Source organism: Mus musculus, chromosome 15 (assembly GCF_000001635.26).
Source record: "Mus musculus strain C57BL/6J chromosome 15, GRCm38.p6 C57BL/6J".
In the NCBI taxonomy this organism is placed as follows: Eukaryota; Metazoa; Chordata; class Mammalia; order Rodentia; family Muridae; genus Mus; species Mus musculus.
The window spans coordinates 16,580,305-16,641,252 of NC_000081.6; the positions used below are offsets into that span (position 1 = coordinate 16,580,305).

Consider the following 60,948-nt stretch of genomic DNA (forward strand, 5'->3'; position numbering starts at 1 on the left):
AAATTTCATCCCATAATATTGCTGGTGTACTTATTCCAATGACCAACTGCTGGAAATGTAACTATTTTAACTTTCTAGTTGAGCATAAGGTTTGACCAAATTGGGATTTGTTTCTGCAGCACACCTACTGTTACATAACATTTCATTAGAATTGTTAATTCTTAATTTTCACTGGATTTTATTCATTACTAAAATACGTTTATAAGACAGCATATGGTATTTGCCACCTAACTAAAATTAATATTTGTACCAAGCATAAATTTGAAGGAATACAAAAAAAAATTTATAAGGGATTCTATCTTTTATTGCTGAAATACTTTGCCTTAAATGCTTTTATTTTGAAAACTTAATATCCTTTTACCAACTTTTTTTTTTTCTGATACAGGGTTTTTCTGTATAGCCTTGGCTGTCATGGAACTCACTCTGTAGACCAGGGTGGCCTCCAGCTCAGAGATCTGTCTGCCTCTGCCTCCCAAGTGCTGGGATTAAAGGACTGCACCACCACTGCCCAGCTGTTTATCAATGTTTAAAAACCTTGCTCCTCTATATTTTCTCAGCCTTTAGTGCAGTGAGGAAGAGGGCCTTTGCACATAGATAAACACTGGAGAAGCAAGGAAAGTTAAACTTGAGGCTTATCTCTTTAAATGAAGGAGATGTTTATCTGTCTTCCTCCAGAAGTGCTAAAAAAGGATATAGTTTACAACAGGATATTTTGCTATTTGGAAGATCAGGCCATATGCTTTTCATAAGGAGTTTCAATGTAAATGCGTCTTAAGCTTCATTGTACATACTAGACAGAGTTTGTCGTTATGGAAACTTTCTTTACAATTGGGCTGTGCTTGAATATGACTTAAATGAACTACCTGGTAGTTCAGAAGACTGATGCACCACTAACTAAGTTGAACTGAACCGATTTTCATTCTTTTCACCTGGAACTTTCTCTGCATTTCATGGCAGTTTTAGGAACCCTTCTGACACACAGTTTAGCACACACCATTACATTATTAATTTATAAGAAATCAATTTCTTATGTTTCCCAAATAAAGATTTTTACTGTCTTTTTATGCATGCCATATATATTGATCTCCAGTAAGATATTTTATTTCTTCTATAGATGAATACAATTATATTGTGAATAGAAGAGTGTATGGCATATATGTGTCTGTATCATACACATTTTTACTATTACATTGTCATTTCTTATAATTCCTTGTTAATAATGCTGCAAAGAATATTTAAATATAGTTGTTTTTAAATATGTGGCAAGAAATTAGATTATTAGATCATTCAATCATTATTTAATTTTCATCTTTGAATTTGCGCATTGCACTTTTGTAATTACTGCAAATCATGTCTTGTATTTAATATTGACCTGAATCAGCATGTAAATAATTCTATCAGAGACCCAATTAATGCTATGATTACAAACCTGATTATTGAGTGGGAATCTTAAAAATGATATTTAGTTACTTTTTGAAGAGTGTACAACTTGGTCACCTCATATTTTTATAAAAAAGTTGTGGTATTTTATTTATGAAAATTTGAAAAGTTGTCAGTTGCAGCACTAGGTTAGAGGTAATTATTAACAAAACAATATTAAGTATAAACGGAATACAGGTATAAAAGTAAGATTTCTCTGTCAGCATTAAATGTTGTATGGCAGCACAGGTAATCCAGTCACAGCAAGTCACATGTAGTAAGTTATAATTAGTTGAAAATCACAAAATTGAGGGACTGGCCAGGCATATGATGAAAGAATTTTGCTCGAATTGTTTGAATGAGTGGTTGTGTGAAGGAGGGATTTTCCAATAAACCTAAACACTCTGTATGAGTAAGAACAGCTTTGAGAAACAAGAAGGGCTAGGTGCATGATTTAGACTTAGTGTTCAAAGAAATGAAAGCCCATTGAAATCCTTACAGCATTAAAATATTCTCTACTCACAGACTTGGTATTCCTTTTCTCTTTCTTTTTCTCAGTGTCTAAAAAATGAATTCACTCTGGTTTCCTTCCATCCTCATGCTCTACAGTGTACTGGGTACATCACCTTCTAATTCTTCTCTGAGTCTGCCTCCAATTGTTCCTTTCCTCTGCTGTTCTTCGCACAACGTGTTAAAAACACGATGAAATGTGGTGCTGTTTACAAATGTGTAACTTCTGAATATAATTTTCAAATGTTGTATTTTAGTTATTGTTCATTTGAACCATTCTTTATTCTGTTGGTATCAAGTGAATGTATTTAATTTGAAAATAAGTCTAATGCTGTGAAAATCTTAGCTATGTATTCTAAATTCAACCATAATTCTTCAACTTAATACATGCTGGCAACTCTTTTATAAGGGCTGATAATCATGATATATTTCCAGTCGGCTAGTTGGTCATCAGTTATTCAAACAAATGCTAATTTGTTATTGCAATGGTGATATTTCTCTAGATTTGATGGACTTCTGTAACATTTAGAACTTAAATAGTGAGAGTACTACCAATATTAGATGATCTTAGCCCATTTCATAGTTTCTAACTCTAAAAAAGAGAAAACAGTGTGAAAGACAGACTGTGCTCTGCATAATTTGGCATTTTCCTGAGGCCTTGCAGAATTTCTAGTAAACAGAGCTCGTAATTCTTGTTTCCTTTTGTGGTTATACACACCATGTTGGGTTTTATCCCATATTTATTCCTATCTGTCTTTCTGATGATTATTGCTTTATTCTTTCATTTCCCTAAGTGGCTGTATTAATGATGGTTTTTGTCATGGTTTATGCCATTCCTGCCCAGCTAAGGCCTTCTATATTGCCCACATTTCATAATGCATAGACATTGCATCTGGTAAGCCCACTTAAAAAAGGAAAGACCAAAAGTATGTGAGGCAAACATGCAGAGTCAAGAATGTGCTCAAGTATTTTTGAAGAGGTTACATTATTAACATTTCCTTAACCAACATTCCTTCGCCCATAAATATTATTGCCATGCTGCAAAAAATGTTGTTATTTAGCAAGGACTAATGCGTTACTAGGATATAGTGAATGTAAAGCAAATTCCCATTCAAACTAATTTTACCAATAAAGTTAAGTGAATGATCAACAAATAGGGAAAGCCAACAGCTAGATAAAGCCTTGGTCTCTGAGCTCAACAAGAACAATTAACTGAATACTCATCCTTTACTTAGTCACTCTTGTATTATCTACCACTTCTTTCTTATTGTAAAGGTCACCTTACATATGACTTCATCTATAAACACACATAGCTCTTTAAACTCAAAACAATCACAAGATATGTTTCTTTTTTCTCATCCAAATGAAGAAAGAAGACCCCCATCCCTGAATTGCATTGTCTTGATTTCACTATCCCCAGTAGACACAATTAGCACTAATTGTTATGGTTTACACTTCAAGACTAATTCCTATTCAGATCACTCTTGGAAACAATAGCTGCCTAGCCTATATTCTATTCATGCTCTGTGTCTGAAGCTCAGCTTTCTCATAGCAAACATATCCTCAAATGTCAGGAATAGGAAATGAGCAAGGGCAGGAATAGTTTCACACTAAAAATCTTAACAACATAATGAAATGAAAGAAAAGTTACCCAAGAAACATTAACACCTGTTTATTTCAGAATCATAAATAGATGAAATATTTTTTTTTAAAAATAAGAGGTTCAAATTCATGTAGAATTTATGACTTTCCCATGACTTTCATTTCTTCTCTTTCCTTAGCCATGAGCTGCGTTTTCCATGTGACATAATATTCAGCTCCTCAAAACTTGATTGAAACTTTCTTCCATTATCAAACAGAAGGGTTCATTAATCAATTTTATGGCTATAGGTATTCTAATTTCAATCAAGTGTGATGATAGAAATTGGGATACATGAGCAGAAACACATCCAAGAATAAGATAATAATTATTTTTAAAATGCCATGCATAAAATAGAAACTATGTGCTTTCTAATCTGATTTTTACTGTGACTTAACTATAGGCTGAAGACTAAACATCATTATGATTTTATTATATTGTATCTTTGACAGTCAACGTTTCTACTCTCATATAAACCCCAAATACACTGGAGTTTGCCTGCTAGTGATGAACACATAACAATATATTATTAAAAAGTAAGGCCCTTGCATTATTCTTTGTAGATTTGTTATCTGTTCTAAATATAGAGTCAAAGCATTCTAGGGAATAAGGTTCTTGTGTGTGTGTGTGTGTCTTTCTGTCAGTTCTCTCTATGCTTCTAAACTTCAGAGCATATAATCAGTCTTTGAAATCTTAATGATTGTAAATGTCTTCTTTAAGGTTCCTTGAGACTGATTAACACAAACTTTTGTTGTGCCACTGCTCTTTTTTGATGGTTACACAACCATGCTTGCATTTATAACTGAGCTATACACTCTTGACATTTATGAAGAGCAGAAGGGGAGAACAGAATATGGTGTGTAACAATCAAAGTCAGCAGGTCTTTTCTTCTTTTAATTTTACAGTTGGTTCTCTGTCTTTCTAGATTTTTTTTTGGTTGATCCTCTCTGAGCTGTAATTCTGCTCCAGTCACTCTTGATTCTCCTTTAAAGCTTCCCTTTTCTCAAGTGTGGCTGGTTTACCTTTGTCCTACTTTGCTTTGACCTCTCTCCCTTTCGTCCTCATTCACTACTACCTACCCCTTAAGACTAAATTTTATTATACAGTCCAGTCCAGCGTGGAACGAACGATGGGCTTGGAACGAATGATGTAGTCCAAACTGTGTGCAAACAGGCATTTCTTCCTGCCTGGCCCGCATAAGGAATGGGGTCACAGACCTGTTTTATTCACACCAAAGAACTTCATGTATTTCTTTGAACAAAAATGTCAAGTGTGATGATTTTCAAATGAATTGCAAATAACGCTAGGCATTTGAAGTACAGACAAGTCACCAAATGAGTGAAGAAAATCCTTGAGCCATCCTTTGAATCATAGAAAGAAATGATAAGGTCTGTAAGTCTCCCACCAAACTGGCATATTTGTGAGTGAAGGCAAGCAGTCTTTGAGGGGTAAGTAATCAATTTAATTTACTTCATATCTGCAAAATGAGCCTTTTCCGGAAATGGTCCATTTGTAAAGTTAGACCAGCTAGGCAGACATATAAATCAATGACTCTTAACAAATAGTAGTTATGATTTTGCAAGATAGTCTATGAAGTAGCAAATATTTACAATGAATTAAAACTCTAATGACACTCAGAAGAGACTACAACCTTTATGAGAACATCAGTGTTAATTATACCATACCTGATGAAAAGGTGAAAACAGGAAATATCCATGAGCTTACCATGTTATAGTTGGTTCCATTTGCCAAAATTCTTATGCTGAAATAAAAATAACAACCTCCTAGTTCTTAATTAATTCATAATGTTTTTTAAATTTCTATGTTTCTTTTCTTTAGTTTATTTTTTTAATTAGGTATATATTTCATTTAAATTTCCAATGCTATCCCAAAAGTCCCCCACCCACTCCCGCACCCACTCCCACTTCTTGGCCCTGACATTCCCCTGTACTAAGGCAGATGAAGTTTGCATGACCAATGGGCCTGTCTTTCCACTGATGGTTGACTAGGCCATCTTCTGATACATATGCAGCTAGAGACACGAGCTCCGGGGGGTACTGGCTAGTTCATATTGTTCTTCCACCTATAGGTTTGCAGATCCCTTTAGCTCCTTGGGTACATTCTCTAGCTCCTCCATTGGGGGCCCTGTGATCCATCCAATAGCTGACTGTGAGCATCCACTTCTGTGTTTGCTAGGCCCCAGCATAGTCTCATAAGAGACAGCTATATCTGGGTCCTTTCAGCAAAATCTTGCTAGTGTATGCTATGATGTCAGCATTTGGAGGCTGGTTATGGGATGGATCCCCGGATATGGCAGTCTCTAGATGGTCCATCCTTTCGTCTCAGCTCCAAACTTTGTCTCTGTAAATCCTTCCATGGGTGTTTTGTTCCCAGTTCTTAGAAGAGACAAAGTGTCCACACTTTGGTCTTCATTCTTCTTGAGTTTCATGTATTTAGCAAATTGTATCTTATATCTTGGGTATCCTAAGTTTCTGGGCTAATAGCTACTTATCAGTGAGTACATATTGTGTGAGTTCTTTTGTGATTGGGTTACCTCACTCAGAATGATGCCCTCCAGGTCCATCCATTTGCCTAGGAATTTCATAAATTCATTCTTTTTAATAGCTGAGTAGTACTCCATTGTGTAAATGTACCATATTTTCTGTATCCATTCCTCTGTTGAGGGGCATCTGGGTTCTTTCCAGCTTCTGGCTATTATAAATAAGGCTGCTATGAACATAGAGGAGCATGTGTCCTTCTTACTGGTTGGAACATCTTCTGGATATATGCCCAGGAGAGGATACTCTGGATACTCTGGTAGTACTATGTCCAATTTTCTGAGGAACCACCAGACTGATTTCGAGAGTGGTTTTACAAGCTTGCAATCCCACCAACAATGGAGGAGTGTTCATCTTTCTCCACATCCTTACCAGCATCTGCTGTCACCTGAATTATTGATCTTCGCCATTCTGACTGGTGTGAGGTGGAATCTCAGGGTTGTTTTGATTTGCATTTCCCTGATGATTAAGGATGCTGAACATTTTTTCAGGTGGTTCTCAGCCATTTGGTATTCCTCAGATGAGAATTATTTGTTTAGCTCTGAGCCCCATTTTTAATGGGGTTATTTGATTTTCTGGAGTCCACCTTCTTGAGTTCTTTATATATATTGGATATTAGTCCCCTGTCTGATTTAGGATAGGTAAAGATCCTTTCCTAACCTGTTGGTGGCCTTTTTGTCTTATTGATGGTGTCTTTTGCCTTACAGAAGCTTTCCAATTTTATGAGGTATCATTTGTCAATTCTCGATCTTACAGCACAAGTCATTGCTGTTCTATTCAGGAATTTTTCTCCTGTAACCATATCTTCGAGGCTTTTCCCTACTTTCTCCTCTATAAGTTTCAGTGTCTCTGGTTCTTTGTGGAGTTCCTTATTCCACTTAGATTTGACCTTAGTACGAGGAAATAGGAATGGATCAATTCGCATTCTTCTATATGATAACCACCAGTTGTGCCAGCACCATTTTTCGAAGATGCTGTCTTTTTTCCACTGGATGGTTTTTGCTTCCTTGTCAAAGATCAAGTGATCATAGGTGTGTGGGTTCATTTCTGGGTCTTCAATTCTATTCCATTGGTCTACTTGTCTGTCATTATACCAGTACCATGCAGTTTTGATCACAATTGCTCTGTAGTACAGCTTTAATTTAGGCATGGTGATTCCACCAGAGGTTCTTTTATCCTTGAGAAGAGTTTTTGCTATCCTAGGTTTTTTGTTATTCCAGATGAATTTGCAGATTGCTCTTTCTGATTAGTTGAAGAATTGAGTTGCCATTTTCATGGGGAGTGCATAGCCAAATGGATGGACCTGGAGGGCATCATCCTGAGTGAGGTAACATAATCACAAAGGAACTCACAAAATATGTACTCACTGATAAGTGGATATTAACCCAAAACTTAGGATACACAAGATATAAGATACAATTTGCTAAACTCATGAAACTCAAGAAGAATGAAGACCAAAGTATGGACACTGTGCCTTTTCTTAAAATTGGGAACAAAACACCCATGGAATGAGTTACAGAGACAAAGTTAGGAGCTGTGAGGAAAGGATGGAACATCTAGAGACTGCCATATCCAGGGATCCACCCCATAATCAGCTTGCAAACGCTGACACCATTGCATTGAATCTGTAGATTGCTTTTGGCAAGATAGCCATTTTTACTATATTGATCCTGCCAGTCCATGAGCATGGGAGATATTTCCATCTTCTGAGATCTTCTTTAATTTCCTTCTTCAGAGACTTGAAGTTCTTATCATACAGATCTTTCACTTCCTTAGTTAGAGTCACACCAAGGTATTTTATATTATTTGTGACTATTGAGAAGGGTGTTGTCTCCCTAATTTCTTTCTCAGCCTGTTTATTCTTTGTGTAGAGTAAGGTCATTGACTTGAGTTAATTATATATGCAGCTACTTCATTGAAGCTGTTTATCAGGCTTAGGAGTTCTCTGGTGGAAATTTTAGGCTCACTTATATATACTATCATATCATCTGCAAAAAGTGATATTTTGACTTCTTCCTTTCCAATTTGTATCCCCTTGATCTCCTTTTGTTGTCGAATTGATCTGACTAGGACTTCAATGTTTCTTTTTAAAACATAGAATTTAAATGTTGCCTGACTTGTATGGCTTGCACTTTGCAATACTTTTCTAATTAATATTTAAAATTGTTACCTATTGCCCTAATATTAAGGGATTACCAAGGAAACATGACTTAGTCATGAGGGTTGGTTCTACTCTCATGAATGGTAACAGTACCTTTTTTAAATTAGATCTTTTCTTTATTTACATTTCAAATGCTATCCTGAAAATACCCTATAACCTTCCCCTGCCCTGATCCCAAACCATCCACTCCTGCTTCTTGGCCCTGGCATTCCCCTGTACTGGCTATGAAGAAATTTAAGATAAAAGCTCCCTATTCATATGTCTTTCCAGTGCTACATTAGGAGATGCCAAATATCCCTTAGGGAGGACGGAAGAGCAAGCTGCTGTCTCTGACACATCTTAGCCTTTACCTGACACTAAGGCTGTACTTCATTCATCTTTCACTTCCCAACCTACTAAGTTGAAAGAGTATATTTATTTTGTTTATGAATAAAGATGATGTCAAAGTTAATGATAGTAGCAGAAAAGGGGTTTACCACTGAGGATTTTGAAAATGTCGTCCAAGATGGGAGTGACTAATTAAAATGATGGCTTGCCTTGTGACATCTGTTACACAGGTGGAAATGCATTTGTACACAAATGTGGAAAACCAAATATTTTACAATGAGTAAAATGTTAGAAAGGGTTGTAGTAACACTATTATTTTTTGATCTCATCTATGATACAAATATATAATATATCTAGCCAAAGTGGTCCTTTGTTTTAAAATTAACATGTGAGATATATCATTGAATTTACTCATATGTGATAGGTGGTAGCAGGGTTTGAAATAACTAGGAGAAATTCAGTCACTCTAATACATAGATTATACAGCAAAACATTTAAAATAGTCATTAATACATGGTTTAGGCTTTTAAATATGCTTAGACATGGCCATTGTATGTGGAAGAAATTACCTTTTCATTTTGGATTTGCAAATCATACAAAACTTCAAGTTAACTTATTCTCTCAACTAAAGTTGATATTATTTGTATTTATTGGTTTTCCTCAAACTCTAAAAATATTATTGCAATTTAAGTTTATTCTTGTTCATTTGGCCATTATGAATGTATATGTTAGTATAGAAGCAATTGCTATGAAAAATATGAAATATTAAATCAAGGTTATCATTTTTCTACTTATGTGTATGTTTATGTATGTATGTATGTGTTTGAGGAAATGTGTGTGCGGTGCATGTGCACCTGTGTACATGAATGTGGAGACCACTCCGTGAATATCTGGAATCTACTGTTATCACTTCCTTTCACATTATTCTCTGGGTCAGAGTCCTTCAGTAAAAGCCAGAGCTCTAAGGTACAGCTAGTCTCACAAGTCAGCTTACTTTGGGTAGCCTCTGTCTCTGCTTCTTAGGAAAAAGCAATCAATTGACCATGCCTATCTGGAATTTTCATAGTTTCTGGCATGCAAACTCGGGTTCCTCTACTTAGTCAATGGCTGAGCCACCTGAAAAGTCAATTTATCACTCTTTTTTTTTTCTTAGCAACATTGTCGGTTTTTCATCTTTATTACTAAACATCACAATATCGAGTACTGATCAAATTAATCAGCAATATTTGAAAATAGTGTGTACTGTCTGAGAGATAGTTTTGCACTGTCCTTGAAACATTTGTTTAACTGATGCATTTATGTGGGAAAGCTCCAGGTCACTGACCATATCAGCTTATTAGATCATTACCCAAATGATGTATCTCAGTATTTGAAAACCAAATTTTCATATATATCTCTCACTGTCATAAGCATAACTCTATAGAAACACATTTTATATTTCTATTGAAATTTCAATGCAGACTGTTATAAATACATTTAACATAGTGCTCTTCATTTAACTATCCTATCATCATGATCTCAACCTCCTCCCCCCTCCTCCTCCTCCTCCCCTTTCTCCTTCTCATCCTGTAAAACAGTGATTTTCAACTTTGAGTGTTCCTCAGAGTTCATGTGAAAGCTTGTAGTAGTATTGATGACTATGCTTATTTTCTGAGTTTTAGATGTTATTGTGTCCCATCCCCAAACATATTTCTTTTTATTCTCCTGTTTTGTTTATTCCATTTGTTCATTAGACAATTTAATCATGTTGTATGTATTGCTTGTTCTTACCCCCACTCTTTTATTTCCCTTCTTCCCCTGTCTATCTTCAGCCTTCTGACATGTCTGCTTCTCATATTCATGTCTTTTGCTTTGGGACTCACTTACTTAGTAGAAATAACTGGGACTCTCTAAGTGATGAGGAACAACTAATGGAAAATAATGTCATTCCCTCAAACAAGAATCTTTCAGAAACTAATACTTTGGTGGCAGAGGTAGGATAGTCTGAGCCCTTGTGCCACTGACTTTTTATATGTTCAATCTTATATAGGCCCAGAGCTGGCCAACTGTGGCTGTACTGAGTTCATAATTACAATGGCTGTGTTGTTCCTGGGAGATAACATTTTGCTATGCTGCTCTGTGTCCTGTAGTGCTTTCTGTCTCCTTTTCAGTGACACACACCGAGCATTAGAGGTGGTCTCAATGGGTTGTTGGCTGAAAGATCCACCTTGAGCAGCCAAAAGGGTTTACATTTACTGCTTTCCATGATAGTAGTAAATACAATTTTTTCCAATCAAAATGAGGGTAGGTTTTCTTTAACAATACAAGCACAAATATATGGAAGGCAGTGTGATGCCTATCACTGTAAGTAAATAATGGAAGTAAGTCTTCCCCCAAAGTCTATGAACTACACCCCAAGGTCTGTGACAAGGTTTACAGTATGAGGCATGGATTCCCTCGAGAAGAGCACAGCTGGCCTCCATTCACAGCCCACTCAGTAACTTCTCCAACAGTGCTGTCACTACGGCACCAGAGGGGACATCTTGCCTGGCAGGGTACTGAAGTTCATTCATAACATTCACAACTGCATAAGATAGCTCATCCTTTCTTTCTCTGCTTCTAACAGGATGATAGCCAGCCAGCTGGGAAGATTTTCCAGCTGGTTTCCAGCTTGGCTTCTCATTGTATTTGCAACAAGCTCCCATAGGATGCTACTGTTAATTTTACAGCTACAAATATAGAAGCCTTGTTTTTAAAGGTAATTTTTTATTCTTTCTATGTCATTTACTTCTGAATTTAAACAATACTGCTTGTATACTTAATCAAAAATAAGTATTTAAGTATTATCTGGAGTTCAACCAAAAGCAATAAAAGAATTTTAATACTTTAATCTACTTTTGTCGAATTTGTTTCTGATATGCATAATTTTAATTGCACTACTTTGTATTATATAATTTCATTGCTGTGAGAAACAAACCTGAGAGAAACTATGTAAAGAAAGATAGTTACTGTAGCTCACATTTCCAGAGTGCTCAAGCCAAACTGGTAGTTAAGAAAGGAAGAGAAAAGAGAATTTCATGCCTTGTTGGTCAAAAAGCAGAAAGAAGAGTTTAAAAAATCTATTGCCACATTGCTTCTATTCCATAGCTCATGGGATGATATTAGATAGTAACTAACTCTTCAGTTAAGTCTCTCTCTGAAAATATTTGCCAAGGATACAACCTCGAGTAATTCTTTCCTCCCCATTCACTCTAAATCCTGCCCAGTTCCCAATGAAGCTGAATAAGCAAAGATAGTTTATCAACACACTATTTGGTTGAACATTGTATCTGCTACTTCTTCTAAATGTAGAATTATTCATACTTCAACCATGACAAATTTTTACAATTTATCCAGCAATATTTTGATTAATGTAACTCTGATGTGCAGTGATTTTTAACACACATTTTTGTCATGTTCAGTTTCATTAAAAATGTGCAAAAAAAAGTACTAAAATTTTGCTGAGGTAGAATTCTCCAACTTTATAATTATACAACTAAAATAATAAAAATATAAATATATCCCACACACTATGGGTTACTGTTGTAGTCTTGGCATATGGAGTTGGAGACAGGGGGATTGTGAATAGGAGGACAGCCTAGCATACATGGTAAGTCTCAATACGGCTAAGTCCTTGTAGCAAGAACCTTATTCCAACTACAAGCAAAGAAAAAGAAAAGTACCAATTTCAGTAATGGCTCTTGTTTATTTCCTCCTGTTTTCTATTTTGAATATCACAACAATTCCTAATAGATTTAATTTACAGATACCTTATGGTCAACTCCATTAGCTGTAATTTTTCTTGAATTATTGTCAATTCTTTATATTTTCTCTTAAGATTAAATTCACCACTAGCTTCAGTTTTACCAAGCCTTACATCATTGAACTTTCTGTGTACTAGAAAAAGTGTACATTCTACAGATACATATGCCTTCTAGGAGAATTCTTGTTTCATCACATTATAACTGTTAAGTATGGGTCACCCAAGCCAGAAGGACAAATATATTGTGCGGTGGAATGCAAGGGAAAATTACATTTTGAGTCAAAGTACATTTGCCGTGGAGTTATTCATGAAAAGAAATGTTTATTATCTTTTAAAAAAAGAATATATTAAAAGTTGCTGAGTTTCCACAACCTGTTTCTGACAGCTCTCTCGGTGTAAGTAATACATCATGAGTGTGATGGCAATCTGATGATGTATTGGGACCATACATCACTGTGGTGACGGTGCCTTAATGACAGATGAGTAATATGTCTTCAGGTAAGGCTCGAAAATTTAGGCTTGCCTGGAAAATAGAGTTTCTGGAAGAAGAAAATACCACACAACTTTATGAAATAAAGCATGTAACAAATATCGTTCACTAAATGAGAAGGGTGTGAGATTGGGGGAGGGAGAAATGAGATGCTTTAATAATACCTTGGCACTATTTTTATTGTGGAGGACATTTATTGAATGATGTCTCTATTTTTCATTTTAATGCTTGCTTACCTTTCCTACCATTTCCTTCTATATCATTGTGTTCTCGTTCATTATACAGATTTCTTGGAACACGAGCAAGCTTCCTGTTAGCTAAATGCTTTAGAGCCAATGACACGAATCTTCCTAGTAAGAAGACTCTAATTCTCTATAGGCCAGGTTGTTTAGTCAGTTTTTCCCCTGCTTCTCTATCTTTAATATAGCTTTCAAAATAAAATTTTACATTTTTGAAAGCTTTAATAAGCTTTCAAAATCTTTGGCTTTTGGCCCATTTCAGGACATTTTAATGCATACTTGGATGCTCAGAACAGTGATCATTTGCCTTCTCATATAATCAAAGAGAGGAAAAAAGATCAAATGGAGAAAGCGATGCAGATGTGCATGTAGCATGTGCATATGTTCCTCATATGAAGGCATGTGTTGTTTTTCTTCATGTTTGAAATCCTATGTTACGTAATGTTCATCCAATATGCTAGCTGGGGCTCTTATCAAGCCAATTCCTATAGTAGAATTTATCAGTGTAATACTTGTTTAAGAATGATGACTGCATTCATTTGGCATTAAATATCTAGCAAACATTTACATTAGAAAATTAATGTTTTCAAGCTGTTGGGAAGAATGGAAATATGCAATTCAATTTAAACCAAAAATAGAAATAATTTTATTTATCTAACAGTCAGATATAATAGCAGAATTTTTAATAATACTCATTGGAAAAGAGAAGTTGATAAACTTTCTTTATCAAAATTAGTTGAGATTTATGTTTGACGTTAAAAATAGTTTTATTTTGATATTTATGTTTACTGTAAATTACAACTACATGATTTTTCTTATTCCTAATTTTATTTTGTTCAAGATAGGGTCTCATTATGTAGCTCTAGCTGTCCTGAAACTCACTATGTAGATCAGGCTGGCCTTGAACTCCTGACTCTGACTCAAAATTTGGGGGATTAATTCTGTATGTTACTACACCTTATGCATTTTTCTTATTCTTAATTAGTGGATTCTGAAAAAAAGAAAATCTGCCAAAAGACAACTAGGTATGTTAATATAAATAACACACACACACACACACACACACACACACACACACTCACACACACACACAAAGAGGTTGATAACCACTGAGTAGAGAATGAAGAGATAAGAAAATTGGTCAAAGTCTTTGTGAAATTAGACCTGCTTTTATTTCAATTCTAAGTCTAACACAGAATAGCCTGGGGATTATAGCATGCTCCTTAGCTCTCAAGCTTATCTTACATTTTACATGAAGACAGAGAATCTCTCTGTGATATAACAAGGTGTTACCAAAAAGTGAATGTGAGAGTGCCTGGCACATATTAAATACTGAATAAATAGTAACTACAAATGATCATTCACAGAGGCTACATGTATAAACAAGGCTCCTTAATTCCATGAAAGACAATACACTGTTTTAAAAATATATGAAGTTTTATTTATTTTTGTATTTTATGGTATGAGTTCTCTGTCTTCTTGTATACCAGAAGGGGGAACCAATGACCAATACCATAGTTGTGAGTTACAATGAGATTACTGGGAATTTAACTTAGGATTTCTGAAGTGCTCCAGCTCCCATTTTTGAATATCAAGAACAAATATCTTTTAAAGTAGAACTTAGCCAGAAATACATACCAACAATCACTACTTTGACATCTCTTATAATCACTAAAAAAGAAAAAAATCTAAGGGGGAAAAGTAAATTAAAAGAATGTATATGTGTATTTTGCATGGTTATATGTTACTTATATGAAGGGATAATTTGTTTTTCTTTAATGTTTGAAACAGTATGTATTTACAAAACATTCTTCTAATATGTGAACTTCTACTCTGTCAAATCATACATCTTTTATCCAAAGCTAATAAGCTTTGGACTTTAACATTCATTGTCTTTCAAATATCTTATTAGAATTGGCTTTAGTCTATTAAACTATATATGGCAATTCTAATGTACTATAAATTAAAAACTGAGGGACAGAAGTGCTCTTGTCCTTTCTTCAGAGTCTACTCATAGTAACTTGAAGCACACAAGCAGCCTAAGTGACACAATGGTCCTCCATGAATGTCTGATGAGGAATGAGTGACAATTACCACTCCCATTAATGTATGGCAGATTGCCTACACATTTCTTCACTTTTAATCTTATGCAGGATATATTTCAACATACCTGGTAGAATATGAAAAATTGCAAATACTTAATTTTAAAAGGAATGTTAAGAGAGAGAGAGCTCTATATTTCTAAGCTTTTGAATTAAACAGCCCATATAAGAATTTAGTTGACCCTGCTTGAGACCAGTATCAATGTGTTACCTATGATGACGACCTTTTTGTGGAACCTAGCATGGGCAAACAAAGGCTAGTAGCAATTCTCTGATTGGAAATGTCATTTGATAATAACTTCAACATTCCTGGTTAATTTACCAATTATTACTACTATAACTAGCACTTCACTCTTTCCTTAAAAATAGAATTCTTCTTTCTAGTGATAAAAATCTATCAAACTGATTTGCTAATAAGAGAGGAAACACTTGAAAATATAATACTTGGAAAATACTAGTTATGATAAATCTACTTGCCAAATCCATTGGGGAATCAATGGATTTGAGGTTAAAAACACCAGTTCCTTATAATAAAAATCCAATATTACATATAACCTACTTAAAATCATGATATCTAGATGAGTATAGAAATAAAATATATACACATTATAAAAACAGAAAATTTTTGTAGAAATAAATACTTCTCAGGCTAAATGAAAGTTAACAAGAAATGTTAGTGCTTATCTTTCAAAAACAACTAACAACCAACATTTCATTTTGCTAAATGCAGAATGCAAAACTCCATAAAAACTTCTGATGAAGGAGACTAAAAAATTCCAGAGCAGTCGTCTTGCATACGTTAATTTAAATAATTTAATAATATAACACTAAGGGGAATATAAATTTGTGACACTTGCTAAAAGAGAAAATTGTGTGCATATATCCATACTCTCCATTTCTCTGGTTCTTAATTTCACAATGTCCCAGAAGTCTTTGATCCTGGTTCTGAATTTTTAATTAGAGTTAAAAATGTATAATGAGTAAGTATTTGAATCTTAGCAATGTGATTCAAATTGTTAAAGAAATAAATTACTCATGACCCTTGTTCAAACACTGTTACTGACTTCCTCCATAGTTATCCTGATAGATGTAGGGATTACTGCATTAGAATTTTTTTAGAAGGTAATTGGTGCTCAGTAACACAAATTTAAGGAAAAAAAGGTAAGTGTTGGTAAATAAGAAATACCAAAGAAGATACCAAGGAAAACTCTAGACTATCAAAAGATGTTGGCTCTAATTATCTTAAAGAAACCTGACAAAACTGGGCAAAGTAGTCTTACATCATCATTTTGCTTCTTGGAGAAACTAGCTTGTCAGAATATGGGGAAAGCTGTGTTCTGCGAAATAAGCCCAATATTAGAGGCAAATGTTGTTTGAAGAAATTTCTATAGATGTTGTCTAGCAGAATACCATAGCTATAATCTGAATACTAGAATACATAAAACTAACAAAGGTATCTTTGAATATTTGTGAGTGCAGATTTAATTTGCCATCAAACATAAGTCCACGAGGATTTTTTTAAGTTACTATAAAATTTAGTAAACTACTTACCTAATAGTCAAATAGTTCCTCATAGTGACATAAATCATCATGACAACCTTTTCCTTAAATTACCTCATAGCATTTGAGTCTGAATAAAGACTTCTTGTCCCAATTCAGGTGAAAATCTCTGCCATGATGTATGCTACATGGAAATACTCTTTTAAGTATTGAATTATAAACCTTGATATGAGACTGTAATTAATTATTCCATACACCCAAAATAGAGCTTCATGGAAGGGAAACAGAAGATTTCATATGTGCCAGTAGACAATTGAAGATAGTGTGATCAAGGATACAAATAACGAGGACATTTTGAGGCCTTAAAACAAAGGATGGTGGAACCTCTATTGAGATGGAAGAGATGAGGGAGAAATCATTTCCTGGAAGACTGCAGACAAATACTGTCACCTCAGGTTCATTGATCTGGAATCCCATCCAAGATCATATTTAGACTTGTAGTTTTCTCAACATAAAAGATATCGTCTCATTGGCTCCTCTGCTGCCTTGATAACTTGCATCGGGTGTTCTATAGACCTTGCTCTAGATGGTCAGCTTACAGCTCATCTGCCTCCTTTCTCAACATCTGTCAAAGGCCGTGATGTATTTATTGAGTCTGTTCCTATCATTGGACAATTTCTCTCTCTCACACACACAAAAAATGTATACTACTTAAAACTTTACAAGCTCAAAAGCTAGAGTTTTTCTTAAAACTACCCTTCAAAATATCGCCTTACTAATGGTATGTTTCTTACTTCATCTAAACATGTTCCATTTTATCTTAGAAGCTACTGAAACACTTGAGACAATCAACAAGGAAAATGGTGCTCACATTTTTACATTAAGCAATTTTAGAAGATTCAATATTAAGTTAATATTTGAAGATTAAAGTACTTAAACAATTTGAAAACTTCCCATCAGTTCCTCCCATCATATTTAATAGATTAATATACTTTGAATATCATATTCAATTACTTCTGGAAGTACACATTTCACTTAATTAAATAGAAACACCAAGGTAAAACTCGAAGTCACATACATAGACGTTCCACTTTATAATATTAAAGAGCTCAGGACCTCTGTAATTCTGAGACAGAATAATAAAATTAACCATATTATGTACAAAGCAATTTCTTATCAGTGGAATGAGGCCTTCAGATATTTGTAAACTAAAGCAAAATCCAATATCAAAGAGTGTATATTTTTCTAAACATGACACAAATTTATGAGAATAGTGGCATATTTACCTTAATAGAATGATAAGCACTAACCTTCCAAAGATGTGTTATAATTGATATTTTTAGCCACATAATATTAGCACAATATATTTTTTAAGTTCATTGTGTATAAAATGAATTGTTTCTACCCACACATGCTGGAGTGCATGTGGGAGGAATTAGTGTCCTTGAAGAAAACTGATGTAAAAATATTGTTCTAGTCAGTTGAAATGTACATATTATTGTATCACATCAATTTATCCATCTTCTGGTTTCATTTTTGTAAACTGTCAATGAATTTATTGTTTCCCTGTATCCATTTAAATAGATACAAAACATTTAGTCAAGGATTTTAGATCAAATTTGTTTCCCTGGTATCTTTCCTTATTCAAAGCATGTTTCCAGTGCATTTATCATTTATAAAAAAGCGATATTGTGAATGACCTAAATTGTTTCTTAGAAATAAATCATCATAGAGCCTGTGGTAATATGAACAAAGCAACAACATTGTTCATATGATAAGTAGCTTTCTGACAAATAAATCTACAAATAGTATAGCATGCTCTTATTTAAGGATGAAGAAAAATTGTGTATTTTCTCCCGTAGTATAACATGTAGAACAAAAAGAAGGCTCTCTAGATAATCATTGTATAAATATTATGTTCATATTTTAATGTTTTAAAGAAATGCTTAAACAACTAATTAATAAGGCTTACTATATAAGCCTTCAAACTTTATACATGTGTTAGAAAAAGGCATCTTTACAAAAGAATCTATTTTTGCATTCTCTTCATTTATTTCTTGTTTTGTTTACAGACCATGAACCAGGAAATCATATGTTTCAAGTTATATTTCATCAAGAGATATTTATTTTTGTAAGTAGTTTTAAAAATTTTAGTACTTTAATATTCTTCAAATGAAAATGTACTCCAATCATCAGGCCACTGGTTTTTCAACCTGACAGTGGTTCCTTTATTCCACCCCCTTATTTGGTCTTTTCCAAGTTACTAAAAATTACAAAAATAACCCCTAAAATCCTCTGTATCTGGCATATAAAAACAGCCAGATGTATCACAGTAGTTACCTTAAAACAAAACAAAAATCACAGATTTAACTTCTGCAGTATTTTTCTTCATACAAAACACTAGTAAAATAGGCTTCTTAAAAACTAAATAGTAAAACATCAACTAAATTACATACACTATTACAGTTCAAGTGACTAAGGCAAAATATCCAGTACTATTTCTCACACAGGGGGAAGGGGGCTTTCTGTGCATAGTCTGTGCTGTGTGAACTCTAAAGACACTCTCTAAATGACAGTGCATAGTGGAGTCTTACAGGAAAAGCACATACAAAAGTGGGCACCCAGGGAGGATGCATGGCCCCTGAGGACAGTTAGGGTGATGCATTATTGCTTGCAGACCCTTGGTCCTCTGGCCCCATGCACCTGCTCTTCTCCACACACTGTGGGCATAAGGGAGCCAGCCAGGAGAAAGCAAGAGGCTGGCACAGAGGCTTTGCCATCCAGCCCCAGTTTTGCTGGTCTTTTGGATTAATCTGGAGGTCTGAAAACACAACGGAAGCCCCACTAGCATCTCTGCTAGATGGACACATTTACCCAGGGACCTGAAGACAGGCAGCTGGAGCATCCCTGTGGCCATCAGGGACTGGGGTGCGGCATCCCTTGGCAGCACTGGGGCTGGAGGGATTTCTGTTGGCAATCAGGACCTTGTCAGTGACCGGGTTGCACTTCTGCTTGTCTGCCCCTTCTTTGCACCCCAAGTCTGAGGAGTTCTTCTGTTTGTATTTGCTGGATTTTCCTAATGCTTTGCGAAATCTCCCTGATTATGAAAAAGCATCATCAGCCCCACTGTGGGTGCCCACATCCTCTTTCATCTCCTGCTTCATTTCTTCTTCAGTACTCACTTTTCCTTCTCAGACTTCCTGAATGATCTCATCTGGAGGATAAAGTTCCTCTCTGGATTTGGGAATGAAAGAATCTCAGACTCGTGCAGTGCCTGCATATCATAAGTAGTGCTTAGATGGTCCCAGATCACTGTGGATGGAACCTGGCACCCAATATTCTGGTTGAACTTGTCTTGGATACAAAACATGTGGAAGTGTTGATTCACCTCAATAGCTTTGTGGCCCCGCATGGCGTGAAAGAGGCACACCTCCACTTCAGGGCTCCACACCACCATCTCCTAAGCAGGACTCAGGGATGACTTGCCTTGGCTCTTGTCACCTGGGGTGCCGGTGCTGCCCATCTCAGCCTCGCACAAGGCCGCTTGTGAGCGAAGAGCACTCTGCACAAGAAGGGCTACTACATGCTCCAGGGAGGCACACTTGGTACCAGTTTTTAACTTTTATTTAACTAAATTTATTAATTCTTTGAAAATTTCATACATCTATGCAATGTATTTTGATTATATTTATCTCCCACTCTTCCTAAAATATTCTTCACATAATATTATAAAATGTTAATGAATCATTCTAATCCTATTAGATAGTATATCCTAATAATAGCAAATAATATCGTCCTTTAGTGTAAGTAGGACATTTCAATCAAATTACATGAGCTAATTATCTGAGGTTAGTATTGCTATATCGACACTAACACAGAAAGTTCTGACTGTATCTTCCTTTATTTCCTTTCTAATTTTAGAAAGTTTTATTCTGACTCACAATATCAGAGCATGGAGACAGGAAAGCCTGATACTGTCGCTCACATCACAGTGCCTAAGGAGCAAAGGGAATATCTGCACTTACTCCCTTCTTCCAAATCTTTTTTTTTATTCCATCTGGATTCCCAGCCCGTCCTATGGTGCTATGCAGATAAATGGCAGATTGTCCTTCTTAATTACTGCTCCCCACAATACACTTTACTAATCTAGATGCTACGCAATCTATTAGCATTAAATCAAGATTGGTAACCATGGAAAAGTGACTTAAGAAACACAGAAGTGAAGGTGCTGTGGGTTCTCAGTCCAACTATTGGTCGATTGAAATGAGCCTAGTAACAAAGATAAAGTTTAAATATAATATGTCCAGGAAATTTCAAGTATAATAAGGAAGAAAAGGTTTGCAGCCTCTCAAGGATATCTTTCATTGGCAAACATACTAAAACAAAGTTTAGGAAAAACTTGGATAAGTAAAAATTCAGATTAATTGTCATCCTGTTTTTGGTTGCCTATGTTGACTTCAAACATTATTGATGCATTCTTTACATTTCTATGTCACGGCACTGTTTTAGGTTATTTTGCAGTTTACAAAGTGAGTGCAGAGGAAGTTCTCTAATCATCCATAAATAAAGACTCTACAATTCAACAAGGTTAATTGACTTGGCTCACATTACTGAACTCAAAACTAAAGCAGCGTTCTGCTTCCAAGTTCTTTTTCTTTTATTTTTCTCAAATCTCTAGCAAGCTAATTTACTTAAAATTGCTTACTCAATACATGGCAAAATGGAAGGTCTGATAATTAAATTCATGTTTGATTTTTGTAGCTTTCCAGCTTTGATATATTTATCTATGAAAGATTTTGATTGCTATCTAAGTCTAAAAAGTAAATTTTAAAAAGTTAAATATTTTATTGGTTATTTTATTTATTTCCATTTGAAATTTTATCCCCCTTCCAGAATTCCCCCACAAACCCCCAATCCCATTTCCCCTCCCCCTGATTCTATGAGGGTGCTTCCCTACCCTCAAACCCACTCCTATTCTAGTATTCCCCTATGCTGGGACATTGAGTCTCCACAGGACCAAGGGGCTCAACTACCACTGATGCCAGATAAGGCCACCCTCTGCTACATAGCTGGAGCTATGGGTTCCTCCATGTGTACTCTTTGGTTGGTGGTATAGTTCCCGGGAGTTCTGGGAAATCTGGTTGGTTGGTTGATGTTGTTGTTCTTCCTATGGAGTTACAAACCATTTCAGCTCCTTCAGTCTTGCCCCTAACTCCTCCATTGGAGTCACTGTGTTCCTATGGTTGGTTGTGTGCATCTGCATCTGTATCAGTAAGGCTCTAGCAGAGCCTCTCTGAAGACAGCTATGTCAGGTCCTATCAGCAATCACTTCTTGGCATCAGCAACAGTGTGTGGGTTTGGTGTCTGTACATGGGATGGATCCCCAGGTAGGACATTCTCCGGATGTCCTTTCCTTCATTCTCTGCTCTACTCTTTGTGCCTGTATTTCCTTTAAACAGGAGCAACTCTGGGTAAACACTTTTGAGACGGGTAGATGGCCCCATTCCTCAACCAGCGGCAGGGCCTAACCTAATATGGTCTCTACATGTTCTCTCTCACCTTTGTTGGGTATTTCAGCTAATGTCTTCCCAGTAGAGTCCTGGGAGCCTCTTGCTTTTCTGGCATCTGGGACAGTCTAGAAGCTACCTCCAGTTCTCCACTGCTATACACCTCTGTTTAATTTCCTGAAATTCTGTTCTTCTCCCCCATCTCCTCTGACACCTGATCCAGTCCCCATTTTCCCCTTCCTCTCCTTTCTCCCTCCCAGGTCCTTCCCTCCCTCTACCTCCTTGGTTAATTTATTCCTCCTTCTGGGTAGGACTGAAACATCCATACATTGGTCTTCCTTATTCTTGAACTTCATATGCTCAGTGAGTTGTATCTTTGGTAGTCTGATCATTTAACCTAATATCTACTTATCAGTGAGTACATATCATGTAAGGTTTTTTGTTGTTGTTGTTGTTTGTTTTGTTGTTTGTTTTTGCTTTGGGATTTTTTTTTTTTTGTGACTTGGTTAGCTCACTCAGCATGATAATTTCTAGTTCCATCTGTTTGCCTAAGAATTTCATGAAATCTTTGTTTTGGGGTTTTTTTAGGCATTTTTTATTAGATATTTTCATTTACATTTCTTTTTTATTAGATATTTTCTTTATTTACATTTCAAATGCTATTCAGAAAGTTCCCTATACCCTCCCTCCATCCTAATCCCCTACCCACCCACTCCCACTTCCTAGCAGGGGTGTTACCCTGTACTGAGGCATATAAAGTTTGCAAGACCAAGGGGCCTCTCTTCCCAATGATGGCTGACTAGGCCATCTTCTGCTACATATACAGCTAGAGTCACGAGCTCTGTACTCGTGGGAAAATGGGGACTGGATCAGGTGTCAGAGGAGATGGGGGCGAAGTACAGAATTTCAGGAAATTAAACAGAGGTGTATAGCAGTGGTGAACTGGGGGTACTGGTTAGTTCATATTGTTGTTCCACCTATAGGGTTGCAGACACTTTCAGCTCGTTGGGTACTTTCTCTAGATCCTCCATTGGGGGCCCTGTGTTCCATCCTATAGATGACTGTGAGCATCCACTTCTGTATTTGCCAGGCACTGGCCTAGCCTCACTGGAGACAGCTATATCAAAAGTTATCCCCAAAACCCCCTATATCCTCCCCCGCGAAATCTTTGTTTTTAATAGCTGAGTCTTATTCCATTGTGTAAACGTACCCCATTTTCTGTATCCATTCCTCTGTTAATGGACATCTAGGTTGGTTCCAGCTCCTGGCTATTATAAATAAGGCTTCTGTGAACATAAGTGGAGCATGTGTCCTTATTACATGTTGGAGAATCTTCTAGGTATAGGCCCAGGATTCTTATAGCCTGGTACTCAGATAGTAATATGTCCAGTTATCTGAGCAACCACCAGACTGATTTCCAGAGTGGTTGTATAAGCTTGCAATCCCACCAACAGTAGAGTAGTGTTCCTCTTTGTCCACATCCTTGTCAGCACCTGCTGTCACCTGATTTTCTTTTTCTTTTCTTTTCTTTATTATTATTTTTTTTTAATCTTAGCTCTTCTGACTGATGTGAGGTAGAATCTCAGGGTTGTTTTGATTTGCATTTCCCTGATAACTAAGGATGCTGAACCTTTCATTAGGTGTTTCTCGGCCATTCAAGTTTCCTCAGTTGAGAATTCTCTGTTTAGCTCTGTACCCCATTACTTAATAGGGTTATTTGCTTCTCTGGAGACTACCTTTTTGAGTTCTTTATATATATTGGATATTAGCACTCTACAAGACTTAGGATTGGTAAAAAAAAAAAAAAAATTCTTAGTCTGCTGGTTGGTGTATTTTTCTATTGACAGTGTCCTTTACCTTACAGAAGCTTTGCAATTTTATGAGGTCCCATTTATTGATTCTTGATCTTAGAGAATAAGCCTTTGGTGTTCTGTTCAGGAAATTTGTGCTCAAGGCTCTTCCCCACTTTTTTTTTTTAATGAGTTTCAATGTAGAAACATTGAAGGGGTGGTTTTATGTGGAGGTCCTTGATCCACTTGGACTTGAGCTTTGTAAGGAGGAATAAGAATGGATCAATTTGCATTCTTCTACATGTTGACCACCAGTTGAACTAGCAACTTTTGTTGAAAATGCTTTTTTCCACTAAATTATTTCTTTTTAAGTTTGTTTAGTTTAATTTACTTTATATTTTAAATTTTTAAGGAAATATTAATGTTTATAATTTCAACACCAAGAATAGCTAGTATTTCCCTTCAAGAAAATATAATAAAACAATAATTCTATTTAAATTATCTATTAATAATATCTATTCTATAAAATTAGTCATAAATTTAATACAATTTATTAAAATTAAAATATACTTTGTTAAATAAAAACTATTCTTTTGGATTTGAAATAAATTCATAAAATATTTATCCTAATGTAAAATAAAATGTCATTTAATTATTAGATTATAAAAGAGATATAACTACTGTGAAAATAGTCTAAAAACTAAAAGTCTAAACTTGATGCTATCTTCCAAATTGTTATTTTCATACATTATATGCAATTATGATTACTGCATGTTTTTAATTTAGTATATCTAATTTTTATAAAATGTTTCTAGCAAGTGTTCATGCATGTGAAATTTGATTATATTTTGCTCAAATTACAAAGACATCCAAATTCAGCATTCCACTGATCAAATCTTATTAAATGATTTCCTATTTGTTATCATGGGTATGTAGAATGGTTAATGTATATTCATGATTTTTAGTATGCATTTTAATTTTTTTGTTTACTGTATTGATGGAGTAGATTATACCCTGGAGTAAGTGGTAAACACAGTTATGCCTTTGTGTGGAACAATACGAGCAATAAAGGTAAAGTTAAATTAATGTCTGTCTCTCTTTGTGATTCATCTTTGTGACCTTAGAACATGTCATTTCTCATTGAAATAGCATATTAAAAATTTTGGCTATGTTATGCTTATTGTCATGTCTCTTTCTGTGTTCTCTATGATTTTCTTGGAAAGTTGATAGCAATATTAACTTTGGATTATATTTTTATAATATATGAATATATCAAAAATTATATAAATATGGTATATATTTATAATAAAGTAATTATTTTAATGTAGTTACTTCATGCTAATATCAAATGAATGAGATGATTCAACAGTAAATTGTAGGAATCATTGTAGAAAACATTAAAAATTAAATTAATTGGGAAATGTTGACTCCTATGGATGGCAGAACCAAGGCTGTCATGTTCTCAATTTAATAGGACCTACACAACTCTGGGCAGATTCCTTGAAGTTATGACTTCACGATGGTACTATGGGAATTTACTACTCTTGATAGATATTCTAGCTATTCATGGGTCCTGGAGAAGGAGCAATATTCTACCCATTTAAGTAACTAATTTGTTGCTGACCATTCCCTGTGGCAAACTCTAATCCAAACACCACACAGAGGATCCAAGTTTAACTCAATGAGTCTTCAAAACATAATTACAGTGATAATGACATGAACATTTGAAATGGAATCATAAATTGGAAGAGGAATTAATAGAAATGGAAAGTATATTTAAGAAAGTGGGTTTACAAATAAAAGGTGAATAATCATGTGTATACAATTGTCAGAGAAGAAATTAGTTTAAAATTGGAGGAAGTATTTGGGAGGGGAGTTTGAGGAAGGGAAAGGTATAATAAAATTATATTTTATGATAAAAAGAAAAATAATTATATTTCCGTATATAATAAAGTTCTAAATATTTACCAAAATCAAAATAAAGATGCGTAAAAAATTCAATTGCCATGTATTTACATTAAATGATTAATTTTGGAGATAGAACTTGCATCTTTTATGTATTTTTAAAAGGTAGCATATATAGAATGGCAAAATTATGTCAGTTTATTCTTCTGCACTTTGTATATTGGGGTGTGTTAATAAAGTTAAACAGATACAGCACTCACCTGGAGGAGTGTATACTTCAGTATAAATTTCTTTCTTTCTGCTTTACACTTATTTAACAGGTATCTGTACATCAAAAATTTTAAAAGTATCTTGTCCCACTATTCTGAACTAAGTATGAGATTTTTACATGTGTGTGTGTGTGTGAAATTTTGAATAGATATTTTAAATGTATATGAGATATATATATATGTATATATGTAAATTTTACACTCAGTCCAGCCTTCAGCATAGTGGGAGTAGATACTTTCTAAAATTCTGTTATACAGATGTCTGTTAAAGAAGTATAAGGCAGGAAGTCAGAAGTTTATATTGAAGTATACACTCCTTCATGTGAGTGCTGTATTTGTTTAACTTCAAACACATACCTCAATATACAAAATGCAGAAAAATAAACTGAAAAAAATTACTATTCATATGTGTGTATGAGAGTTTGATGAGAGAAGAGAAAGAACAAGAAGAGAAAAAAAGAGAAGGAAGAGAGAAGAGAGATGGACTATAAGAAGTATAGTATAAAAATAGAGAAAGTGTATGTAGCTCCAGGCAGGAGTAGGAGACATAATCTCTCAGCAAACTCACAGATTGATCATTTGGCTCTTATAGTATTTCCAAACCCTCTTTTATAATGTTCCCTTACAATTGAGTGTGAGTGTTGTTTTATAGTTGCATGTAATAAAATTAAATGCAAATGGAGGCATGGACTTGGAGGAGAGCAACAGGGAGAGTATATGTGAGGAAAGAGAAGGGGAAATGACATATTACTACTGATACCTTAAAGGTAAAATGAGTTACTAAAAATAATTAAAGTATGGTAAGAAATAAAATTAAGATATATTTTGTGATGGAATGGAAAATCAAATTGACGAATGAATCAAATTGACCAATGTCAATTTTATGTTTGCTCATGATTATTTCTTATACAATAATATGTTTAAAGCTCCAATATGCTATGTACTTTGCTCTCATTTTAAAGATAGGGGACTTCTTAATGGATTGTGTATGCTTTATTTAGCCTTTTATTATTTATTATTTAGCTGTAACACACACATTTTCAAACAGTAGCCAACAAATCTGTTTTCAATCTCCAAACAATTTTAGAGTAATGAAAAGACCCTCTGACGTCATCCACAACTAAGGACATGCCCAGATGCTAACAGCAGCCCAGGAAACATAAAAGTGATTTCAATTCATATTTCATTATAGCATCAAAAATGATTATCCACTTTATTTATTCATCCATCTTGTTAATCAAGATACTTAACATTATTCAGTCATATGTATAAATGTTGCTTTTATTTCCTTCAAAATGATGAGGTGAGAGGCATACCCAAGGTTTATGAATACATGACCATAGAGCATTTCTTTCTAGACCTAGGCCTAGACCGCGAAGCTTCTAGCTCCTAGACAATCTGAACTTCTCAAGCCTGGACCTCAAAGGCTTCAACTTCCAGCCTTTATATGCTAACCTAGGCCTGAAATGTTTCTACCTGGAAAACTTCCTCCTGAATAAATTCACACTTGATAGCTCATTCTGAACTCTGGCTGGTTCAACTCAGATGTCTGGCTCCGACTCCTCTCCATTCCGACTGATTCAAATTGTCTTCTCTTGTCTTCTGACTGAATTGTACTGTGTGGAAAAAAAGTGTCTCTGAAGTCCATAAACTAATCTGCACTGACTGCATGAACTGAACAGAACTGCACAAACTCAACTAGAGTACCTCTCTCCCTGAACTGCTTTTAAGTAGCCTCTCTTTCCTGTTCTGTTCTCCTGAGAGCTGGCCATATCCTATTTCTGACTCATTCTGTTGAATTATTCTCTGATTCGTTACTTTCCTGGTCCTCAGTCATCATTGTTTGGGATTAAAGGTGAGCTGCCTTGCCAAAGTAGTAATGTTCCTCAATTAATATTCCTCTAGATATATGGTTGCTGAAATTCTTTGAACTAAAAGCCTTTGTAGAAAGAATTGTCTGGTGTCTGATGAATGTGGCTCTTATTAATAGTAAATCTGCTGGACTATGGCTTAGGCAGAAGATAAGAGGTGGGATATCCAGGAGCAGAGAGAATTCTGAGATAGAGCCAGGATGGAGAGTTGCCCAGGAAGATGTAAGGATAAGAACTCGTGGTATCTGAGTACAGGTAAGCACCCACATAGAAGAATATAGATAAATTAAATGGGTTCTTTTAAGTTATAGTCTAGCCAGAGAAGAGCCTAGCTATATGACTAAGGTATTTTTAAATATATTTTGAATCTGAATGTTATTTTTGTGAGGATGGAGCTGGTAGGAGAACCTGAACTTCTAGATTTTATATAAATATAATACATTTTTTTTGGTGTCTGTTCCCTTCATGTTTCCTTTGGTTTCATGTTTAAAAAAAACCTCACTGGTTTTATTAGTTGAAACATTTAGGCCATTCCTTTTTATAGACAAGATAAATGGAGAAATGTCACATAAAATTAAAAGGTACTTAAATTACAGGGTTATTTGTAGGAAATAAATATAAACTTACTGTATTCATCCTCTGAATTTTTTATTTAGAAAAAAAATTATTAGTCAAAGAAGTCAAAATCAGAGTCCCCTTCATTTCATCTCCAATTTGATAGTCCCTTCTTTCATGGATTTATCTGTGTCAGTAATACACTTGACTTTAAATGTAGTACTAAAGACATGCTGATTAGAATGCAGGCCAAAGAAATGTTAAAATTATGTAATTGATTCAAAAATTCAGATTGCTTCAGGAAATATTTATTGTTCTATCACTCATAGCTCTCTGATTATGCAGTAAGAAGTTGTCACATCTTTGCATGATACCTTAGAATGAGCAGTATTAACACATACTGTTAATATTAGGAACTCATTAAGGTGATAGAAACACAAATAATGAAGAGCTCATTAGTTTGAGAAATGCTAGGACTGTTACATACAAGGAGGAAACTTTTATGCTTTACTTTCTAATTGAAGATGAATTTTATTACCTCTTAAATCACAAGGATTATGCCATCTTGCATAAATTGTGTGTCTCTCTTCACAAAGTAGAAATGGCATCAAGAAGAATCTCTCATTGTGATAGAAGGCTAACATAACTTTCCCTCTAGAACATAAAGCTGTACATATTTGGAAATAAGTGTGTGATGGATACCTCACTTCATGGACTCTGGTAATTGTAGTTGTGATAGAAGAAATATCAGCTTGAATTACAAGCATAACTAAAACATTGCTCTGTGCCTATCAAGCTCTCTGGATAAAGGAAACAAAACATAAAAGAAGGAAGACATACTTAAAGAAATTGCCTTACTAAATATGCATTGCTAATTACCCTATCAATAAAGGAGACTTTAAGATAAGATATTGGAAGTCATGTGTGCCGACAGATATGGCTGTCTTATGTAACACCACCTCCCTTAACAATCTTTCATGTAAATGTGAAATTGTTGAACAGCTTGAATTTATTTAATAATGATGTTATATTTTCCCTTTGCTCTTCTGCACTTAATTTTGGATATCTGCCTAGTAGTATATCAGTTTACTTCCTAGTAAGCAAATATTGAGGAGTAATTTATACTTAATATATTTTAATTTACTTTTTGGTTTTCAGTATAAAATGTGTTACAGGACAAAGTGGAGTACTGAATGAAGGCTACCATTGAGGGGGGGAGACACACTTAATAACTCAAAGTATTTGCCCATCTTCTAAACATGTTACCTATGTGCAAGTTTGTTTACATAAGTCAAATTAATCCTGATAAAATGGCAACCTCTTTTCATCTCACCTTAGCAGCAACCAGAATAATGTTTTGACTAAAAACCATAATAAAAGAAAAAGATAAAAGGAAGGAGGGATGGATGGAATGGAGGAATATAGGAAGTGAGAAAAAGAAGTCAAAAGAAAATATGAGGTTCTTAGTTTGGATCTCTATTGCTATTATTAAATATGACAAAATCATCTTTGGAAGGGAAGGTTTTATCTTTATCTTACACTTCCAGATAACTATCCATCACGGAAGGAAATAATGGCAATGCCTTGGGCAGGACATTAACCTGGGCGCAAGAAGTGAGGTTCTAGAGAACAGCATTCAAAATTATTGTTTGCAATACCAATTATTCCAGAAAACAAAAAGTTAGCTTTTGTACAGACTAGAGAAACAGAATGTGAGTACATTTGTTTGTTAGAGTTTGGCTGAAATTCCCAGGCCAACTGTCATCACAGTAACAGAATAGATAATAAAAAGTGATTGGAAAGAAGGAACTATTTATAGTAGCTCTCATTATAGAGGACTTCAAGGTTTAAGTTCTTACTTGGCTCAATGGTTCATAGGCCTGTGGCATGGCAGACATATCGTGGAAAGGGGGAGAATCAAGGAACAACGCCCATTAGAGGAAAGCTTGGGAGCAGATAGAGAATGATCTGAGAAAAACACATCTCCCCTGGGCAGTCCCACTGTTGCCTGTTCCTATAGATGGGATCTGCCTCCTAAGTTCTGCCACTTCCACAGAAGTATTATAAGTCATGACTTTACTGATGAATTGATTCACTCGAGGAAGTTAGAGCCCTTGGGATCTAATCTCTTGCAAACAGCGCACCACGTTTAATGCAACTATTAACATTTCAGCCTTCAGACTGAAACAATTAAGGAGGGGAAAATGTCCATTTTATTCATAATTTGGCCATAGCTTGCAGCAGGGAAAACCATGTATGCAGGTTTAATTTGATGAAAAATGGACATGCATTTTGAACCAATGTAGACATGGAGGGAATATGGTTATAGTTCTAATATCGAGCCAAGTCATTTTCTAACAGGTATTGTATTTCTTTGTTTGCTGTAGTATGTAGGCTTTTGTTAATCAATCCGTTAAATCAATCCATAGAAATGTGGCATATTTTACAAAACTACTCATGATAAAATTTGAGTGCACATTTAATATATTTGTTCTGAAATATTCGTTTTGCTTAATTTTGGAAGGTATTTTATTTTCTTTTAATGTTTTGTTATAATTCATAAACAAATATATCTAATAGATTTGTTTTGAAAATAGTTGTTATTCTTAAACTATGAACGTATCTTGTTTCCTTGTCTTGTTATAATTATAGTATGAATGAATTGAAAATATTTTATTATATTGCTCAGAAATGTTTAAAGAATATAATCTCTTTAATAGTGCCATCTGCCCTTATAAATCTCTTAAAAATAAAATAACTAATTGTTTTGACATTATTCTCTAAAACAATCATTTCTACTTATCACTGAATCTACTTTTTGTTTCTACTTTCTAAGAAATTTAAAAAGTATCTTATCAAATATAAGTGCCAGAACACTTAAAAATCCCTTAAAATATTTCAAATGATCAACATGATGACCACTAAACATACTTGGAATATTATTGTTTATTTGTTCTTCCGTTGGCTTAGAGAGATTTGCCCAGTCAAGTTTGTGCAGAGGAAGCAGTTGCTATTGCCACAACTGAATCTTCAACTCCACAATATTTCTGTGAGGAGCCGCCCTCACATTTGCCATTATAAGATGGCGCTGACAGCTGTGTTCTAAGTGGTAAACATAATCTGCACACGTGCAGGGGCAGTTTTCCCGCCATGTGTTCTGCCTTTCTTGTGATGACAACTGAGCCGATGGGCTGCAGCCAATCAGGGAGTAATACGTCCCAGGCGGAGGATAATTCTCCTTAAAAGGGACAGGGTTTCGCCATTTTTTCTCTCTCTCTCTTGTTCTTGCTTTTTCTCTTGCTTTCTTGTTCTTGTTCTTTCTCTTGCTCTGGCTCTTGCTTCTCTCTCTTGCACTCTTGCTCTCTTGCTCTCTGGCTCCTGAAAATGTAAGCAATAAAGCTTTGCCGCAGAAGATTCCGGTTTGCTGTGTTCTTCCTGGCCGGTCGTGAGAACGCGGGTAAGAGTTGGTGCTGAGACTCGGGACGAGAAAACCTGGGACGAGAAAACCGGGGACGAGAAGACCTGGGACGAGAAGCCCTGGGACGAGAAATCCCGGGACAAGAAGACCTGGGACGAGAAATCCCGGGACGAGAAAACCTGGGAAATTACCATCACGGTGCAAGGAAGATCCCTCATTCCGGAACCAGAACTTCGGATCATGGTAATGAAGTGTTCCCGTAAAACAGACTGTTGAGAAGGATTCAACTGCGTGAATTCAGAACTCTTCAGCTGGGGAACGGTGGTAATGAAGTGTTCCCGTAAAACAGACTGTTGAGAAGAATTCAACTGCGTGAATTCAGAACTCTTCAGCTGGGGAACAGGGTACCCGTAAGTATAGCTTTACAAGGTAAGTCTGGTCTTGAACTTTCTAACGAAATTCAAGACAGTCTATCAGAAGTAAAGTGGGAAATAGCTTTACAAGGTAAGTCTGGTCTTGAACTTTCTAACGAAATTCAAGACAGTCTATCAGAAGTAAAGTGGGAAATAGCTTTACAAGGTAAGTCTGGCCTTGAACTTTCTAATGAAATTCAAGACAGTCTATCAGAAGTAAAGTGGGAAATAGCTTTACAAGGTATGTTTGGCCTTGAACTTTTTCTAGTGTTAGGAGCCTTTTTGTTCCTTTTCACATGTTATCAAGTGGTTAAGGCAGGGCTGAAAATTCTGGATGAAATTCAGGGCAATCTATCAGAAGTAAAGCGGGGAGAGAGAGTAGGAGCAAAGAGGAAATATGGTACACAAAATAAGGATACAGGCCTTTCCACGGGTCTTGAACCTGAGGAAAAGTTTAGGTCAGGTAAGAATACCTGGGGAGAGATTAGAAGGAAGGAAAAGAAAAATGATCAATCAGCGGAGGTTTCTAGGAGAAGGAGCCTATACTCATCACTAGGTAAGCTCAAGGAGCCAGTTCTTAATAGTTCTGAATCAGATGAAAAGGCTATTAGGGCCTGGAAGGCGCTCTCCGGAGCAGGTGAAGCCACTGGACAACTAACAAAGATCGTCCAGGGACCTCAGGAGTCATTCTCAGATTTTGTGGCCAGAATGACAGAGGCAGCAGAGCGTATTTTTGGAGATTCAGAGCAAGCCGCACCTCTGGTAGAATAGCTTATTTATGAGCAAGCCACGCAGGAATGCAGAGCGGCCATAGCCCCAAGAAAGAACAAAGGCTTACAAGACTGGCTCAGGGTTTGTCAGGAGCTTGGGGGAACTCTCATTATGCGTTACTTCCATTCAGTATGAGAAAATTTACTAGGGCAGCTAATTTGTTAAAAAGTCTTTCTCAGTATATGTTACAGAATTGGATGGCTGAATTTGAACACACCCTTCGGGAATTGAGACTTGCCATTATTCAGGTCAACTCCACGCGCTTGGACCTGTCCCTGATCAAAGGGTTACCCAATTGGATCTCCTCAGCATTTTCCTTCTTTAAAGAATGGGTGGGATTGATATTATTTGGAGATATACTTTGCTGTGGATTAGTGTTTCTTCTTTGGTTGGTCTGTAAGCTTAAGGCCCAAACTAGGAGAGACAAGGTGGTTATTGCCCAGGCACTTGCAGCACTAGAACATGGTGCTTCCCCTGATATATGGTTATCTATGCTTAAGCAATAGGTCGCTGGCCATTCAGCTCTTGCACCCCACGAGGCTAGTCTCATTGCTCGGGATAGAGTGAGTGTGCTTCAGCAGACCGAGAGAGTTGCACGGCTAAGCACTGCAGTAGAAGGGCTCTGCGGCATATATGAGCCTATTCTAGGGAGACATGTCATTTTTCAAGAAGGTTCAGTGTCCTAGTTCCCTTCCCCCATGTAAAACGACACGGGAACAGGTCAGGGTTGCTCTGGGTAAAAGCCTGTGAGCCTAAGAGCTAATCCTGTACATGGCTCCTTTACCTGCACACTGGGGATTTGACCTCTATCTCCACTCTCATTAATATGGGTGGCCTATTGCTCTTATTAAAAGAAAAGGGGGATCTGTGAGGAGCCGCCCTCACATTTGCCATTATAAGATGGCGCTGACAGCTGTGTTCTAAGTGGTAAACATAATCTGCACACGTGCAGGGGCAGTTTTCCCGCCATGTGTTCTGCCTTTCTTGTGATGACAACTGAGCCGATGGGCTGCAGCCAATCAGGGAGTAATACGTCCCAGGCAGAGGATAATTCTCCTTAAAAGGGACAGGGTTTTGCCATTTTTTCTCTCTCTCTCTTGTTCTTGCTTTTTCTCTCTCTTCTCTTGCTTTCTTGTTCTTGTTCTTTCTCTTGCTCTGGTTCTTGCTTCTCTCTCTTGCACTCTTGCTCTCTTGCTCTCTGGCTCCTGAAAATGTAAGCAATAAAGCTTTGCCGCAGAAGATTCCGGTTTGCTGTGTTCTTCCTGGCCGGTCGTGAGAACGCGTGTAAGATATTTCTATTGGCCAAACATCAACAAGTCAGGTTCCAAGATCTAAGCAATCAATGGCAAGGAGCCACTAGGAATAGCCAATTGATTTCCATGAAATATTTAGTAGTCTTGTTTTACCAAGTGGAGAACTTTTTTTGTATTTCTGTATAGACATACACAATAACATAAATTGAAATAGAATAAAATCTCTTCCTTTATGGCTTCTTTGGTGATTACACATATCTATGTGTGTATAAGAATACATATTTATATGGATTTCATTAAAGAAATAAGTTAAATCAAATTAACTGCTACTGAAATTATATAATTGAGGAAAGAAACAATAATTAGACTCAGCACTACACTGTTAGGGGGTAAAGCTGAGACTCTAATCCAATGTATCTTCAGCTTGGCATCATCACTAATTTTCTGAAAATGAATTGTTTTTAGAGTATATGTACTGTAATGTCTCAATGTAATAATTTTATGAATTCTTTGCTCAATTTATATAATTATAAAATGCATTCTGATTATATTCACTGCTTTCCTTTCCTCCCACTTATTCCAAATCTATTGTTCCTCAATTACCCTTTCTGACTTTGTCTTATATTTTTCTAACCCACTGATTTATTTATTCATTTTTTTTAGCATGTACTTGATGGGAGTATGTCTGCCTATTAGAAAATGAGCCTCCCTTTCACAAGAAGTCATAAATTGTCAATAGCTCCTCAGTTAGGGGCAGGAGCTTAAAGCTCTTCCTTCCTCTATAATATAATGTCACTTACTTGACCTGCTGCAGATTTTATGCAAAAAACATAATTAATGTTCAGATCCTGAGAAGAGTTGTCTTGTAATGCCAATGGTATTGTTTTTTTTTTTTTTAAGAACTTTGTTAATAGGAAATGAATAGATGAAGGCCATCCATATTAGGCCATATTTTGCCTCATATGTCAACCATTCTTTCAAATAAACTCTTGCCACAAGTTTCAGTGCTTAAAATGTATCATTAAATGCAGAATGTTTGCTTAGTACATCCTTATCAATAAACTCAGTCTGTTCAAGTTTTGTATTCCATTTATCCCCACTCCTAAAATCCATGCCCAAACATATATTGCAGACATTTGATTATATTAATTGGAAAATCTTAGGTGTATATGTGCTCTCTATACAGGATAATACTGGAGATAGTAGAGATATGTTCATTACTGAGGTTGAAGAGATTACTTTCTCTGGAAATATAAGAAGTTTGAAAGTTGCATAGCCCCAGTGGCAGCAGCTCTAACCCAGCTTTATGCTAAGTTACAGTATCCCAGTCATATCTAACCGGTACCCTCACTTTGACTGATAACACTATTTGAATTGGGAACTTAAATCTGCCTTTGAAGTCCAGTAACTGCATGATGAAATCTTAAATTTGATTTTTATATCTTAAGTATTACTGCATCAGGTGAGAAGATCCTCTTCCAGGGAATACCTGAAAGCTACCGAATTTTTCTATTCAAATAGAACTAGAATTGTTATCTCCAAGTTTATTATTTTCTTCCCTTTCTCCAGATTTGCAAAGAGCAGCCAACCTGAGTCATTATATGACTTGCTTTTCACAATTGTTGGAAATGTTACATGTGCAGTTGCTAAATCTCTTTTCCCCCCAATCAGGCGTGATTCATGAGTATCGGGTGCATTTATTTTACCTATTTCTTTAAATATAGTTGTCACTATATATTTTCAGAGTTCTTCTGGCCACCTGCAAATATTTTAGTAATGATGGGTTTCATAATGGTGCATAACTTACACCAGATACCTCTAATCCTAATAAATAACTTCATTCTCCTAATTTTGGTTTCCCTGGTATCACAATCTATATTAGGTAGAATTCCCTAGAGGAAAATGAGAAGAAAAAGAGAGGAGAATTAGATGCGTTTGGTTAACAAATGTGAAATGGGCACTCCTTTGGGGAGCTATGGAAACCTGTGTGAATGGGCAGAGGCATTTCAAAGAGTCAAAGTAGTAAACCTGTGGAAAATTGCCAACGCCTTTCTGTGGTCTGAATGTAAATGTTGACAGTATGAGTGAAAGCCAACAACTTCAGCTACCTCCTTCTAAATGTTTACATCCTGAGACAGCTTGTCTAGGTGGAGTGCCTACAGAGTCTAGCTGGCACCGTCCCCTATGCTGAACATGATGATGTTCTGCACGGTTAAGGTCATGAGTGCCGCCTCTTCTGAGTGCTCAGGATCGACCTAACCCTTGTCTGTACATGTTTGTGTGCCTGTCTTTCCTGTTCCCTTTCTTTGTCATGTCCAAGTGCCAAGCTGTGCACACTCCAATGATGCTGCCTCACAGAAGAGAGGGTGAGGTCCTCAAAATCCAGTAGGTGCTCACATCCAAAAGTTGGTGCCTCAGAAGTCATAATTTGGCAGTGAATTCCTGGCAGGTGGGATTGAAAGAAACCGTTTGGCTCAAGGTTGACAGAGGAAGCCAGAGAAGCTTGGTTCCTTTGCTTTTACGGGAGATCAACAGCCATGAGAGGATGAGTCATCTTTCCAGCAAAGCAAAAAGGCAGGCAAAGAAACCTAGAGTTCTTAAGGCTTATTTATATGTGGGCTAACACTGAAAATCAGTGTAATCTCTGGAAGGGTCTTCCTCTTCCTGTTTATCTTTACAAGAAATACATTCATCAATCAAGTCATTGGAATGTCTCCTAGCTGACTTCAGCACTCATAAGCTGATAGCCAAAGTCAGCCAATACACTAGGTGTTTGTTCCTACTGAAGAGAAACACGGGGTATTTAAGAAAACATTGTTGAATGTTCTGTATGATATTTCATGTAATCATCTTTCTTTAAAGATTTAATAACCAATGTATAAAAAAATGCATACTCACAGTATACTAGATCTGACAAATATTTATTTTCCTATATCCCTCTGGCTATAGCATCCAAGCTAAGAAAGTATTTACTCTGTGGCAATTTGCCAATATATAATGGTCTTGCATCTTATATTTCACCATGTTTTCAATATACATAATTCTATTCATCATAAAAACATATTTTATTAAAAGGATGAAAAATTTTGTTGGTATGGATAGAAGTTTATTGTTCTTGTGTTTTCAATTAAAGGTTGTAAAACAAATAACCAACATATAGCTTGAGAGTTAAAATAGTTTGAAGTGGAAAATTAAATAATTTCTGCCAGGTTTTTCTAATATTTGTGTTTGTAAGTGACACATAGCATGATCATCAGGTCAGTCTCCTACATGTACCTCAGAGAATAGTTTTAATAAATCGTTTTCACCATATGACTAAGAATAATGAATCAAACATCAAGTTCTATTTTCTTTTTTTTTTATACTTAGATTTTCAAATGCTATCATTGGAAGATAAAATATTTAATTAAACAAATGAATGACTAGGCCATTGTTTTAGACAATCATTAAAGAGTGCAAATGGAGACTTTTCATCTCCTTGGAAATGAGTCCTCTTTAGAGATTATTACAAAAGATCTGAAAGAGTCAGGTGCAGATACTTATACCCAATCAATGGACAGAAGCCAGGGATCCCAGTGGTTGAATTAGAAAAAGGCTGGAAGAAGCTGAGGAGGGAAACCCCATAGGTTTCCCAACAGTTTCAATGTCAGATTTCTCAGACACTGAGCCACCAACCAGGCACCATACACTAACTGATATGAGGCCTCTGACACGTATATAGCATAGAACTGCTGGGTTCTCTGCTTCAGTGAAAGAAGACACTCTTAACCCTCAAGAGACTTGAGGTTCCAGTGAGTGGGTCAGTCTGGTGGGGTAGGGTGGGGACGTCCTCTTGGAGACAGAAGAGGATGAATGGGATGAACAACTGTCAGAAGGTGGATTGGGAGGGTAGAACTGGACTGTAAAAAAAACAGATTAAATAATAATTACAATAATAATAACAATAAGAAAGAATTGTTAAAAGCACAAGTTCTAGTTTCTAACAAATTAACTTTTCTTGTAGGAAATGTAACATAAATGTGAGGGAAAGTAATTGTATTTGCTGTAAAACATAAAAGTACTTGCAATCCAAGTTCAGTACATCAGCATTTTATAATTAGTGTGAAAAATTAATCAAAATAATATTGTCTCTTACTTGTAAAGTTATAGATAAAAGTAGTGTCTAGGAATAATAAAATACCAAGTATAATTATGTTATTGCCATTCTTGTAATTTATAACACCACAAATAGTCACAACTTAGAAACTCATTAACACATGTACTCTAAACTTCACATACATTGAATATGTATATATGTATGCTTGTGTATGTGTGTATGTGTGTGCAAAGGCTCTCTCTCTCTCTCTCTTTCTCTCTCTCTCTCTCTTTCTCTCTCTCTCTCTCTCTCTCTCTCTCTCTCTCTCTATATATATATATATATATATATATATATATATATATATTTGTTTTATGTTTGTGTAGTTATAGAAGCTCTAGAAACTCTGGGTTCTACTTATTTCCACCTTCTCACATCTCTTTAGAGCTCAATAACTACCATTCATCATCATCCTAAATTCCAAACTTGTGATTCACAACAGAATTACTTTATAATTTAAATTATGCTTTTAGTCATGATTTTGTGACTCCTGATTTTATCATTAACATTAATCTTCTGTACACCAACACATTGTCAGGTCAAATATGCCTAATGGGTGTGACTAATGACAATATGTAAAGGAATCTTCTTTGTTATGGAGTGAACCAACTCCTTCAAAAATTTACAGATAATGAGCACTATCGCAGAACATGATATAGATTGGAGAGTTTCTCTTCTACAGGGTTCCTCCCTGGCCAGGTCATTAGAGTAGTTAAATATCCAAATATGTGTTCTTCAAATGCAATTAATTTCAGCATAGAGTCACTTCTGCAGGAAATGATACCCACAATGTCAAAAAAGAAGGCAGCTGTACAAATGCTGTGTAGAGCGTCTTCCTCATGTTCCTGGACCTAACTCATTGGAACTTTCATTTTGGAATTAACTCAATCCATGAGTTAATACATTTCTATTTCTGAAACTACCTATTCTGTAATATTTTATTAAAACAAAGCATATCTTTATAGTTACTAACACAGACACTTACCAATATCACATCTTCATTCCCCTTCACCAATAATAAGTTTCCTATCATCAGTAAGATGAAATTTTTAGAAACCTGGCCTTATTCTTTTTTACTCAGAGGAAATCAACTGTACAGAAGGACTGTGTTATATAAACTTCACTCTCTAAACCAATATCTATCTAGACATATTCTTCATTGTTGATTAGAGTCATAAATGAAATAAACTTGTGTCCACCAAAAATATCCAGTCCTGTCTTTTATACTTATTAACATATAAGTTACTCCATTTTTCTGTCTTCCATGTAACTAAATGTCTATTGTATTCATCCACCTTGATTGATGACTTCCTCTGGTAACACAAACAATACATCTAAATCTCACTTCTAACTCACAATCCTTTTTTAAAAAATCCCTGCTCCTTATATCCCCACGTTTATTCTCTTCCTTCTCTTTTCTGTATGCTGGTTTATATGCCTCAGTCTCAAAACTATTGTTTTCTAGATTTCAATTATTATAAAAAAATTGTCTCTATAAATTTCCTAAGACCTAGAAAGGAAAACTTATGTCTATTTACTATTGTTTTGTCTCTCTCTCTCTCTCTCTCTCTCTCTCTCTCTCTCTCTCTCTCTCTCTCTCTCATGTTATGGCAGGCATAAACTTATACTGGAATTCCTTGGGAAGCTGAATCCTTGTATTCACTCTGACTAAATCTCTGTCTCTACCCATCCCTCAAACTATATCATGGCTGATTGTCAGTATTTCTGAGATCAAATTGTTCCTTGTATCTCTATGCTAGCTATTTATGATTTGGGCTTGAAATGTTTGTAAAAAAAAATAAGATAGCATTAGATAGTATTAAAATGATTCAGATATTCTTATTCTGGAATATGCCACAAAACATCTCACAAAAATATTACTGAAGTAGAAAAAAATACAAACTATTGTTCTGGATTCTGACCCCTCTGGTACTAGACAATACATGGAAATACTACTAAAGTTGCAAAATGAAACTGATTATGTATAATTTCTATTTATATAAAATTAAGTAAAACAAGTCTAGAAGATAAATATCTAACCAGTACCCCTCCCCACCAGAGCTAGCTTCATATGTAGCAGAGGATGGCCTAGTCAGCCACTAATGAGAAGAGAGGCCCCTGGTATTGCAAACTTTATATGCCCCAGTACAGGGGAATGCCAAGGCCAGGAAGCAGGAGTGGGTGGGTTGGGGAGCAGGGCAAGTGGGAGGGTATGGGGGCTTGGGGGATAGCATTTGAAATGTAAATAAAGAAAATATCTAATTAAAAAAGATAAATGTCTGATTTGTGACAGTAAAGTGCACCGTTGCTTTTCTCTTGCTTATAGATAAAAAGCTTATGTTTGAAATGTACTTTATTTGTAATAAAACCAATAAAAGCTAGTGTACTTTCTATGACTACATTTTGTCTGAAGCAATAGCTTACAATCTCCTGTGCTCCTAAAATCAAGGTTGAAATATAACACAAGGGAAAGTCCAGATAGCTACAATACTCTCCCAAACTATTTGTTAATAGTAACTAGGATTTAAGTTCAAATGTGGACAGATGAATTTCACAATAATGTGTCAATAAGTTTTACAAAGCTGTTATTTTTCTGACATTCGTCTCGTCTTGTATTGATCATCTTCATTGGAGTTAGAAGATAGATTTTAATTTCTAATATTCCTTGTATTTGAAACAGTACTTGTATTTTGTTAATACATTAACATATTTAAATTTTACCTCTTCCCTGAACTTCATTTTTTTGTTAAGAGAACTGGATTAAAGGGGACATGTCTATACCTGATGAAGTAAATGAGATAATGCATGCACTGTAGTCATTGTAGCTCATGTAGTTTGCATCATATTTTTATTCTTGTGATCATTAATGATTTGTCTTCGGTTTCTCATTCCCTGATTCTGAATATTGTAAAGTTAAAATTAATGTGTAATTGTCGCATATATTGTATATTCTTGTTTTTAATTTTGGGGACAATGAAAATTAGAAGAGAACAGATATGTAAGCCAATTTATTATGGATAGCCCAGGAAACCATGGAAACTTATAGAGGAAACTGAAAAACATAAACACATTCATTTTTATGACTCATGATCAAAGTGCTAGGCAGCAGTTTTTGCATAGAAGTCAGACTCTCTTCCCTGGCTCTGCTGGCAACAACTTGAATCTATTGCCAATGTCTTTTTACTTCACTTAAAGTGAGTTAGCAAGGAAGAGAATTCATTTACACTCGGTTTTAACCTCAAAAATTGAACTCTTTGATCAGTCAAATATGAGAGGATTCTGCTAGGTCATACCCTTGTTTCCCCATCACCTCCCACCAGTTTCTTTTTTATAATTCTGCTTTTTCTATAAGGTAAATGTGCCCCAGCTAGTTTTATGATTGTTTGTTTGTTAATTTTGTTTTGACTCAGGAATAACAAAAAAAACATGAACAATAGCTAAGCTTAACATATTGAATAAAGTTAGTTAAAAAACAGACATAGCAGCAAACTTATCCTAGTGATCCATACATCTAGAATAATACATGTTATTCCCTTTTGGCCATTCTTTTTAAAACAGTATATTAGAACAAGGTTTTGCAGAAAATAACACAAAATAAAACTATGTTTTAAACAAAATACTCAAGATACTGTTTGTAAAACACATGAAAATCAAGAAGGAAGACCAAAGTATGAATACTTACAAAATACCCATGAAAGGAGTTACAGAGACAAAGTTTGGAGCAGAAACTGAAGGAATGACCATCCAGAGACTGTCTTACCTGAGGATCCATCCCATAAGCAACCAACAAAACCAGACACTATTGTGGATGTCAACAAGAGCTTGCTGACAGGAGCCTGATATAGCTGTCTCCTGAGAGGCTCTGCCAGTGCCTGACTAATAGAGAAGTGGATGCTGAGAGTCATCCATTGGATGGAGCACAGAGGTCCCAGTGAAGTAGCTAGAGAAAGTAAAGTACCCAAGGAGCTAAAGGGGTTCGCAGGCCCATAGGAGGAACAACAATATGAACTAACCAGTACCCCCAGAGCTCCCTGGGACTAAACCACCATATGTAGGATGGCCTAGTTGGTCATCAATGGGAGGAGAGGCCCTTGTTCCTCTGAAGGTTCTATGCCCCAGTACAGGGGAATACCAGGGCCAGGAAGCAGGAATGGGTGGGTTGGTGAGCAGGGGGATTGGGAAGAATAGAGGATTTTCAGAGGGGAAACTAGGAAAGGAGAAACATTTGAAATGTAAATAAAAAATATCTAAGAAAAAAAATTTAAAAAAAGACTGTGTGTATATGCCATCCACAAGGAGTTCTAAACTATGCATATTATAAAATAAATACACATGCAGATAATGAAATACTTTGCATATAACCATAGATAGATAGATAGATAGATAGATAGATAGATATAAATATTGATATAATTACTTATATATACATATATATGTACAAAATATTACACAATATATTTGCCTGGTAATTTAGTTTCATAATGTCATGTTAATGTCCTACATAGTTTACAGGTTTGACTTAGGTCTCTAAGTAAAGAATTTTTTCTAATGTGAATATGGAAATTCTATAATCTGGTGAATATCCTTCTCAAGTTCAAAACAAAAGCTTTAATAACTACATTATTAAAATGCTTCATTTACCAAGCTGAATAAAACCACATGACTGTAAAATATGTAAAGTGGCTACATAGACAAACTTTGTAAACTTGGTATATGTGTATGGAATTTGGTTTAAATTTTTTAATTAGCAATATAAAAAAATCCCATGAAGGTGATACAATGTTATTCTGTTAATCAATGTAAGTCAATGGTACTTAAAGATGCTAGTCTGAGTTTGCAAACAAAGACACCCTATAAAGACAATAGTACATCAGGGTGATATAATTGATCCTGGACTTTCAAAACTCAGATAGATAATCATGTGCTTAGAAATAACACATTTTATAATCCCCTCCTTATTTATACTAGTTAATTATGTGTGATCTATTTTCCTATTTATTTCAATGCATTTTCAGATTGAGACATGACAGTATAGAAGGAAAAAGCAGTTCTTACTAATTGCTCCCAGCATGCTGCATTTGTGTGTATAATTCGGGTCTAATTTGGACAATACAGTTTAAAAAAAAATAACCAAATACATAAACTATTTCAACATGGTCTCTACTTATCCAATAATAAAGTTATAGAAGCAAATCATTCATGCAAGTATGTTGGCTTTAATATTTCATAAAAAAAGCAAACGACAGTTTTTTTAATGTCTTGTTTCTTTGATTCTCATTAAATAGTTATTAAAGGAGTTTAGTTAGTAGAAAGCCTGGTATGCAAGTGTAAAGATGTGGATTTGGATTTCTAGTACCAATGTAAAAGCAAAAACTGGGCATGAATTAGAATTCCTATAACAGCAGAATAGGTTTCAGGAAATAAGAGGATCTCCAAATACTATTTGCCATCTTGTCTAGCCCAGGAATATATATATATATATATATATATATATATATATATATATATATATATATATATGAAGAGTAAAAAAATCATATGGACATCTGAACATACGCAAGAAAGTGACAGAATTTAGTACTGTGTAATAATATGAAACTCTTAAAATTAGTTCAGAGAAGGGATTTAACTCAAACAATAAGTGTTATTGTCATACTAAAAGTACAAGCAGTGCTTTATCCAGTAAAAGTAGATGAAGAAAAGGATCCACAATTTCTCCACTTCATGCTCAATAAAGAAACGATGTACCCTGCATATAATGGTATTTTCAATGGCTAGCTTTCTGCCCTCTTCAGAGTTACTGTTAACCTCAAGTCTCATGTAGTGCACTTTCAGGTTACCTTTGGTAATGAAAGTTCACCCACTTATGTAATAGATGAAGGGCTTCACTTCATTTCTCTTGGTGGATCTACAGTATACTAGTAGATAAGAAGTTTTTTTTACAACATAAGCAATAATGCTGCTTGGACTGTCAGAGTGGCTGGGCTTAGAGCCAAGTTGTCATGCATGGGAACTTGATGGCATCTCCAACAATGGTACCAGGAATTTTAACTGTAACAGGGACTCTGCTTGGACTCATGTGAGTGGACATTCAGTAGGACACTTGAGCTTGTAAACTATGGACTTATCATACAGCACAGAAGAAGAAATGTTGGTTAGGTTAAGAGGTCTAGTGACACACACTGTAGAAGGTAAAATAGAACAGCACAGAGCCCAGGGTCTAAGGAAGCAAGGCTCTTGTTAGGAAAGACAGTAAAGTTGGTTCCTGGGTTGGACTGGGAGTCATCCCCAAGAACAAAAAGCTGACTGTGAATGGCATGAGCTATTAGGCTTGTTTCAATCTTCTAGACATAGAGCTCAGCTTGTGGACTTACAGGTAAGCAGAGACTGCTTCACTATATCAGGAGAAAAACGTCTCCATCTCATTCCAAGGAACTTCTTTCCTCATTAGACTGTATGGACTTTGACTTGTGAAACTAGGACAGCATTATCCCCAATGTTGGCCTGACAATGAAGACCAATGAGAACTTTATGATCTAGGGTGGAAACAGCAATGTGATGAATATTGTCACAGATTCTTGGATAGATAGCTATCAGTTCAGCAACAATGGGGAGGTAGAGAAAGCAAGCAATCATCACAGTATAGCCAAATGCCAGTATATTCACTTCTTGGAAGAAAACAAAGTCAGTGAGCTAAGATGGAAAAGTGTGGCAGCTGGACAGAAATTCTAGAATTTTCTCCATTAAGTCTTAGTTGTTTTTTTTTTTTTTTATCTTCATAAATCATCTGCTGCTTTACATTTGTCTTCCTAGTATCAAAATGGCATTTACCTCAGCCTTGAGCAGTCCTACAGTGAATATTATGTCTATGCTGTTTGGCAAAAATTGCAAACATAGGAGGAAAAGGAAGAGGAGGAGGACAGGAGGAGGAGGAAGAGGAGGAGATTCTGAAACAGACTGGCTTTTACTTATTTTTGTTTGATTTGGTAACTTGGGAAAGAAACTCATCTTGAAAAGTAGCTTTTCCTTAGGATAATTTGTATACTAAGAGCTTTATACCGCCTAGAATGGCTGTTTCCTAAGTGTCAACTAATTCAATGTGAAACATTTGGGACTCATTGGACAAGAAGGGATGGGGAAAATACTTAATCTAATTGAGGGGGCGGTACTATCTATTTTCATGGTGACTATTAAACAGACAGAGCGTCTGGATTAAACAGACAGAACTCTGCTGTCTATTGAAGTAATGTTTCATATGCCTATTAACCCTATCTGTATTCATCTTTTTTATTTTGTCTTTTGTCTTATGCTCTGTTAATTTTATTAATGCCACTTTATTAGTAACAACATATGTTGAAAAGTTCATAATACAGTGTATTACCATACATTGAATGAGATAGTGTATTTGTTTTTGTATTTGGCATGCCTATTTCTCCCTTGTAATTTAACTTTACATTCGGGCTTTTGAATAAACCAATTTGGTTCTGAAACCCTTTAAGAAAGATTGTACTTTCATTCAGGTTGAAGTTTAATAATTAGGGCCAGGTGTAAAGGCTAAATGCAGAAGGCCTGAGTTAAATTCCTGGGACCTGTCTCTGTGAGTTCACAACAGTCTAGGTTGTTTTGTTTAGATTGTTCCTTTATTTGTTTTGTTTTGTTTGGAGTATAATGTAAGTGAAAAAAAAACTTGATAAAAATAAGATGGTACAATTAATTTACTTCCTTCAATTATAGCATCTTTGGTAGAACAAACTAAAGTACCATACTGACTCCATACTTAAAAAGCCCATAGGATGCACTGTTCCATGTTAGTGACTTCTTGGGCCATCCATTCTGTAACTGTGATGCCACATACATGGCATCAGAAGCTTTCTTTCACCTTGGAGGAAAATGCACAACCCTTCACTTGCATACTTTTAGATCCTTTATGACTATAAAGCCAGAACACTGCCAAGTTCAGACACTAACTTTGTGTGAATCTCCAATAAATAAAAGTAGCTATTTTGATTTGTTGTAACTTTTTAAGAGCAGGAAATTGCTTAGGCCATTTTTCTCTCTCTCTTACAAATTGCAGGATTAGTTATATTTGTTCCTGCCCTGATGCCACACCTCCCTTAATCTGAAGGCAGATCAGTACAAATGCTGATTCCAACATTTGAGTTCCTTGTGCACATTTTTAATTTAAAACTTCAAAACATACATTTATATGTCTTTTTTGCCTCATTTTTCTCTTTATCACTTAAATGTCCATAAATGAAATCAAGTCAAGTTATCTAGAATTTTTTTTTGCCAAGTAATCTAGTCTACTTTCTTAAAGCTTTATGACAACATAGTCTTTAAAAACAATGAATAAAGAAGTCAAATTCTTTACAAAAAGAACATATGGATGGCCATTAAAAGTAGGAAGAATTTCAACAGAGGAATTGTGAATGACCAAGAAACATGTAAAAAAAAAAATGTTCAGCGTAGTACTTAGTTATCCCAGAAATGCAAATCAAAATGAGCCTGAGCTTCCATCTTAAACCAATCAGAAGAGCCAGGATCAAAGACTCAAGCAAATGCATCTGTTTGTGAGGATGTGGAGAAAGGGGAGTTGGTGGGAATGCAAACTGGTGCAACTACTCGGGAAATCAAACTGGCAGTTCTTCAGAAAGTTGGAAATAGTTTATACCCAGCTATACTTCTCCTGCATATATACCCACTTGATCCTCCGCAATATCAAAAAGTCATGTGTTCCACTATGTTCATAGCAGCCGTATTTGTAATAACCAGAAACCTGATGTAACCCAGAGGTCCTGCAACTGAAGAATGGATGCAGAAAATGTGGTTCATTTACACAATGGAATACTATTCAGCTATTAAAAGTGAGGACATCATGAATTTTGCAAGCAAATGGATGGAACTAGAAAATATCACAAAATGCCATGTGCCAGTAGCTTACCTATCCAAGAAGTTAGATACTGTTACCAAGGGGTGGCCTTCTTGCCTGAAAGCTATTGCTGCCATAGCTCTGCTTTGTCTAGGGGGCTGGTAAGCTCACTCTGGGACAGCAAATAACTGTAATGGCACCCCACTGTCTGGAAAGCATTGTCTGACAGCCACCTGACTGGTGGATAACCAGCGCTCCTATGACACATTATCAGATCTTTTTGTTGACTGAACAAGTGACCTTCGCTCCCCCCTGCTGTCCTCAATCCCACTACCCTACTGCCCGAGACTGATGACTCTTCATCTACTCATCACTGTCCTGACATTCTGGCAGAAGAAACTGGTACTCGAAATGATCTGAAGAATCAGCCTTGGCCTGGGAGTCTGAGCTGGTACACAGATGGCAGTAGCCTCGTGACTGAAGGTAAGCAGAAGGCAGGGGCAGCAGTGGTGGATGGGAAGCAAGTGATCTGGGCCAGCAGTCTCCCTGAAGGGACATCAGCCCAGAAGGCCAAACTTGTGGCTTTGATACAATCTCTACGAATGGCAAAGGGGAAGTCTATCAACATCTACACTGACAGCAGGTATGCTTTTGCCACTGCCCATATACACGGAGCAATATACAGTCAAAGAGGGCTGTTGACATCTGCAGGAAAAGACATAAAAAATAAAGAGGAAATTTTGAGCCTCCTCTAAGCCATACATTTGTCAAAAAGGGTGTCCAGGACACCAGAAAACTCAAGATGATGAGGCTAAAGGAAATCAGATGGCAGACCTAACCACCAAACAGGCGGCCCAAGGAGCAATGATCCTGGCAGTCAAGGAGCCTAAAGATTACTATGATGTCAGAGGGATCAGCTTAATATACACCCCTGAGGACTATCAAGATATGGACAAATTAGGACTGGTAAAAGAAACCCTGTATGGGGTAGTAGAAACAGAAAAGGGAAAACTAGTTCACCCATGGGAAGAAGGATGCAAGTATGTTACCAACTTACATTACATGACCCACTTGGGGGCCAAGAAATTAAAAGGTGTGGTTAGGTCCTCCAACTACTATGTTATAGGACTCTCTGACTTGGCAGAGGAAATAGTCAAAAGCTGCAAGGCTTGTGCTATGACTAATGCAGGACACTCCATGTATTCTCCTGGGAAGAGGCTCAGGGGCAACAGGCCTGGGGCCTACTGGGAGGAAGATTTTACATAAATTAAGCCAGCTAGATATGGCAACAAGTATTTATTCCTGTTTATAGACATCCTTTCAGGCTGGATAGAAGCTTTCCCTACCAGTACTGACACAGCCAATGTGGTAGCCAAGAAGATCCTAAAAGAAATCTTCCCAAGGTTAGGGATACCCAAGGTAATCAATTGGGTCTGATAATGGACCTGCCTTGTTGCTCAGGTGCCACGGACCAGTCTCAGTGGGTCCCCCTCAATCCGTGGCAATCAGGGTCAAGGACAGATGGTCATAGCGTCAGAGGGAATGGGGTGACAAACAGACACAGAGATGAGCAAGTGTGTTGAATCTGAATGTAATGTCCAAATGAAAACTGGACTTTTTTTATACAGAAGAAAAAAAAGAAAGAAAAAAAAAGAAAGAAAAGAAAAGCTAAGCAGACACATCCACAGAGTTACAATGACACAAAACAAAAGGAATGCATACATCAAAAGATGGTGGGGAGCCGGGCGTGGTGGCACACGCCTTTAATACTAGCACTCGGGAGGCAGAGGCAGGTAGATTTCTGAGTTCAAGGCCAGCCTGGTCTACAGAGTGAGTTCCAGGACAGCCAGAGCTACACAGAAAAACCCTGACTCGAAAAACCAAAAAAAAAAAAAAAAAGGCGGTGGGGACCAGGCCCGCATTTACCACTTAGAATGGAGCCAGGTGTAATGCTAGTCTATTGTTAAACCCACCACCAGGGATTCTTAGTAAATACCTGATTATGCTGTTCCTTTGGGCCCAGTGAAGAAAACTGTCTCAGAGGAATTCCCTTCCACTAATTCTTTCATGGTCAACCCACCTATTTGCTAGTCCATTGTATATTCCCTTGTTTTGGTGAGACTCAGCTATTGTCCTAAGTAATCGCTATGCAGACTAGTCCTGAGTTATTCAAGCTCTGTTCTTTGTAATGCCTAATTAGTTTCACTATCTCTACTAGAAGTGAAGTTGAATGTTACTGAGTAGGTAACATTCTTGCTGAATTCCAATCTCACTTTGGGCTTCAAGGATTTTCTAGGACATTGGAACATTGTCCAATGAGGCTTACCTATCTCAAAAATCAATCTTTAAAGGCTCTTATAATAAAATAATACTGAAAGAGAGCATACACCAGACAAACATGGGGACAGGGTTTGAATATCTGGGCTATGGGAATGCCATGGTTCCAGGAGGCTGAGTTTCCTTGAAACTCTTTGCCTCAGGACTGCTTCCAGACCTCTCTGCCTATCAAACAGACTTCACTGGAGTAGGCATAGCACCCAGGTAAGTCAGGGATTGGTCACTGAACTGGGGATTAATTGGAAATTACATTGTATTTACTGACCCCAGACTCAGGTCAGGTAGAGAGGATGAATAGAACCATAAAAGAGACCCTCACCAAATTGGCCTTGGAGACCAGTGGAACAGACTGGACAGTCCTCCTTCCCTTTGCCCTGTTCCAAGTTTGGAACACCCCAGGATGATTTAAACTTAACCCCTATGAGATCCTATGTAAGGGACCGTCACCATTCACTGAGTGGGTGAAGTACATGATCCTGATGTTGTTCCCTCTAAACCCTTATTTGCCTGTCTAAAGGCCCTTGAGGTGGTGAGATGTCTATCTTGGGAACAACTGAAAGAGGCCTATGAGTTTGGGAGTCCAGACGTGCCCCACCACCAGTTCCAGGTCAGAGATGCTGTCCTGGTCTGATGCCATCAAGTAGAAAATCTGGAACCTCGCTGGAAAGGACCATATCTGTTACTCTTCACAACTCCTTCAGCTGTGAAGGTTGAAGGCATTTCTGCTTGGATCTATGCCTCCCACATAAAATGGGCTCCAAGACCTTCTGAAGATGAGTTGACAGTGGAAAAAACTGTGGACCCTCTTAAGCTGTGCTTGTGTTGCAGGCTTAATTCAGGTGATGGGTAGCAATCCCCATTCTCCCCAGAAGTTGACTTGGCAAGTATTATCTCAAACAGGAGAGGTAGTTTTTGCCATCATGAAAGAAGCACCCCCAGGGATGTGATGGCCAGTCTTGTCTCCAGACACTTGTGCCTTGGCAGCTGGATTAGATACGTGGGATATTCATGAGACTTCAGTAGCTACCTCTAAACAACAGAAGCCTCCAAGCTTTGATTATTTTGCTTGCCACAAACAAGTCTCATATGGAAGTGGGGTGTTGTTATCCAAGGGCTAGACACAGGATGGGAGATTCCGATTTTTATGTCTGCCCCTGTGATGGCCGAACTAGAACACAAGCCAAAAGGTGTGGGGGAGCAGACCATTTTTATTGCCAAGAATGGGGATGTAAGACTACAGAGACTACTTATTGGAAACCTAGCTCTTCTTGAGACCTCATTACTGTTACCAAAAGTTGGACAAGTAATCCCTGGGACAAGTGTCACCAACTAGGACATTCCCAAACTTTAAAAATTCAATTTACAGAGAACAGGAAAGAGTTTAACAATTGGATGACAGGGAGACTCTGGGGGCTGTGGTACTACATTACTGGAACTGATCCAGGTTTCATTTTCCTTGTAAGACTTAAAATAGAAAGCCCAAGTTCAGTGGCAGTAGGGCCTAACAAGGTATTAACTGAACAAGGCCCTTCACTCCCCAAACCACCGCTACCGGTACTGCAACCTCCCCTGACTTTGCCCACTTTTCTTAATTCATCTCTCACCACTTTCAGCAACCTTTCTGCTGCCCCAGCAAAGATAGGACAGATATTATTAATCTTGTACAGGGAGCCTTCAGTGTGATAAACTGAACCAATCCTGATATGACTGAGTCTTGTTCGCTTTGCCTCACTTCAGGACCTCCTTATTATGAAGGAATTGCAGTGTCTGGAAAGTTCAATAACACCACCAGCCATGAGGCTTGTGTTTGGGGAACCAGTCATAGACTGACCCTTACTGAAGTTACAGGTACAGGAACCAGCTTGGGAAACCCACCAGCTGCCTACAGACATTTGTGTAATGAGACCTTTGAGAGCCCTAAGACTTCTGATATTAAATATTTATTTTCTGGCCTAGATAAATGGTGAGCCTTAGGTATGGGTGTGACCCCTTGTGTGTCAACTTCAGTGTTTAATAACACCAAAACTTCTGTGTGCTTATACAATTAGCACCTAGAGTCCTTTACGACCCTACTAACACTTTGAAGATAAATTAGACAGGTGACTAATCCATTACCAGAGAGCGCCCGTCTCACAGACTTTGGCAGTAATCTTGGGCATCAGAGTTGCTGCGAGCGTGGGGATGGGCACTGCTGCTCTCATACAACAGCCTCACTATTTTCACAAGCTAAGATCAGCTATGAATGAAGATTTGAGAACGTTAGAACAATCCATAACTAAGCTTAAAGAATTTTTACATTCTCCTTCAGAGGTAGTCTTGCAAAATAGGAGAGGTTTAAACTTGTTGTTTTTAAAAGATGGAAGATTATGTGCTGCCCTCAAAGAAGAATGTTGCTTTTATGTAGATCATTCCGGGGTGATTGAAGACTCTATGAGAAAACTTAGAGAGAGATTAGACAAAAGACAGAGAGAGAGAGAGTCACATTAGGGATGGTTTGAAAATTGGTTTAATAAAACTCCATGGATGACTACTTTGATATCTTCCCTTATGGGACCCCTTTTGATTTTGCTTCTGCTTTTAATTATAAGTCCATGTATACTAAATAAGTTAGTTATCTTTAATAGAGAAAGAGTGGGTGCTGTTCAGATTTTTATGTTACACCAACAATATCATGCTTTAGAAAGTCAAGAAAATCAGTATTATGACTATACTGAAATCTAGTTCTATAATTAGAACTAGGTACTAGAATTAGTGGGGAGATGAGAGACCAGGAAAAATCCGGACCCCCTTGCAAACAAGTAAAGCCAAGGATGTAGGTTAGTTGGTTAAGTGACCTTGTTCCAGGAACTGGCTGACCACAAAGGTTAGATTAAAATCTTGAGAACAATCTTGAGAAGCAGGGAGTTTCCCCTTGTGATTTTTGGATCCCCCTTGTGATTTTTCACTGGCATTTTCGGTATTTTCCTATAATCCCCTCCCTACCATCTTGGGTTGTGTTTTTTTCTTTTAAATACCCCCTCTCCCAGCTACTAGGGATTGAACTCCTCTACTCCTGTGTGGGATATGAGCAGGCCCCAGAGCAATAAACCTGGTGTGATTGCAGCAAGCACAGCCTCTCATGAGTTTTTGCGGGGGTCACGTCATCCTGAAACTTGAGTGAGGGTCTCCCCTCTTCGGGGATCTTTCACGTAGTATGTTCTCACTGATAAGAGAATATTAACCAAAATTGTACAGAATACCAATGATAAGCCCCACAGACCCTAAGAACTTAAACAAGAAGGAAGGCATAAGTGAGGATGATTCAATCCCAATTAGAAGGGTGAACAAAACAATCATGAGAGGCAAGGTGGGGAGGGACCTGGGTAGAAGAGGGGACACAGATGGGAATGGGGGTATATAAGTCAAGATTTGTATTTCTGCACAAACATCATGATCAAGAAACTAGTTAGGAGACAGAGGCAAGCAGATTTCTGAGATCCGGGCCAGCCTGGTCTACAGAGTGAGTTCCAGGACAGCTAGGGCTATACAGAGAAATCTGTCTCAAAAAAAAGCAAGAAAAGAAGAAGAAGAAGAAGAAGAAGAAGAAGAAGAAGAAGAAGAAGAAGAAGAAGAAGAAGAAGAAGAAGAAGAAGAAGAAGAAGAAGAAGAGAAGAAGGAAGCAGCAGCAAGTTGGGAAGGAAAGGGTTTATTCAGCTTATGTTTCAACATTGCTGTTCATCACTAAAGGAAGTCAGAGTGTGCACTCAAGAAGGTTAGGAAGCAGGAGCTGATGCAGAGGCCATGAAGGGGTGTTTCTTACTGGCTTGCTTCCCCTGGCTTGCTCAACTTGCTTTCTTATAGAACCCAGGACTATCAGCCCAGGGATGGCACAGCACACAATGGACCTTCCCCTCTTCATCACTATTTGAGAAAATGCCTTACAGCTGGATCTCATGGAGGCATTTCCTCAAGGTAGGCTTCTTTTTCTGTGATAACTCCACCTTGTATCAAGTTTACACACAAAACTAGCCACTGCTGGGTGGGGTGAAAGATTAGGTATGGGAGGAGCCAGGAGAGAAGCCCAGAGAGCCAGGAGCATGAATGAAAATATTCAGCTGTCAGGGGCTTGGGTGGGGCCAACCTCTAGAAAGTTCCAGAGATCTGGGACAGGGAGGCTCCCAGGACTCGTGTTGGTGACTCTTAATTGAAATAATCAATAATGGGGACATGGAAACTGAAAAGGCCACTTCTAGTAGTTAGAGAGGGCCCCCATTGGAGAAATGGGCACACCAAACAAACTTCAAAATTTTTGATCTAAAATTGTTCCTGTCTAAAAGAAAATGTAGGGACAAAAATGAGCAGAGACTGGCCCTACTTGGGATCCATCCCATGAGAGGGTACCAAACCTTGAGACTATTACTGATGCTAGGTTGTGTTTGCAGACAGGACCCCATCAAAGCTGTCTCCTGAGATTTCAATTGGCAGCTGACTGAGACAGATTCAGATATGCAAAGCAAGCATGGCACTGAGGTCAAGGACCCCTATGGAAGAGGCGGGGGCGGGGGGGGACTGAAGGAGCTGGAGTGGATGAAAACCCCACAGGAAAACCAAAAGTCTCATCTATCCTGGATATGTAGAGCATCTAGGGTCTAAATGACAAACCAAAGAGCATACACATCAGGTCTCAGGCCCTAGGCACATATGTAGCAGAGGACTGCCCTGTCTGGCCTCAGTAAGAGAGAATGTGCCTAATCATGTAGAGATTTGATACCCCAGGGAGGGTGAAAAGTGCTCATGGGGGATGGGGGGACATCCTCTCAGAGGTAAAGAGGTAAAGGACATGGAGAGGTAGAACTCTGCAAGGGGGCACTGGGAGGGGAGTCAACATTGGGGATGTAAATAAATAAAATAGGTCTTTTTCTTTTTTATTGGACATTTTCTATATTTACATTTCAAATGTTATTCCCTTTTCCAGTTTTTTGTTCCAAACCCTTATGCCATCCCTACATTCCTGCTTCTATGAGGGCGCTACACCTCCCAGCTACCCACTCCCACCTCACCACCCTGGCATTCCCCTACACTGGGGAATCCAGCCTTCAAAGGACTAAGTGCCTTTCCTCCCATTGATGCCAGACAGTGCCATCCTTTGCTACATATGCAACTGGCGCCCTTTGTCACTCCATGCAAACTCTTTGATTGGTGGTTTAATCCCTGGGAGCTCTGGAAGGGTCTTGGCAGTTCCACAGAAAATTGGACATAGTACTACCAGAGGACTTAGCTATACCACTCCTGGACATATACCCAGAAGATGCTCCAGCATGTAATAAGGACACATGCTCCACTATGTTCACAGCAGTCATATTTATAAAGCCAGAAGCTGGAAGCAGCCCAGATGTTCCCCATCAGAGAAATGGATACAGAAAATGTGGTATATTTACACAATGGGGTACTACTCAGCTTTTAAAAACAATGACTTCATGACATTCTTAGGCAAATGGATGGAAATAGAAAATATCATCCTGAGTGAGGTAACCCAGTTACAAAAGAACACGCATGGTATGTACTCACTGATAAGGCAAAAGGCTTAGAATACCCATGATATAACTTAGAGAACATATGAAGCTCAAGAAGAAAGAACAAAGTATGGATGCTTCAGCCCTTCATAGAAGGGGGAACAAGATACTCACAGGAGAGAGAGAGAGTGTAGAAGGGACTTCGGGGGAAGAAAGGAGGGGGAGGAGCAATAAAGGAGCCAGGATCATGTATGGGAGAAGATATGTACGATATAAAGAGGGTCAGGAATTTGAACAGCAAGAGGCTACCAGGACCCAAGAGGGATGAGATTAGCTGAAATGCCCATCAAAGGGGAGGGAGAAACTATAAAGACCATATCCCCAAGGCCTCAGGTTGGGGGATGGGGCCACCCACTCATCTTCCAAATTTTTAACCCAGAATGGTTTCTGTCTAAAGGAAATACAGGGACAAAATGTGGACCAGAGAATGAAGGAAAGGCCATCCAGAGACTGCCCAAACTGGGGATCCATCCCATATACAGTCACCAAACCCAGACACTATTGGGGATGCCAAGAAGTGCTTGCTAACAGGAGCCTTTTATAGCTGTCTCCTGTTTATCAGCAGTAAACCAAGCATGGCCACTAAGAAAATTTGGTGAATATCATCCTTATTCCTTTTATTGGAATACCTTTATTCAATGAAAATAAAAAACATTGTTGTCACTCAAAGGTACAAAGATAGAGCAGGAATATTAACAAGGTTGCTGTCACTCAGAGATACAAAACCAAGGCAAAAACAGTAATTGTAGAGAGAGCACAATGAATTGAAAGTAAAACCAGGAAAAAGTACTAACACAAAAGGCAAAAATCATATCAGAAATTTAAAAAGAAATACCAAATGCTTTGTTCATACTGGTTCAAATAGTATTCACTAAGAATAACAGGGCTCAGGAATTCAAACCGGGAGGATTGAAAGTTCCAGGTCAGCTTTGTAAGGAAGAAGAACTTCTCTCAAAACACATCAGAATCAAAGCAAAGAAAGAAAAATTAACATTTGAGACTGGAATTAAAAGGAAGAGAGGTGCAAAGAAAGAAAGTCAGAAGCAAAGGCAACCAAGATGATGGATGGGCAAGGTAGGTTGGATTCCCATTAGCTAATCTCCTGAAAAATAAAATAAAGTATAATCAAGATAATGAACTTTCATATTCTGAATTGCATTGCAAAAATATTTTCACAAACTAATCAAGCCTATTTATAGCTGTTTCTGTTGGTATTGTTTATGCCAACATTATAATTTACAATCAATGATTTGTGCTTCAATTATTGTTAATAATATAGAAAGTTCTTAAAATATTTATGAATTTCTCTATCTGCCAAAGCCGGAAATCTCATATGATGAGCCGAAGGTAAATAAGTAGCATGGATTACAGTGGACTAAAGATTTGCCTACACTCAACTTTGAATTTTTCAGTAAGAAACACAAAAATTTGACATATCAAATGTTGGTGGTACATATTTTATCATAATAACACTTACTAGATTATTGTCCTTGATTATTTTGCTTAAAGTATGAAATCATTTTTATCTAAAATTCATATGTATAAATCAAAGGCTATAACTTTATATTCAACTCTAAAGCTGATAAACTCTGGATTCATATTGCATAACATTGGGTAAAGGTGAGACTTTTTTTTTTTCAATACTCTGCAAGCCTGCATGGTGATGAAAAGACTTCAACTTTATTGAAATAACTCTACATAATTATGAAAACGTTTCATTGAAAATCAGCTTGAAGTACAAACTGTGGAGAAAACTCACCATTAGAAAACCCCATTATTTTTCCTGTGTCGAGGGTAATTCATTACTTTGATGCACATCCTTATCATCAGGCATGATTTGCCCCTCCTGATGCTTCACAAAATCCCTCATTTCAAAGATGATTGCTTTGTGTAGTTTGCACTTCTGCTATTTCAGTTTACATCATCCTCTGAAAAATGACTTGTTTTTCTGCACTAGAGTTCTCATTAGAGTTCTGATGGCTGATTGCAGTTGATGTGCACTATATAATCACAAAGCTTAGTCACAGAGCTTAAAACAAGTATGGCATCTAGTCTTTCTTAGAAAGCAATTAGGTAAAATTTAACATCTTTATAACTGAGATTGCCTCCTCTTAAAAGACATTCTCCTCCACCTGTACCCAATTTATTTTTCATCACATTTTAGCTTCTTTTTTTTTAAATCCCCTTAATGATTATTCTTTCTATGGATTTCTATTTTTAGTTTTTTACACAGCACACTCAGTAACTTTTTCTCTTTCTTACTTTTTATGATTTCCTGTGGAATAATAATTTTAATGATATCATCTAAAGTTGTTCTGAATCTCTCTCCTGTTTTGTGGTTAGATGGGTGATACATACATAAAACAAATGTATGTAGAAACCATAGATCCATCATATCATTGGTAATATTCTCAACTGTATATAATGTTCTTCATGGTGATATTATTTTTCAGTAACCCTTTACCTCATCCACAGCCTTATTCGACTCTTTAATTATATGTAAGGAATTAGTATCTACTTTGAATTTAATTATTGGCAAGCAATACAAAAAGTTGCATATGTTGCTGTGAACAAGTTATGAAGCAAACAGTCTATGGTAGAATTTGAAGATCTGGAATACTAACTATAAGATGTTATAAACAATATAGTGTTTCTGTAATAGCTAATCTTCATGATAAACATGGTAAGATGGGGGATCTCCTGCATTAACATACAGCTGTATATATCTTGGATAATTACAGAGGTAATTAGATTTTTGTATATTCTGATGTACCATTATACTGAACCATTGAGAGGTTCATAATTTAATGGCAATATTACTAAGTTCTAAAGGTAGAATTAGGACTTGCTGGGAGAAGTAGAGTTTGGCTATGAATTTCGTCCTGTCTTGGAGCTTTCCTGTATTCCTTTATTCTCTGTTTCCTGGCTGCCATTATGAAATGTGTGGTGCTTTCAGAACTCCTTAACCAAAGGAGTCAGATATCTCTTAAACTGTGAGCAAAAGTACATTATTCCTTTCTTAAATTTTTAGAGATGTTTTCTACTACAATGAAAAGAACAAATCTAACTAAAGTAGTTCTCACAAAAATATATCTTATGTAATATATAACTTTATACCATTATTAATCTTTTGTAAATTTATTATCTTTTAATGAAGTATTTATCAGTAATTCTGTTTTGTTCTATTATGGAGAAACATCTAGTAGCTCAATGTATATATTATGTATAATTAATATGCCAATTTTGTGTATATTTGAGTTGCCAAGAGATCATATTAATACCTAATACCCAGTAACTCACATTGTGTTTTTATTTAGAATAAGAATAGCTGCAGGGCATTGGTGGTGCACACCTTTAATCCCAGCACTTGGGAGGCAGAGGTCCCAGCACTTCGGAGGCAGAGGCAGGCAGATTTCTGAGTTCGAGGCCAACCTGGTCTACAGAGTGAGTTCCAGGACAACCAGGGCTACATAGAGAAATCCTGTCTCAAAAAAAAAAAAAAAAAAAAAAAAGCTTAGAATAGAGTTAATGAGAACAATGTTATTCTGGATTATAGTGAGCCCTAGATCCAATATGATTAATATGAGAAGAGCTACACAGAAAAATAATACTGTGTACACAAAAAGGCTGATGCTGTAATTATACTTCTGGAAGTTGGGCAATGGCAAGTTACTATTCCACAAGAAATTAGGAAAAAAACATTGGAGACAGTCTTCTCTTTATGCTAATCTAGGCATCCATAGAAAACCTCAGATCTTCTACAACTGATTATATCCATGAGTATAAAGTTGGGAGCAAGTTTTCAGTCTATATTTTTGTTTGAATAGTGGTAGAAAAGAAACACTGAAGAATAAACAATTTGATAAATTAATTATTTCCTTGCAATGACAAAAAAGAATTTGCTTTCTCTCAGCTATACATCCTTGGCATACTCCATTTGAATGTTTTAAGGTTGTTTGTTTGTTTTATGTCAATGTCATTATTAGTTTGCCATCCCTAGAACTGTTCAGACCTCAGAGTTTAGTCTTATCAATTCGAGGAAGTTTGAATTCTAAATTTTCGACATTAGGGGAATTCTCCTCTGAGTCTTCTCGGCCTTGTTATTTTTCTCATGCTTATGCCAGTTAACTGTGTGTTGGATCTTCCACCCTGCTGTGGTGTTAATCAGAGGAGGGAAGGCCTGCTGAGAGTTGTGGTAATTACAGTGGGATAGTTCATATCTGTTTGAACTCTCTCTAGGTCTTCATTTTTCCTAACAGCCACAGTAATGCTAATTAAAAATGAATGTTAATTATAAAGTTTAAATTTTCTTTGAAAATTAATATAACCATTTCCACAAATAAAACTGACAAACTTTTATACTCACGTAACATTTTTTGCTAGTAAAAGCACACGCATCCTCATATTTTAAAATGATAATTGTTATAAATGATAGGTAATCCTCTCACTATGGTCATATTTTTCATCCTCATTTAAGAATATTTGCTCCCCAAGGTCTTTCAATTTATTAATAAGTAAACCTGCTATTAAATTTTATGGCTTATAAAATTGGCATCCTGCAAACAAAAAAAGTGCAGTGTTTATTGAAGCTTTGAAAACCAATCTTTATTTATAGAGGGTTATGAAAAAAACAGCTAGCTGCTGTTTTTGCCAAAGTGACAAATGCAAATAGAATCTGATGTTAATGTATGTGATATCCATTGAGGTGTTAAACCACTTTTCTCATTGAAATTATGTTCATAAAATATCAGCAATTGCAAATGAATGTGAAGAATATTTGCCTGTAAAACTACATCTCTGAAAATAATAACATTATCATAGAAACCACAAATGTATCCGTAATGTATGTCGGTCATTTATATTGCAGAAAATTGGTGGTAAAATTGTGCTGAGAGTCAGCGAATTGTGACATTGTTCAAAAACCTTGCTCATATTTAATGCTTTATGTGAATGTGAAGCGATGATCCTAAGATTGCAGCTCTTTTATTTATCTCTTAATTTTGTGTTTTTTTTTATTTTGCTTACAATATGTTCAAAAACTAGAACAAATTCTCTTAAAAACAAGTTCGTTTTATAAACATCTTTATGAAATGTTAACAATCATTCCATAAAATCTAGCACAAAGATGCTAATTGAGTGCTTTACTATAAAACACTAGAGGAGAAACAACAAATTCAGCATAACTCTCAGAGGCTTTTAACATCCATTTTTACCCTTTACAGACATAATCTTTTTGGAGGCAGAAGATACGAATCAAGTTACAAAGAGGGTCATCACATTGCAAGTGCCAATGTGTCTAAAGAGATCATTACTTTCTTGGTAATCGTAGTATCTTCAAACATTAGATACTGGAAAAAAAAATAAGCTTTAGAATTAAGTTAACTATGACATTCTAGGCACATATAATTTACATAAATCATATAAAATAGTAAGAGTAAATCTTATTTTACCACTTTGATAAATTTGTATACGGAAAGTAAATCATGTGAAATGAAGTATAATTTTTTTTAGAACCTGTTAATGTATAAAACTTTTCTACCCTGTGACCACCTGTGATTGGTATGATTTCATATTCAT

General features: G+C 36.5%; 1 pseudogene; it reads right to left on the minus strand.

Annotated features, from left to right (window-relative positions):
* Positions 1–19,596: 19,596 nt before the first annotated feature.
* Positions 19,597–39,646, minus strand: Gm2611 (annotated as a pseudogene).
* Positions 39,647–60,948: the final 21,302 nt, after the last annotated feature.